Genomic DNA, 60,948 nt, shown 5'->3' on the forward strand with positions numbered 1-60,948 from the left:
AAAAAAAAATAAAGAAAGCGCTAAATTTTATCCGTAAACCGCCGAGCTGACAGTGTAAATCTTGAGACGTCACTTAAACAAAGTCATTGTACGGTAGTCGGTATTAACCTTGTCGATATTTATAGAAACGATGTTTTTCGTTGGAAAATATGGCGGTATGGCGTTATGCTTATGGCGGTATACGAAAAAAAATTGGTGGGAGAGTTTCAAAGAAGACTGGCAACTCTATCGACTGTAAACTTTTTTCGGCAAAAAAACGTTTGCGAATTTTCTTCGGCTTTAGGCTTATTTCTTAGATATTGATTTGTTTTAGACTATAGTATAGTCTAGTGAGATTCCAAACAGGTTTTTCAAAAGTCTCAATGGGCAAATTTTTCAAAATGAAAAATAGACTGAATCGCACAATTTTCATTTCAAACTTCATCATAACTTATAAGCAAAATCAGACCGGTTTTAATTCGTTCCAAATCTCATTATGGTTGTCAAAATATATCTTGAACATAATAAAGACGATTAAAAACTCTATCAATGAAAATACTTCTATTTCGAACTAAATCTACCTTGATTCTTCGAGGCTAACCTTTTAAGTAGTGATCTTCTAACTTTCATCGTATTTCTTTGAAAATAATTCAGAATGAACTTCGTGGGATAAATTTTGCTGGATAAATCACTTTATTATCAAACTTCATATCTCTTCTTTTTTCTTTATCTACCATTTCGCAATGGAGATTTTCCTCTGCTGGTTCAAAGTACGCACCTAATTCAGAAATTGAACGGGATAAAGTTCTGAAAAACTGGTGAAGATTTCACCCGGGGGGGGGGGGGTACTTAGACAAAATGGGTACCGAATATGTGCGAGCCACAAGGGTCCCTTTGTCACGCACACCTTCGAAAGTCTCTCAAAGGGGCTCAAAAACGATTAAAAAGAAAAGTGAGTCTCTTTAAGGGTCGGTTTCGGAGGTTTTGTCCGCACAACTCTTATACCTCCCCCGGGGGAATATTCGCGGAGTAAGAAGGTTCGATTTATTGAAAGAACGAAAGGTGTTTTGCTATCGTGAGCGACAAATGCCCTCAATAAAATCTCAGGAAACTCCACCTCTTTTCAAAACACAGCATGTGAACACTACTGCTGTGATATTGCACAAAATTAGATTTGGAACATGAAAACAGAAAAACAAGAATTTCATGCAATGCATTTTTCTTAATATGTGTATTTTTGAAACTGTGGCATTTTTAATGATGAAAAAGGGGGGTTGTCCTTATAGGAGTCAAACACAGTGTGAAGTCAATGGGATGGGTGGATACGAAGAGATTGATGTTAAAAGATGGAGAATCTGAAGTTCTTTCATTTTCTTTATATGGCAATCTCATATCCAACACTCCTTCTCAAAGATTGCGAATCACTGCCTTATCCCTCGCCAATATAAAGTACAGTGACGACAATAAATTCTGGCAATTTCATTCAAGAGAATTTTCACGTTATATTTATTATTATGTTTGAATTTCTAAAGGCTCTAAAATGTGAGAATGTCAAGCTGGTGATTTCTCACTTTCGATAAATACGGAAAATCTTATAGAAAGATCTTGTTAAAACTCAGTACAACATTCATTTCGTCACAACATTAGGACGTGTTTTTTTTCACATCCTTTGAAATGCTCAATGGGCTTGGTGAAGGAGTAAGCGTGATCATCGACAAAATGGAATATTTTACTGAACTTTATGAAGAACTTAAAAGAGGTAAATTTGAAGATTCTTTTTAAAGGGGGCTTCCGAGGGCACAGAATACCGGTTTACCGGTAATACCGGCCAATAGAGTTAGGTTAAAAATATACCGACCAAATTCTATTGAGCCCCCTCCATTTAAAATAGTATATGATCTTACTTCACAGACATCAATGTAAACCTGACCTAAAATCCTCCCCGTCGTTGAGAAAGTTTTATCCCCAGTGAAAGATACATAAAAGATGCAGATTGAGACCGCAGATGCATCTCAATTCTCATGTTAAAACTCAGAGTTACAACTCTAAATTCCAACAGTAAATTATAGCACTTAAAAATAATTTGTGGTGTTTAAGAGGCCCCGAGGCTGCCCCTTGAAGATGATTTACAAAATTTTATTTTGGCCACCTGTCTATTTGGTATTTTACAGACCGGAATGTAAACTTGACCAAAATTATGTATTGACTGATTGGCTCGTCTAATCTAACTGACATTTGTTCCTAGAGGCTGATTTGCCAAATAAAAGAGATTAGTAACAGAAAAAAAATTATTTCCATGAGTATTTGGTACTTTGCAGATCGGTCTGTAAAATACACATTGACCACCTGCCGGAACTCAGGAACACTGGAGATTTTGACTTGAAAATTTCATCAGTAATAGATATCAACCATCTAGGACAGTGTGCAAAATTTTAGTTTAGTCATATGACCACTTCGTCTTTTACAGCCCACCCCCAAAGATGCTGTAAGGGTTAAAGAGGGTAACTTTAAGGCATTTAGAGGTTGAATATCGAAATTTCTTCCGTCGTCACAAACCATGGCTGAACTTTCTTATAGTCACTCTCTTTTACTCTTCCACTTCCCAGATCATGACGTGGGCCCGGTGACCGGAGCCTGAGGGTTCTACAATCAACAAGCTCGAGATATAATTGAATTTTTGGTTATTTTGATGTTTTTTTACCTAAAATTTAGGTGATAAAAATGTTTTTAGCATTTTTCACTTTATTTGATAGATATTAATTTAGGAATTGTTTTTTGGCTTCCAGGCTATATTCTAAGCCTTAATGGAACACTTCAGAGCTCTTTGGTCCTAAGATTCAAGGTTCAACTTCACATTCTTGAAGCTTAAGTTACAGCACGTAAAAGAAATTTCTGGTTTTATAGTTTTGCAGGGAACTCCCCTTTTTCTCGAACATAACAACTTCGGGATTGTATCACAGGTCCAATCCCAAAATCAACTATGGAAAACTACAAAAAAGCAAGCATTTCAGATGGAAAAAGAAGTAGCTTCATTTCCTATCCAAGAGTTTCAACTCAATGGGGGTACAACCATTGATTTCAAAGCGAGCCCCGAAGGGGCTATATCCGAACCTCCTGGATTGGAAATAAAGCCACTTATTCCCCATCCTAAGCATGTGAACCATGTGGTTTTCACACATAATTTATTATGGCGGGGCTTCACTTTTACTTGCTTGAGAAAGGTTGAAGATTCCCTTCTTCAAACCCCTCAAACTCAATGGGTACAACAGTATTTAAAGTCTAATGGGTATTAGCATAAATGACAGAGGTACTATATTTAGTATTCTAGTAATAGTAGGTTAAACAGACAACGTGTAGGAAAAATAAATCTCGCAAATCAATCTGTTCAATAACTCGTGAAAAATCAAAACAAGACAGAAAACTTAATACTCACAAAATACAAGTTTAATCAGCACCCCATAGTGATTAAGTGCTTTTTAATGCCTTTTAATTAACTAGGATTAATTAGTAGACACTTCCCTACTTAATGAGTTTGTAAAAGCACAAAGCAACGTGGAGTTGTAGTTTATTTAACCTTACCGAAAATTGACGTTGAATCTCTCGAAGACAATCATGTTTTAAGCCTCTTCTAAGCCTTAAATGGATCTAATTAAATGCGAAGAAAGGAGTTGATGGAGAATAAGCATAACAAAAAGATGATCTCAGCATTTAAGTAATCGATTTTATTATTTGACTCTGTCGAACTTTTTAATGCTTAACACTGAGGCACTTGACGTTTATATACCCCCTGTAATCTACTGTCGCCTATTGTGAGCACTTTTTGATAAGGGTCCTCTTACTTTCTCCAGATGGAGTCTTTTTCTAGCGCTTTAGGAGCGACCTATGATTTTCATTACCTTATACCACATAAGCTCAGAACCTACAGCATCGACCAAAAAGGGCTGTATTTGCAAAAAATATTTAAAGATATCTACACAATTAATGACCACCTACTAATTAGACTTTCACAATTTTTTGTTCGTAAAATATAGTATTGCCACACTTATATTTTCTAGGTTTCGTTTCAATAAGCTTGTCTAAGTAATCTTTCAAGGCTTTACAGAATTGATGCTGAATAAGTTATAAGCAAAAGGAGCCTAAGGGCGTAAAAGTAAAGCGTTCGGCTACAGCATACAAGGTTTGGGTTCAATTCTAAAACCGGGTCATAAAGATTCAAAATAAAATGGCACTTGATATCGATCTCTCTGGTTTGATGCTCATTAAAAAGAGAAGGGTCAAGGGAAGGAAGTGCCGCCCTCTCATAGCTTAGGGTTGACAGCTATAGAAAAGGGAGCCTTCAGGTCACCCTCGATTGCGGTACGGACTTACTTACTACCAAAACCAACTTCATACTTTGCATTTTCGAATATTTATAATAAGTAAAAGTGGAACAGTATTCTATCAGCAAACAAAATGGACAGCCAAAACCGGGGGTTCAAGAAGTTAAACAAATTGTGACTTGTCTTCGTGAAGTCAAAGCAAATCGTTTTAACTTATTCTTGATAATCCATACAAGGCAAAAGGTCTAATGTGTTTTAATGTATGCAGTCCTCTCCTGTATATATCTTTAAATCGTTTGAAAACTTCAAATTAAGTAGGATTAACATACCTTTTGAATTCAAAAACATACATTTGAGATTCAATTCTAAAGTTTTTCGTGTGTTGTTTCAGTCGCTTCAATCTAAATTTCAAGGATTGAATTGGAGGACTGTGGAAGGTTTGATAAACTTTAAGAAAATTTAGATTTTTTGTTTTAGAGTACTGGGTTTGCGGGATAACGGGTTTGTACCACCTGACTTTTGTAAACTATGGCTGATTTAGATAGACCCTTGCACGGACTGACATTGATGAACAATTCTTGTGAATTTGAGTACCTTTTCTTTGGATTAAAAGACTTTTATGAACCGTTATTTCAGCACCTCAAGGGGAGCCCTCCTTATGCAATGGTACCCCTCCTTTTGCAAAGGTACCCCTCCTTTTACAAAGGTAACCCTCCTTTTGCAATGGTACCCCTCCTTTTGCAATGGTACCCCTCCTTTTGCAATGGTACCCCTCCTTTTGCAATGGTACCCCTCCTTTTGCAATGGTACCCCTCCTTTTGCAATGGTACCCCTCCTTTTGCAATGGCACCCCTGTTTGAACCTCAAGTACCTATTTTTATGGCTTTTAGAATTTCTTTTCGCTACGAAATATTTTGAAATAAATATTGATATCGCTAAAGATCTATGCGGTTTTTATGTGTTGAGATTATATTGTTGTAAATGTGTTTCTTATAGAAATATCCAAAATTTTTGAAGCCTTTTCGAAATTCTAAACTTTTTAAGTTTGAAGCCTAAAAAGTTCTTAACGTGTTTTTATCTTTACCATAATGTGAGTATTTGTTGTCGATTTTCTAAGAAATCGGGTGTTTTAGAGTCGCAAAGCTTAAAAAATGAGAAAAAATGTTCTTAACTTGTTCTTAATATCTTCGCCATTGAAGCCTTGTGTTCTTATATAGTTTGGTCTTATAAAAAAAAGTTAGACTCACTATATATTTTTGAGTTTTGACTGTGATTATATAATTCTGATGACTTTTAGCTGGTTTTTGGGATGTCTGTGAAAGTTTTGCAGGTAGCTCTGAAACAAGAAAAATGAAATTTTGTTAGTTTAGCAAATGAAGTCACCGATATTGTATGTATCAGTTTTCAAGCTGAGCCTCAACAAAATTTTACTGGTTCTTATAAAAAAAAGTGTTGGGTCAGTTTGACCATATGGGGGTGTTCCGCTCTTAGGTTCGAAAAATGTACCCTACCTGAAACTTGCTTTTTGAAAATTTTGCCAAAAAACTTTTTTCAAAATTCTTTCACGATTTCCCCTATAAAATATTCCCAAAAAAAGGTACCCTACGAGGGACTGATTTTTCTATTATGGTGTTTTTTGGCCCAAATTGGCCAGCGGCACATCCCTGTACCCTTTTTTACCCAAGTACTCCCTCTGGGGAAAATTGATTAGTTTTTTTTTGAGCCAGTTAAGCTTTTAATTATCAACCTGGTTTCTATATATTTTTAAATATGATCAAATACGAATTGGCGATCTGCCCAATCAAAAGCAATATCCAATTTTTCAAATCAATTAGAGAACAATCTTTAAATAAACAAGCAATAAAATTATCGCTTGTTAGTTAATTGGCCTCTTAACGAGATAAGATTTATATTAAATGACATCAAAAAATGTCTGCATATTTTTCAGCAAGTTTGTACGCTGTTCATATGAAATTTTCTCATATGTATATGATAGCTTTTTGACTGCGGTTGCAAAGGAAAGGTCAACGGATTTTTTCACTTCGTGCTTCATATAATTTTTGAAGCCTTCCACCCAGATGCAAGGTAAATCATTAAATATTTCCTTTCCAGAAGGAAATATTTGTTAAAACGGTAATTTTTCTCCTTCTCCTTCTTCAAGTCTAACGCTCGGTTTTGGTCAATTTCGCGAGTTTGTACATGAGTCTCTTTTTAAATCAAGCTCCGGCGGTAAAAACAGTAGAATGTTCTTTTTTTGAGGCGGAAGACGTCATTTCTTCGAGAAACGTTTGTGGTAAATATCCGTACGGTGCTCTATTCTCCTTGTCGATCGGGCAACGTCGGCCGTTTCAGAAGCGTATTGTTGATCGTACCATACTGCTTTGTTTCTAACTGTCAAAACAAAGATGGCAGAAAATAGACAACAACTTTTGTGTCTTTCGCTACTTTTCTTTGCTATTTGGTTTATATGCTTTGATGAGTTGAATTGGATCATGATTTTTGTACGATTGTCACAAGGAATGGTCGACAGTGAACTTTTCTTAATATTCCTTTCTGGATTTGATGTTTCGTTTACATTTTGTTGGTTTGGCTGGAATGCATGAGCTGGAATGAGAGAGATGATACAATCTCTTGGTCTTGGAAAACAGGACATTTTATCAACTTTCACAACAAAATAACTTCAATTTTGTTTGTATATTTACATAAATCGTACGAAGGCAAGTGACTGTTAATCAATCTGACCATGTTATACCTGAAAAATTACATACTTGCAATATGAAAAAAGTTTGCACCCAACGACTGGAACGAATGCAAATGCCGACAATGCAACAATGGGAATGGTTGATGAACTGATTTTAGTTAAAAGTTTAAACATGGAGCAAAATTGACTGGTTAATGATTGAATTTTCCTTGGTTTTTTTATCTACAACAATGAATTAACTGCTGGGCACTGGGGTTAGTGACAGTTAGTGAAAACTCGTTGCGGTTATAAATTTCAAATTTTAAAGCTGATAATACTGGATCTGGAACACCACGGCCCCCTTAAAAGGTTTATTGCATTGAATATGGATGTAAATAATTTGAAATCACCTCACATGTACAATTAAAATCTTTCTTGAACTTTTCTTCCCCGCGTGCATTTGAAAACATGGAAAACTTTAGTTGTGAATTTAGAGATCTTTTGCAACTTGTGTTTTTAACGTGGAAACTTTTGTCGTGAATTTGGAGATTTTCTTACCGTCAACTGCTCTAACTTGGGACTATCTGACAAAACATGAGACAGCAATTTGGCCACCATTTCACCGAACCTCCAAAGTCATTTGATTTGAGTTAATGAACGGTGTATTAAAAAATGGCAAAACGATGGAGCGCGGCAAGTTACACACGCGTTATTTTGTTAATCCCATCGGGCGATAGGCGGTTAGGTAGCGGGCGTTCTCTAATTCTCCAATCGGCGCTATCAGTGAAAGTTATCGTGACATGCTATGAAAGGAAGTATGATTGATAAACTTGGTGGAGTTATCAAAACGAATTTGTTGTCAAAGAGACTTAACAAGTTAGTGAAAATACAGACCAGATATCAAACAGTCCCATGTTTCGACCAATCGTCCCAAGTTAAAGCAGTTGGCAGTATGTACTGTATGTACATTTAATAAAACGTGGAAACTTTTGTGATAAATTTGGAGATTTTCTTACACGTGCATTCAAAACGTGGAAAACATTTGTCGTGAACTTGACATTTTCTTCCACATGCATTTAAAAAATGAAGAAAACTTAAGTGATTTCCTGGCATGACAATTTATTTTATTTTCTGACATTTTTTTGGAAATTTTGGTTGTTTCCAAGTATGTGAAATTTTTTGCTCTTGTAGCATGCTTTTGGAAATCATAAAATGGCTTCTGTTAGGGGAATTTTTTCCTATCAAAATTTCCCAGTATATAAAAATGAGATTTTTTTTTTTGCATTCTGTCGGAAAATATGAGATTGTTTCCCTGTTTTGAAAGATTTTTACTTTTTAGCACGTACATTATTTCTAAAAACTCCGAAAGTTACTTTAAATTTTTACATTTTTTACAATATTTTATATGAAAGTATAATGCAAAATATTTCATCTCATTTTGAAAATATATAAAATTTTCTTTGGTTATCTTACTGTGAAATATTCTATTCTTTCATTTTAAATATTTGCCCTTTTTGGCTATATAATATTTCTGGAAATCAGCGCTTAAAATAATAATTATAAAATCAGGTCTTTTGATGTGTTCAACAACACTCTACTTGGTGACCGCTAGTATAATACTAAAATCCATTTAAAGTCCACCTAACGAAAATTAAAGTTCCAGCCAATTTGATTACTGCATTGTTGTTCTCAGTCGGGTTCAGCTTGGATATATTTCGTGGTCCGTAGCTTTGAACCTACAGTCATCTTATGAATAATCCTGTAAATACTGGCAATATCATAAATGGAATTTTGAAATTCTTAGGGACTTGTGTTGCTTGATGTTATCTGAGATTTAAAGCACTTTGAAATCTTTTTAGGACATCAATTATTATTTTAACATTTGTAAAGGAAATATTTATCCGCATCTTTGCGGCTCTTGTTACTTATTATTTTACGAGTGCTAAAACAATGTGTGAGTTTTTGTGATATTAATTTAAGTCAGTACAGTACAAATATAGTTTCCTACAAAAAACTCTTTTCTCGCCAAAAGCACAGATATCTGTAAAGCCCGAAGGGCTAGATTTGCGGCTTTTATCAAGAAGTGAAGCTCATCTTTGGAAGGATTTCCTACCAGAGTCACGTGACTAAAATATGCAATTTCACCGGTTTGAGAGATGTGAAATAGCGTTTGTCGCCTACGTTTTTTTGATCTCGCGCTCCGAAAACAATTCAAATGCTAGATCCTATCCATAGGCACGAAATTTAAAAAGTCGAATTTTTGATTCACTTTTTTTTGCTGGAGAAAGCTTATAAGTTGCAAATATAGCCCTTCGGGCTTAGATATCTGTGGCCAAAAGACGAGCAGAAGTCTCTACATTTATACTCATATTTGGTTCGTTTTGAAAGCTTAGCCCCAGATAAAGATAATTCTGACTATATCTGGCAATTAGAGGAAACAAAAAGACAATTATTGAAAAACACACATTGAAAACATTTTAAAAAAGCACTATCATTTATCAAGGGGAAGTTTTTCTACGCATCGTAGCCAGTAATCAAAATCGTGTATCCTTCAAATTCATCATTATACGTTTTTTATAAGAACAGAATGTTAAGAACAAGTGACGAACAATTTGAGACTTAACGGGTTCTAAAACACCCAATTTCTTAGACAATTGCAGAAAAATATTCCCAAAATGGTAAAAATAAGAACATTTCAAATCTATACGCTTAAAACAGGAAAAGTTAGGAAAATCTGACGATTTTCAAAAGTTTTGACAAAAATATGTGTAGTTTATAAGAGGAAGCCATATTCAAAATGTTGAATATTGTAATAAGAGTATAGTGAAAATCAAAACATCCTTCCTATCTCTCTACATGTGAGCGACAACCGGAAAAAGTTGGCATCAATCAACTGTAGTCAATGGCATTTATGATTTTTTGAGAACTTTTTGTGATAGGTCTGATATACATTTTTATAAGAGCTGATAACTTTCTGACGAGAATTAATTGCTGTTACTTTTTGGAGTCTTAAAATTTTCTAGTCCCACTCTAACCTCTAAATTGATGTAATTTCAATCAAGCAATGATTTTTCTACTTTAAATTCTACCTTTAAATTTGCTTAAACTATAGTCATCATACTAACGATAAAAACTTAATAACAGAGTGAAATTGAAAGTTTTGATTAAATTCCGGGAGGGGGTTCCTAGGCAAAAAGGGGTGCTGCTGCGTATGTCCTGACAATAAGGTTAGGGCTTTTCACCATCCAAAGTTTCTGTAAGGGTCAATTTCCGGTCCGCAAGGTAACCGACATTCCCTCTAGGCTTAAATTACCAGACAATATTTGTCTGTTTTTTGATGATGCAGCCAAGAAATCTTCAAAACTTAAAATTAGATATCTTGAGAGGCTGTATTTTAAAAATAAAAAAAGCCCTTTGACACTTAGTAACCTACCAAGGTGTACATTCAAAACTAAACACATGATACCAAAGTGCTTGAGTGCTTCAAAACAAAAACACTAGTTCCCTCGGCAAGAAAATTTCCGTTATGTTTTTTTACTTGCTTGTCAATACATTGTAGATGTGCGAGTAAGATATCAAAACGGATGACTTACTTACTTTACTTGTTAATGGAGGAAGGCTGACATGCAAATGATCGATTGGAGATAGAGGTTGGATAGAGGTTTTTTCATGTGTTTTCAAGTTATACACCCCTGTGTCACAGACCCAGTGTAACTCTCGCTCAACTAAAAAGTTTGGTCAAAATTTCGTCCCCCGTGGGAAAAATACCCTACAATTTCATCTCCGCTCTGTTTTCATCCCCATTTAGAATTCAATGTAAAAAATTGCACTCCAAAACCCTCCCCCACTGCATTTCATAACCTGATCACTGTGGGAAGAAGTTGCTTCGATTTGCGTAAGGGGTCACGTCTTTAAGTGCAGAAACTTTCGCAGGCAGAAACTTTTGCAAGGTTGCAAAATCGCGAAATTTCGCAAATTTAAGTTTTGCGAATTTTACTTTTGGAATGAATTCAGTGGATATGACTTTCGGGAATTTTAGAATGTTGTTTCCTTTTGTTGTGATAAAATAAAAATGCACAAAAACTGAGAACTGACTTTCGCGAATTTCTCGTGTAATTTCTTACTTGGCAAAAACTTTCGCGAAAAAGAGCAAAAATCGCGAAAGTTTCTGCCCTTAAAGTACTGTTATATAAAATCACGTGTCGGTAAAAGTACATCAAGCACACAATAAAAGCTGTATGAAGTATATAAGTATATAATAAAAGTATGATAAGATAGCCAATCGCAAGAAAATACTTAAGACCAATAGTTACTGAACTTTTAAAATGAAATGCTTCTTTAAAAAGAGTTGTTTTCCGTTCACGGATGTATTTAGACAGTTGACGGAAGTATCGTTATTTCCCCTTTGAATGCTGTTAAAAAATTGTTATAAAGGTGGCAAAATTAAGTAAGAGTTAGTTTATACAGTAAATGATACTTTTATAGAAAGAGATACTTCTTTAATGGTTGGGAGAGATGCGAGTTTTATGGAATTGATTGCCTTGTATGTTTTTTTGCACATACAGTTGGCTCTACCAAATTCGATTTTCAAGGGGCATGCCACAAACGAGCCAAATTTGTCCGGGTTGCAGAAAGTTTGACTAGTAAATTTATTAGGATTTTGAGCTGATTTCCGCCATTGCGAGATAGAATTTCCACTGGGGCTGTGCTGTGGGTGTTATGGTTATGCTTGGGTTTGTTGTTAATTGAAGTTGAGTGGCCATATGGGGTGGATCTTCTTTTTGTTGTATTTAAGGATATAAAACGTTTTTCTCCATGTTTTTTTGTTTTGAAGCTCAAAACTCTCAAAGTATTTTTTGAAAATGGTTTATTAAATTATAAAGTATATGTTGAAGCAGAAAGGTTGTGGTATCAAAATTTGTCAACATTAAAATTGGATTTTCTCAATTTGAATCATTGACCTTTTTGTATCGTTTTATGTTTATTAAGTATATGGATTAATACCTCTTAGTAAAATATGATTGAGATAAACCCGTATTGCTTGATTAAAATTTCAATCTCTCGTGCGTGATGGATGTCACTTGATGTATCTTCTTTAAGTTAAGGTTTAGGAAGGGCAGGGAAAGCGCTAGGACATCGTTTAAGGTTATTTTCCTTAGTGGGGGATAAAAATTCCTATTGAAATTCCAATGGGGATAGAAATTCTATTGTTCCAAGGTTTAAAAACCCAGTGGGGATTGTTTTGGAATGCAATTTTTTAGCAAGGAAATTTCAAATGGGGATGAAATCGAAGTCTATTTCCCAGTGGGGCTGACATTACGGGGTATTCTCTCACCAGGGACGAAATTTTCTGCCAAATGTCTTCCAGTGGGGCTGGGGTCCCAGCGGGTGTGTGACACAGGGTGTGTATCTCCTATCATTCGCTTACACAGCCTCCTTTCCATGTCAAAAATAGAGAATGTTTTATGGGCTATCCCAGTAAAAAAATTTGTACCCCTCTTTTGAGATCTTTTTTGGGAAAGGTGACGCCGTGGATTTTTTTATACTTTTCAGGACCCCTTTATATATCATAAATAGAGCATATCTTTAATGGAATCAACCTTGTCTCGCTAAACCAAAAAGAGGATTGAACAAGGTGGTCAAAATATCCCGTCATAAGCGCCATTACTCTGAAACTTCAATCTTTTTTATCTCAACTACACACCCCAACTTACCCAATATTAGGTACAGACCGGAAAAATCGGGCACTCTTATATGATGTCAGTGGCACTTGAGGGGTTAACACTCGATCTAATAGAAGGACTACATGTTTCAATTTCGAGGTTTGAAATTGTTTTATAATGAGTAATTCTGTACGTCCATCATCAGGTAGCTGGCACACAACGTTGTTTCAACGTTGATCTAACGTTATATGAACGTTGTGAACGTTAAACAAACGTTGAAACAACGTTGTATGTGCATCATGAGGCATGTTTCAACATCGATGAAATCAGAAATGAACATTTCTTCAAGTTTAGCAAAACCTGAAAATCTCAGCATGACAGCTTCTCAATTAACTGTTTTAAATACGAACAAAAATGACCGCTTAATTTTAATACTGTCTAAGCTTCTATATACTTGATAGGATCAATTAAGTAAAATTAAAACTGTGCATACAATGCTAGATTATTAAGAGGACAAGCTTCGGAGTCAATGGGCCAGGACTGGTTTTAATAGTGGATATTAAACTGGCACAAAGATAGATTTTACCTATAAAGACGCAATGGACGTTAGAAAGACATTGTTACGATGTTTAGTACCAGATAGATAGGCTGCTGTCAAGGAATTGAGATTTTTGAGTGAGACAGAAATAGACCCATCAAAAGGACCAGTTTTTTAAGTTCGAACCAGGGTCGATGGCTTTAAGAAAATTTTCGAGCGCTTAATAGAATAATGGATTCAATGAAATTCGATATTATTCAGTTGCAATCCCTTTGTCGTAAGATTCTATGTGTTCATACGTAGCAATAGTTGATATAGATAGCACAACGTCCAAGCTGCCAAAAACGTCATGATATAACGTTAGATGAACGTTAAAACAACGTTAGACATCCTTATTGGTAACGAGAATTTATTTTAATTTCACAGAGTCCCAATGGAATTCTTCGCATTATCCGCGAAATATGATTCAGAGCGAAATTCTAAAAAAATATTAAAAGACACTTTAATAATTTAAAAATATCTTATTAAGACTTCAACATAGATGAGCTATAGGCCGCTATACTACTGCAAACTTTAAGATCATTAATAAAGTAAGTAGTACGATTTCAAAATCTGGCGCGTGGTAAAATCTATTTCAATCTACCATATACGGATGCAGAGGTTATCCGTTGCACAGTATATGTCAAGCTATTTTTTCTTATACTTTAAAGATCGGTTTTGACAAAAAATGTGTTTTTTACTTTTTTTTTACTTAAGATCACTGTTAAAGTCGACAATTATCTTATTAAATCTAAAATGGATTTTTTATCGCAACTTTTTATTTATTAAAATCAATTTTTTTGTGTTAAAAATCATTGTATATTTTTCTGTTCTTTCGAAATCTGATGAATGAGGCGATTAAATCATATTTGGAATTCCACTTGTATAGTTTGATGATTGGGAAAGTCTATTTTTTATCATTTTGGTATAACAGTTGAAGTGGAATCGAATTTTCATAGCGTGTCGAATAGTAGAGCGTCGTTCCTGAGAGTTTCTGGAGTTTATAGAAGTTTCTTATCGAATGGTAGAACGTATCGAATAGTAGAACGTCGAATTAGAGAGCGTCATTTGTAATTCTTGGCGAATTCAGCGTGTCCAGAAAAAAAGTCGAGAAGAATCGATATTGAAAATTTTTAATGAAATAGAATGGATTCGTTTATAAACTGATACACTCCCTTCTCACTGACCAAGTAGGACTTTTTTAGCCAGTGGGGTTAAAAATAACGAACTGAAACTTTATGGGGATTGATATTCCCATGTTTTGTTATGGCTGAGGATTTGCGAATTTCGAGTCAGAAAATTCAAAGGGTTTTGAAAAATGGCACAATATTTGTTTATTTGATTATTTCAGCGGGAACACAAATTACAGTATAAATTATCACTGGTTACGATATTTTGACAAATTTTCCATTTGGAGGGAATCTCACTTTTGAGAAAGGGGTATATAATTGAAATAACAGAGAATTTTATAGCCTTTGATATTAATTTCCAAATCTACAATATGAAATAGTTTTGGTGATTTTTATTCATTTTTGGTTCTATTTTTTTTTCGGACACGCTGAATTAACATTTGTCAAAAGCTGATCAATATGTACGTAGAAAACGAAAAAATGAATACTGTGCGTTGATGTGGAATAGCTGATAAAGTCTTCTAAATATAATTTGCAGTGGAGACAAAAAAGGATGTAATTTTTGATACAGTTAGAATTAGATAGCGGTTTTGTTGAAGAGATAAACGAATTTTTTAATTTTTTTCGCATTTATGATGTTCTAAGGTTGAAAAATCCGCTCTGATACCAGGTGCGCCACAAAAAAGTTTCTCTCTTTAAAATTAATTTTCTCGAAATGTAAAATTTTTAAAGAACCATTCCTATCCCATTGGAAAGAAGAAAAATAAACTTAAATTTTGATGGGTCATTTATTAAATTTGGTTCATTAGATCGAAAGTTATGCTCAATCGAATAAAAAAGTTACTTTCTGAATGTGCTGAAAAACGTTAAAAATTGACCTATCAAATCAAAAAGAAGCATAATTACATGATGCATCAGTAGTTTCGTTTTAGTCATCAAAAATTATAATTAGTTGCCTAAATGACCTTTTGTTGTTAAATAAAGAATAGTTGAATTACATTAAAAGGAAGAAAATTTGTCGAAAAAAGCCAAAAAATCTTGTAAAATTCAGAAAAATACATCAAATATTGGTTTCGAGGTACATCCAGCCTTCATAGACTTTATCCAGTCTACAACCAAAAATCTGAAGAAAATCTCGGTAAAAGTAAATTATAATGATTTTGATGAAGACTCTAAACCCTTTTGACCCATCAGTTTCAAAATTTATGTGTTTAATTACTGAAAAATGTTCTTAAGGGCTCTGACCATAGTGAATTTTTCATAATTGCCATGTTTAAAATGTGTTTTCTGACTGATGTAACCAACAAAACTATGGCATGTTATACATTTTCTGTTAGACAAACTATTCCTGAATTTGAAAATTCAAAAATTGCATTGAAAAAATTTGATGAAGAAGAAAATGAAAACTTTTGCGAGGAAGAGTATTTCAACTTTGAAGAGCTTAGTTTCGGCGAAGAAAAAACATTTTGAAAATTTTTTCGCAGTACATGGTGCATCTTTTACCGAACAATAAAAATTTTTGCGGAAAATTTTTGTAAATGCTTCTTTGTCTCGAAATCTTCAAAATAGTGTTTTTTTCATCAATTTTTCATCTGGATTTTGCTTAAAAAACAGTCATAACTTTTGACACATCTTTTTAGAAAAATTTTCCGCAAATTTTAAAATAGTTCAATTCTTTGCGGACAGTGTAAAGAAATTTTGAAACAAAAAAGTTAATTACCCATTAAAACTAAGCACTTTTTGTAAAAGAGGGTGATGCAACATATTATTAACATCTTTTTAAAGTTCATAACGTCATTTTTGCATTTAAATTCTTAATTACTCTTAAGGGATTCGATTAAAAAGCAATTTATAAAGGCAATTCTTTGTTAAAAGTGTTAAGGAACCTGAAATATAACTTTTATGTTCAAATACCAAAATCAATTTTTGGACTATGGTCAGAGCCCTTAATCATGTAAGGCCTATTGCGATTGCTAGTTTTAAAATAAAACTTTGATAGGTCCATTTTTAACGTTTTCGGGCACTTTCTGAAAGTAACTTTGTTTTTCAATTGAGCATAACTTTTGATCTAATGAACCGAATTTATTAAATGACCCCTCAAAATTTAAGTTTATCTTTCTTCTTTCCAATGGAATAGGAATGATTCTTTTAAAATTTTTCGATTTCGAGAAAATCAGTTTCAAAGAGAGAAACTTTTTTGTGGCGCACCCGGTATAAAAATGAAGACCACAGCATTATTCTGCTATAAGAAGTAAATTTTTCCATTTTTGAGAGATTTTTCTTTTTTTGATAATATCCCACTCTGACTTATCTTTTTAACGAGCACAAAACCACTTTCTAATTAGAATTATATCAAAAGTTACACCCTTTTTTTTGTCTCCGCTGCAAATTATATTGAGACAGAATTTAGATATACTTTTGGATCAAGCTGTTTTCTTTGGAATATGTCAAAGTGATAAAGCATTTGAATTGATCCAGTAATCTAGGTTTTTACGAATACCATTGTTTCTTTCGGGTAAGATTTCACCCATCTTACACATAATGTTGTTTAACCGTCTGTTTAATGTTCACATAACCATATTTTCTAAAGGAACTATAGCCTAGAGATGTCACTTTTTTGGGGATTTATGGTGTCGGTTAGAGTGGAGTGTCGCAAAAGGGTGATGATTTCCAAACTTTAATGGAAAATGCCTCTAATAGTCACCCTCCTAATCCCATACAACCTCCTCGGAGATGAACCAGCAAAATTTTTAGATTGATCAAACTTAAAACCTTTAGTATTATTACTTTAGAATGATGTAGTAAAAATACAATTAAAATGGATGGAAATCTGTAGTAAATGATCCAAAAAACATATTTATGGAAACTCTGGTTGTGTATGTATCAGAGAAATATTTTTTGTTTGAAAATATTTTGGTTTTAATTTTGAAAGAGCTTTTAAAGGAGATAATTGAGATAATTCAATGCAAAAATGGTTTTAGGCAGTGGTAAGTTAATGCCGATCAGTAATAATTGTCGAACTTAATCACTTTATTGGCCCTTTTTACGCCGGACCTTATTTGCGTTATTTTTTCATCGCTTGCGTAATATAGGCTGGCGTAAGGAATCAGAATTGAATTAGGACCAGGTTATGAACGGAAAAATTTGGGCTTTGGCTTAAAAGAGCCGGCGTAAAAGGGGTAAAAAAGGGCCGACAACGTAGTAAATATATCATTATTTTCAAAATAAGATAAGATCCAGATACGTATCCGTATCACAGTTCTTGTGGGTTCTCCTTCCCTCTTGAAAATGTGGCCAAAAATCATCATATTTCACTCTTATTGATACACTGACTAAACAAATGCAACCGTCATCATTTTTTTTGATAATCCCCGCCAGATTTTTAAGCTGTAATTAATCGAACTTAAAATATCAAATCATCAAAATTAGCTAATTTTCCATTTCCATTATAATATCATTATTATTTCATCATCCATTGGCTGAAAGAATTTATTACACCCGCCACCGTAGAAAATTAAGGTGAAGGGTGTTTAAAAGGAAATTTTTAGGCTGTAGACATACTTCCTCAATCTACTGTTAAAGTCATCCGAACAGCAAGATTTCCGCTAGAAAAACCTTCCACTCGCCCACACTTATATCTTTAACTAAAAGATTCGATTTAATCTTTAATGAATTTTATTTATTTCTTATCTTCTTCAGATTTCGAGAAAATGGAGCCTAGCAAACAGGCTGATTTGTTGCTATTGACAACCATTGGTATCTTTATTATCCTGACCTTCTTCGCTTTCCTACTGCACGAAGGTAAAGATATGTTAGTTAAGCCGGTTTGGAAGAAAATTAAAGAGATTTTACCATGCTGTGAATGTTGGAGTGGCATTTCATGTCGCTGTTTGAGTAGGAAGAAAAGTGACTCTTCAACCAGAAGTGTGAAAAGAAACGGTGCAGCTTTTATTTGAATTCTTTAATTTGGTTTTGAAATGAGCTGAGAAGTTGATCAAAGCATGGATGGCGAGAATCTGGAAAATACGATCAAAAATTTCCAACACTTTCAGAGAAAGCGGGCTTATCGGGTTTTCTAAAATAGCATTTATTTGGATGCTTTCTAGGATCGATTTGCTTCAAGATTTTTTTAAAACCGGGAATCCCATCAACCTTCAATATATGTTTTTACAAGGTGTGGCAAAAACACTTGAATTAACATGACATTTTACATCAATAATACATGATCATTTTTTGTCTGGGAATCCATAGCTCGAAATCCAGAAGTTGGCCCTAACCTCTAGGTGCAAGTTAAATAATATTTGAATCAGCGTGATCTAAATTTTTGTCTTTCAAAAGGCTAGAAAAAGAAAAGGGTTCCATGATTCCGAAATCTTTGACTTCCTTCCTCAAATTTTTAACCAAAGATTTCCGATTTTCAAAAATCAGGCGTCATCCGGGAAACCAAGTGCCCCAGTTCTACATCGAGTGTCCTAGAGATTCCCAGAACCCGAGAATGCTCAAGGGTCAAAATTCTATGATTTAGAAAAAATTATAAATCCGTTAACCGTACCCGCTTATAGTACACTTGAATAAAAATTTGTTGATAGCTTTTTTATAAAATGTAAATAGGAAATTATAGTTTGTTAGACTTTTATACTAAAAAAACTTAAATCGATCTTTAACTATTTTTGATACGCAAAATAAGATAACATTACGACTATAAAAAAGTGTGTGGATATCATCTTTCAGCCTTCATATTCGCAGTTTTCTTTGCCATTTTTGCAAAAATTAGTCTTCGTGAAAAAATTGAGTACCGAATTTTAACAAAAAACGCACAGAGAAATGATCAAAAAAAATTGTTAAAATTTTCGAATTGTAGGCCGAATCATGAAATTTAGTTCAAATGAAAATTTGAAGATTCAAGAAAAGTCAACAAATGTAGATGTGACAAAAGATTGGTCAAAATATTACAAAACGTAATTTTGACATAAACTTTCTTGAGATATGTTGAGAAATTGACTATATCCACTTCAAAGTCCACTATATCGTTTTTTGAAATTGTGGGTCAAGGGGTCAAAGAGGTTTTGCCTGTGACGTCATTTTTCAGTTCTAAAAAATTATGCTAGGCCTTAGCAATAAAACCCTCCTCGCGAAAAACTCTTTAATACTTCATTCTTTTGGTTGCGTCGCACAAAAGATATCACGGGTCCTAAGGGTTTGCCCCTCACCATCGGTTCCCCAATATTTGTAGTATATGTACAATCAAGATCATAATATTTGAGAAAAAAGGGAAATCCACCGGGAAGTTTTTGAACCACAATCGATTTGTAAGTGCTCTAAAGTAGGTTGGAAGGGTAGAGTTTTAACTCTGAGTTTTAACATGAGACTTAACACTTAGGACCTTAGGATCTGAGGATCCAAAAGTTCAAAAATAGTCCAATAAGACTCAGAATATAGCCTGGAAGTCTGCCAACCCCTCCAAAATTGAAATATTCGATTAAATTAAAAAGATAGCCAAAAATCGACTTTCTCGCCAGAACTTTAAATCTTGAAAAACGTTAAAATAACCAAAATTCTCAATATATTATGACCTTAATTGTAGAGTTATCATGGAAATCAACCCTTCGAGTCGAAAACATCAAAAAACGTCAAAAAAAATTAGATCCTGTTAGATGGAAAATTTCATATTTTTTCCAAAACCCATATCCTGGAAAGTTGAAAATCATAAAAAGTCGACAATGTCATATATAATTATTAAAATTTGGAGATTTTGAGATCCTGTCAGATATTTTCAGAGCGTGGAATAGGGCCGGACGCAATGGTACGTCATATGGCCCCATTTTGCGGGATTGACCCCCGTCCCGGACCTTTTCTTATTGCTTTCGCGTCAGACCATACAGAAAAAAATAGAAAATCTAATATTTTTTCAAAAGTTTATCAATATTTTTACCGTATCTTTGCAAACCATTCCCGTTTTTTTCCTGGGTAATGCTTTCATTTTGTCATCTTCACAGCTTCAAATAAAGTCTTCTGAACGGTCATAAAACGTTGAATGAACGTTGAAACAACTGTAGTAGTACCTAATCTCTGAGCAGATTCTGATTACACCGCGCATGCACGTATGTACTCCAAAGACCCGTAAGAGAATCTGTCCATGTTTGCAGACCGCCTCTTTCAACCAAGATGTACCTCAAGAGAAGAAATTTTGGCGAATGAGCCCACTCGCCAATTTTGGTGCGGCGGAATTTATTTTGGCGATTTAATAAAATTTCTAAATTTGGCGAGAATTAATTTTGGCGAACGAGCCATTTTTGTTCAATATTTTAGCTGAAAAAAGAGGGAAAAAAGGGTTTTTAGGAGAAATAGAGACTAAATTAAAAAATTAAATTTGGCAAGAATTTATTTTGGCGAATGACCAATAAATCTAAATTTGGCGGAAAGAAATTTCTCTTAAGGTATATTAAATAAGCTTTTCAGCGAGGGTGATTGGCCAAAGCAAAACAATCACCCTAAAATTAAACGTCAATCACAAAAGCCAAAGAAAATTCGCAAACGGGTTTTTTACACGTTTTTTAACGGTTTACAGTCAGTAGAGTTTGCCAGTCGTTCTTTGAAACTCTCCCGCTGGTTTTTTCCCGTATACCGCCATTACGGCTGTTAACTCCACGCATCTATTTTAGACGCAAATATTTTATTCATTAGTCTTGAAGAGAAAATATGATTTAAAGTTAAACTTTAAACTTTTTGGCCAACAATTTATATTTCTTGTTGTGGCACAATACTTTTTTTTGACCTGGCAAAAAACAAGCTATTAAAACAAAATTCAATGATCAAGTTAAGAAAAGCCTGCAACAAAGAATGTTTTTCAATGTCAATATTCAAAATAGTTCAAAAGTAGTCCGGTGGGGGGGGGTTTGTTTTCACGTTTTGTGTCAACTGGGCCTTCCTTTTACACTTTCACTCCAACCTCTATAACTCGAATGTCTCCTTAACTCATATAAGTTTGTTGATTCCTTCAGTTAATACACCCCTATCTCACAGCCCCAGTGAAACTTTTTTCCTCAGTGGGGATAAAAATTCCTATTGAAATCCCAATGGGGATAGAAATTCCAATTCCAATGTTTCCAGTGGGGATGGTTTTAGAGGGCAATTTTTAAACATTGAATTTCGAGTGGGGATGAAATCAAAGTCAATTTCCCATTGAGGCTGAAATTCCAAGGTATTTTCCCATCGGGGACGAAATTTCAGCCAAATTTTCCAGCGGGTCTGTGACACTGGCGTGTTAATAATGCACTATTTATAAACATTACTCCATATCTCGAAATTTCCATGATTCGAACAAATTTGCGTGAGAGTTCGAGTATTATGGAGACTATCCAAAACCGAGATTATCAATAACATAACAACAATAACAAAGAGAATGGATGATAAATTCGTACCTTGGACTAGATTGGGTCAACATTTCATGACAAGATCAAGTCTTCAATTTGAAGTGAATGTGAGCCCCACACAAGCTAATGAAAAATTGAATTTGATGATTTACATACGTTGTTTTTTTATAAGATCATAAAAGACCCAAAAAAAATCAGTTCCAATTTTTTTTTTTTTTTCAAATCATACAATAAACCATCATCAATAAAAAAGCTTTAATAAAACCATATACCTTACACAGTTCATGGTGGTCCAGTGGTCCATTCTGTTTGTTCCAAAATTATGCTTATGTATTTCAACACTGTGCTTCCATTCCGTTCCATTCTGCTCCATTAGTTTTTTTTTTTTATTGTAATTCTGGTAATTTTTTGAGTATCTGGAGAAAATAGAAAATAGAAACTCAATACGCCCTGCCCTCTCAGTTATTTAATTGTAAACACAGCCCCTTCTCACTACTCCGGTTGTTTTTCAGTCAATAGGGGTAAAAGTAACAGACTTTGAAACTCGATTAGGATTGATATTTTTATGGCTGGGGATTCTAATTTCATGGTATTCAAGTCAGAAAATTTAGTGGGGGTGGAAAAAATAGCATAATATTTGATAGTGAGGATTTGTTTATTTGATTGTTTTCAGCGGAGACAAAAATGTAATCATAATATTCCACTGGGGAAGATTTTTTGGCTGATTTTTCCAAATGGGAAGGGATAGAAACGGATTTTCGAGAAGGGTTTGGTGAACCAGTGGGAACTATTTAGCCAGTGAGGATAAATGCGAGGACGAGCTAGCCTTAAGGCAAGCAAAGCTTCCACGCTATTGGGCAAAAGAAAAATGAAGCAATTCCATTGGCACGATCTGACGTAACAGCTGAAAAAAATTAAAATGTGTTCAACTTTTTTTTCGAGCGCGCTAGATTTCTATGATGTAATCTTTTTTCCAAGCAATAAGGATTGAAGCGCACCAGTGGAGTTCAGCCTTTACAAGGTCTAGAAGGTGGGCTAGTATATGCATTTACATTTTTAAGTCACTTGCAGTAAAATGGTGTTGTTAGGGGACATAGTCATCGAATTCACCGGCTGTATGTTTTCTTCGGGAAGCGACGAATTACAAATGGCACCAAAAGCCAAAAAGAGGAGAACTTTCTCAAAACATCAACGCTCATTTTGTTTACTTTCTTGTAAGGGGCACCAAGAATCTGATTTCGTCCTTTTTCCTGACCGATATTGATTCAAGCAATTATCATCTTTCGTTGTTTTTCGTATCCGTAATCCGTAATTTTCTTTAACTTTAAGTTTAATTTTTAATTCTGATTTTGATATAAGTTAAGTAGGGCGGGTTTCTTGGCCCATTATCTCTATACTTTGCAAAGTGAACAGGACCCGAGGAAAATGTTTGACAAGAAGTTCCATTCTCGTTCATCCCCTCGTGGGTTTTCCCGTTGGAATAGTACTTCAGAGTGAACCTTTAAATACCAAGAATTCTAAAAATGTACATCAGCATAGCAATTCAAAAATATATTTAACAAAGACAAAAGCTTTTATTTTCGGACCTAGCTGACACAGAACTTTTTTCACAATTTATACAACGTAATGTTATGGACGCTGGACATACAGTGGGTACGCCATTTGGTTCTTTTAAATCGTTACACACGTTGTTTTTTTTATAAGAACATCCAAAATTTTTGAACCCTTCGGATGTTCTTAACTTTTTGAGTTTTTTAAGCATAAAAATGTTCTTAACATGTTCTTATTATGACCGATTTTGTGAGTGTTTTTGACCATTTTCCTAAGAAAAAGGATGTTTTCGAGTCTACAAAGCCTTAAAATGTTCTTAGCTTGTTCTTAATACAATCATGGACAAAAGGTTGTAGACAAATGAAATTTCAGTGAAAAATGATGAGAAATAGAACAAAATGACTCTTCAATGTGTCTGAAAAAAGGAGGGAAGTTAAGAAAAACACTTTAGAAGTCGTTGAATTGCTTTTGAGGGAACCACAAGCAAAAAATCAACGTTTTGATACTGGTGTAAGCCAATTAATCAAGCCCTTGTGGTTTGCCCTTGTGGTTTGCCCTTGTGGTTTGCCCTTGTGGTTTGCCCTTGTGGTTTGCCCTTGTGGTTTGCCCTTGTGGTTTGCCCTTGTGGTTTGCCCTTGTGGTTTGCCCTTGTGGTTTGCCCTTGTGGTTGCCTTGTGGTTTGCCCTTGTGGTTTGCCCTTGTGGTTTGCCCTTGTGGTTTGCCCTTGTGGTTTGCCCTTGTGGTTTGCCCTTGTGGGTGACTTTCAAAGAACAGCTTTGAATGGGTTTGGAAAGCACCCAGAACCTCTTGGGAACTTGTTTTTGATCGATATTGAAGTATTTTGCAAATATTGCAGAAGTCTACAAACCTTTTGTCCATGATTGTATGTTGGCCATCGAAGCCTTATGTTCTTATATAGTTAGCATAACCCTAGTTCCTAGCTCAAGTTATTCCTATTCAATAACTCGGTTCGGTCGCAACAACTCGGTTTTTCATAACTCAATAAACAATAACTCATAAAAATAATCCGGCCTCAATTTCCGCGGACCGGATAACTGTTCCGACAGCCGGATGACTACCTTATTATATAGAACTTATATTGGCGAAATTGGCGAGCGAATTCAGAATTTTTTAGGTCATTCGCCAATTTAAGTTCTCGCCAAAATTAAAAAAATCGTTGATTCGCTAAAATAAGTTCTCACCAAAATTAAAAATTTTGGTATTTTGCCTAAAGAACTTCTTGAGTTCACAAAAAAAGCTTCAAATAAGGCAAAATAGAAAAGATTTACGCTGTCATTCGCCAAAACAAGTTCGCACCAAAATCAAAAAAATTCCTGGTTCGCCAAAATTAGTTCTCGCTAAAATTAACAAGCTAGATGCTGAATGGACCTACCTGATGATGAAAGTTGGATAGCAATGCGAGGAGAAAAATATCAGTCAAAAAATATAGCGTTTAGCGAAAATGCATAACGCAATAAATTCATCATCGATTGTTGATGGGGGGAGAGGGAAGGGTTGTAGGGGAAAAATAGATAGAAAGTTCTGGTCGCAAAAATCAGTTTATTGACAATTGAATCATGCTTGATGGTGAGCATTGGTTATCAATAATGTTTTTGTGCGACAAACATAGAAATACAAGGAAAAAATCTAATGAAAATCTGCAAAAACAGCGATTTCCGGCATTTTAACCGAAAAAAAAAATTTCTCAAAAATCGAACTCAGAGGATGTTTTGAGCATTGCGAATATGCATCTTTCTGCAAAAAATCAGAAAAAACTTTTGATGAAAATTCGAGAAAATGTAGAAAAGCCGGTTTTTCCGCCATATTTCCGGCAGTTTCGGCCGGAAATTTTTTTTTCTAAAATCAGGCTCCGTCACATTTCAGGTATTGTTATATTGCATCAGTGTGCAAAATTTCATAAAAAATATAAAGTACAGCTCGAGAAATTCAAGAAATACTGTCTTTCCGGCAAAAATAGGTTGTTCCGGCGATTTTTAAATAGCTCCGGTTTCAAAAATCAATTTTATTGAAAATTGAAACAGGCTTGATGGTGGGCATTGCTATTAATAATCTTTCTGAATAAAAAAACAACCAATTGTAAGGAAAAAGTCCAATGAAAATCCAGAAAAACGGCGCGATTTATGGCATATTTACAGCATTTTCGGCCGGAAAAAAAATTTCCTCAAAAATCAAACTCGGCCATGTTTTGAACAATATTAATACGCATCTTTGAGCAAAAAATCAGAAAAAACTAATGATAAAATCTCGAGAAAATGCCAAAAAAACAGTTTTTCCGGCATATTTCCGGCATTTTCGGCCGGAAAAAAATGTTTTTCGAAAATTGGGCTCCGTTACTTTTTAGGTATTGTCATTTTACATCAGTGTGCAAAATTTCATAAAAAAATATAAAGTACAACTCGAGAAATTCAAGAAATACCGTTTTTCCGGTGAAAATCGGCTGTTCCGGAAATTTTTAGAAAGTTCCGGCTTCAATAATCAGTTTTATTGACAATTGAACCATGCTTGATCGTGGAAATTGCTATTAACAATGTTTTTGTGTGAAAAAACAACCAATTATAAGGAAAAAGTCCGATGAAAATCTGCAAAAACGGCGATTTCCGGCATATTTCCGGCATTTTCGGCCGGAAAAGAATTTTTCTCAAAAACCGGACTCTACCATGTTTTGGACATTGCTAATACGCATCTTTGTGCAAAAAATCTGAAAAAACTAATGATGAAATCTCGAGAAAATGCCAAAAAACCGGTTTTTCCGGCATATTTCCGGCATTTTCGGTCGGAAATGATTTTTTTTCGAAAATCGGGCTCCGTTACATTTTGGGTATTATCATTTTGCATCATTGTGCCAAAAATCAGAAAAAACTAATGAGCTTATCTCCAGAAAAGCTGGTAACAGACGGACGGACGGACGAACGAACGAACGAACGAACGAACGGACGGACATCGGTTAATTTATAGGACCTCCAAGGTAGGTCCAAAAAAGAAATTTGAATCGACCGTTCGCCAAAATTAGTTCTCACCACAAAAAATTCCCTTAAGGTATTCCGAATGCCAATTTTCCGCCGGCCGGATAACATTTCCGCAGGCCGGGCGACTATTCCGCCGACCGACCGAGAAACTATTTCGACGGCAGAATTTCCGGCGAATTCTGACCCTGACCTTCCCCTGATATTTGAACTTTATGGATCTGTTTTATGCCGTTAAATGAAAAAAGCATGGAAGAAGTTAAATAATTTAGAAGGAACAAATTAATAAATTCTTGGAATTTATGTCCGTCAATAGAAGTTCAAGTAAAATAAAAGAGCAAAAATTAATCTTCTGAGACCTAAAATTTCGCGCTAATTATTAAATGAATTAAAAATAATTAAGAATTAAATTCGTAATGAGTGCATAAAAATTAAGTTAAAACGTAAACAATTATAAAAACAAAATTACAAAAAAATTTTCATACGAAATCAAGCTTTGGAAAAAAAATTAAGAGTTGATAAAAGCTAGTCCAAAGAAATTCCTGCTCGTTCAGAGGAGTTCGTGAGAAGTTCACACTATTTATAAAAGCAACGGTTTTAACTATCTTGGTAATGGTTTCCAAACGAGGCATTCGTTGCACTCAAAATGATTTACGAAAAGATCTATTCGAGACAAAATTTATCTAATAAAAAATAATTCATTCCGTTTTCACACTGTACACAACTTTAGTAAGAACGCACTAAAAAAAAAAAAAAAACGAATTCAAAAACAATAAAAGATTCAAACAATATACTTAAAAAATAAAAAACAAAACAAAAATTCCAAAAAAAAAAAACTCTTAAAGTGTCAACTACTGACATTTATACAAAGTTGGGTCATTATTAATTAATTAATATTTGTAAAATAACTACATCCAAACTGAATAATTGCATCGATGAATAATCAATATCGTTAATGAGTTCTAATTCCAAAAATTATAAAGCCCAAAACTACCTTAATAAAGAAATTTTGACGGGGATTTAATTTGGCTGATGGATGGAAAAAAATAAATTTCAACGGGAACCTAATTTGGCAGGTTTTTAGTAAATCTGCTAAATCCGCCAAAATTTCTTACTTTAAGGTAATTATTAATGTTAAAAACTGAATTTTACCGCTTATAATGCTATAACTGCAGCAATCCTAATAAAAGCAAAACTGTTTTTTTGTTCAATCTTATACCCAATTAAAGCCCAACATCGCTCAAATATAATCTCACTTGATCCCATAACAAATTATAACCATTAGCTGGCCTCAGTCCATTAAAGATTAATGCGATAATTTTTGAATCACCAAAATCCCAGTAAATAAATTATTCCTACCCAAAAGCAATATTTGATTCTCAACATAATCATTCCAGCAGCAACAAAATTACATACCCATAGAATTTCATCATCTTTCCGTTTCCACACTACCGATAAACTAAAATGCGCACGCTTCCAGAGCGTGACACACTTTTCCACTAATTGGAACTCTTTTTCTATTAAGAACATTTATTCCATAATATGAAATAAAATCATAAAATGGAATAAGTTTCAATAGAGTGAAGTAACGAACTACTTTCCAATCAAGAATTATTGAATCGCATCTTCATCCATTCCTTCGTAACTAGCATCTCCATCCATTCATCCGTCGTACAAGTCCCATTATGATTTAAGTTAAACTGTGATAAAAAACGCGTTTGACATAACAAAATATAGAAGAGGGAAGAAAGGGAGAGAAATAACCAACAAACCAGTAATCATGATTTAGACGTTAAAGAAAGTTGTATAAAGTATGCAATAGGAAGAATAACTAAAACCAACATAACCCATAACAGTGCTTGGTTACCACCGGTCAAGTTATTGAGAGTCGCCGATAGAGTTGCAGGAGGAACAGTTTGTTTAATACATTCAATGTTTTGTTTTTGTTGGCTTTGTACTACAGGAGAATCGACGTGATCGAAATCAGGTCTTGTTTCTGTTTGATCTTCAGTAACAGATTCGACATTTTCGACTTGTATAACAGGCGGTGACATGTTAACGATAGGCTGTTGTGAAGACGACCCCGTACTGCTGGCATCTTGTGAACTTGACGTTGAGACGTTATCAAAGATTTGCGAATTACGTGCAGATTCGTGATCTGACGATGGGAATTCTTTGGTTTCAAATTCAGCTAGTTCGTCCTCTTTTTCACCGTTGAGTTTAGATGCACTACTGTTGGACGAACGCTCAGAATCACCACCATTCTCTACCCTGTTCCCAGTACCGTTCCGTTCGTCTTTTGGAGTGTTCCGGAATTTGGCTTGTATTTGCTCCAAATCTGGCATCGAGATACAGCTTTTACGGTTGTTAGCTTGAATGGATAACCGGAGACTTGATTTCCTATTGATACAAGCAAATAAATAATAAATCTGATGTGATGGCCAAGTGGTCGAAGACGCGAGAATCTTAAGCCAAGACTCCCTAGTTTGACCAACTCCTTTCAAGTACCGGCCGGTTCATATGTAGTTGGCCGTAGAAACATACAAAAGATTGTCGAAGAGTTTAGATTACTAGACGATCTATTTAAAATACAGATGCTTGCAAAGATCTTGAACAACCATAAGCAGACGTATAGATAAATATCAATCAGACAATTTCATTCTACGTACCTTTGTATAGTAGGTGGTGTTGTTCTTCTAATAGTTTCACTTTCATTTTTCAGTTCTGATTCTGTCTTACCGCTGAAAGTAAGAGAAAAAGGAGATAAAGTACAAAGCAATCACAGAGTTGAAACTCCTGAATCTGGCTCTTTAGATTGCCGTTCCACCTAATATTGATCTATTCCTCTTAGCGCAGGTGAATTAGGTTACTCCTGCTGCACATGTTAACAACTAAAGCTATCGTCATAGTGTAAACGACTCCTTGGTCGACACTTATGAAAACCGTCATATCGGACTCAGATTTGTTAATTAACTTTATCCTAATAATTTTCACGTCTTCAATTTTCGCGCACCTCATAAAGTCAGGATATTCGCACACACTTTAATTTTCGCGCATCCTGTAATTTCTGGGATTCTGGGATATAGGAAAAAGTGCCAACAGAAAAGAAATTAGAAGTTTTACTCACTTATCAGTACTTGTTTCTTAGTAAGAGCGCCAAGATGAGATTTCTACACATTTATAATCATTCCTAAACCGCACGTCTTTTCACAGTCCAGTGTGCGGGAAAAAAAGAGGCGCGCGAAAGTTATCGGGATTAAGATTGGATTTGAGCTGTAAAAAGTTTCGACAAAATGAATCGATCCAATATAGCTAAATAGAGTGTTAATGAAAAACTATTGGCTCGACAAGACATACCTGAATTTATATTTACTACGTCGAAATATATTTTGAGGTGACAATGCTGATCTTCTGGGTACTTGTGTTTTCACTGGTTCCTCACTACAAAGAAAGGATAAATAAATTAATGCTTATTCAAAATATGCAATTTTTTAGTCTTATAATCTTTGTGTTTAATTGTAATAGACCAGCGGCCAAGGTAGTGAAGTGTGTCACTTCGTAGGGCACCCCATAGATCAGCACAAATTTTTGATATTATGCTCTTAATAGGGTGCAGAATTGACTTAAGTGAATAGATTTTTGGTTAATCCATCGAATCTATCAAAGGGATCCCTTTTACCATAGCGTCAGCCTGGTTTTAGGTCCCAGGCAAAGATAAGGTCCCCCCTGAGTTTTAAGTTCCCCCAAAGATTTATGAATTTTTTGTTAGCCTCCAGGACTTTTGACCCTAGACACTTTCAAAAAATTGATCCAGTAAAAAAGGGCTTTCCAATGTAAATTACGTTCAGTTCTAAGTTTAAGATCAAATCTTTTGCACACTTTCTATAAAAATAGTGCGCCGCAGGGGAAAATTTTTCAGATTCATGAGCTTCAATTTGAGTAATTGAAGCCAACTGTTGAGCTGAATTATTTTAGCCCCCACGTTAAGTGATGAGATTTTAGCTCCCCCCAATTACATAGTTCCCCGCAAAAAAGTGATGTACTTCCAGCCCCCTTTTTTTTGGGAAAAATTTAGGGTGTAACCCCCCCCTCAACCAGCAGGGGGAGAGGGCTCAGGGGGGGGGGCTGACGCTATGTTTACTAACGATTTTTGCTCTGATCTTATCTAAGGAGTGTCCTACGAAAACCTGTTTTGAGGCCTTTTATTTTAGAACAAATTATAGACTTTGGTCTATAAGGAACCCTTCGTACAATTTTACGCAATAATCACGCCAAGCAATCACATAAGATTGTCCACCATTAAAAAAAGTGAAAAACTTTCCTTTTCCTAGTGGTTTTTGGGAAAATCACGTAAGTGTGCCAAAGCTGGGTATATAGAAAAGGGAACAAACCTGTAGAATGTCATGTGTTCAACAGCACATTTCCATAGATGTTTACAAGCCGGTGTGTCCGTCAAACGAAACGCATAGTTTTTCTTTTTCTAAAAGAGAAAAAAAATAGTTATACAAGGAGCCTGAATAGTGATAAAAATTATGTTATTATTTATGACGTAATGTATTCTACGGAAACACCCCAGTTTCTGCCTGTAGTGGCAAATTCATACTAGAGCTAGCTGGAGAAAAATAGTTAATAATTTGCCACTAATTACAAAAAACCGTGGTGTTCCCGTAGAAAACATGACGTATAATGGACATCAGGAAAAGGAAAAAGAGGAACTTTTTGAAATCAATTTTTGCCATCCTTTTATGGAGCACGTCTCAATGCATCAGCATTAACATTTAGTTTCCAATTCGAGTCCCTGCTCTTAAAAATGGGCGGATAAAGAAAGAAAAGAAGTGTTACTTACTTTTTCTGAGACGACTTGTATATAAAAATGCTTATTTTCGTATGAAACCTTGCTAACCTCAGTCCTGTAGAAAATGAGAAAGGAGATTGTAATAAGTTCTTTTGCAGAGCAGATATAATATGTAAATCAAAAAATTTAATATGGGGTAAAAAAACACACCGGTATGTAACGTAGTCACGGTTAACAATCTAAAAGTTCGCTCAGCAATCAAATAAAAACTTTTTCACAGAAAATCAAAATTTCCGAATAATTCGAGGGCGAACTAAGCAGGCTGGCAAAAAGACTATCTTGACTTTCAAATAAGACTTTTCCGGATAGAGTACCAGTCTGGATTTGTTTCTTTTTCAGCACTATTCGAATTTTGTCATTTTGACGTGTTTGATTGTTGACCAAGCATAGTATATGCTTGTTATATGTTTATGAATTATTATGCTTTTGATTCACCCAAACCAATTTTTTATAAAATCTCAGAAATTTTGTTAACATTCGATCCAAAAGCGTTAAGATTTTTGGAGCAGTGGAATGTGACTAGTCGTGGAATGTATTTTTTTACTTGACGACTTCCAAACCTTTTTGAATAGAAAAAAACTGACCACATGAAAAATATTACAGGCTGGCGTATATGCTATGTTATGCTTAGGAAATCTGGAAATCTGAGCCTTCGTATGCTTATAAGCGTTATGCTTATAAAAAATATGTGCAGTATGTAAGGCATTTATACATTTTTGGTCGTGTGAAGATTGAATAAGAGAGAGAGTCGACTGTATGCTTACCATCCAATACCAAACACTCTTCGCGCTTCACGAATGATTTGTATCCCTTGAGGTGTCAAACCGAGATACAATGGAAAATCTTCATGGTCCTGTAAATGTAGTGGGAAAAAACTTCTCTCATAAATCATGTCTGACAAAGTTGAAGTATCGTAACACCAAGCCTTTGAGAAAGAGGTTCGCAATTATTTTATGCATTTCGAGAAGAGCGTGTTGATAATCGGTCCGCAAGCAGCAAATTGTAAGGACGAGTGGCAAAAAATGCTGACTCATTTGCAGGCTATTTCGTTTTTGGAATCGACGCATAACGCGCATTATAGGACATCATTTGAGGCATCTCCTACTATTTGCTTACACAGCATTTTTAAACAAAAGAAAAAACAACTATCCCCCCCCCCCTTTCGGCGCTGCAAGACCCGGGGGGGGGGGGCACTGGGTTTGCGGACTGACGGTATGTGCGGGCCAAAAATTGGCTTTTAAAATTGCACCCTTACAGTGCAGCAAAAATCAGTGAAAATCATACCCTTAGAGTGCATTTTCCCCCAAATTTTCGATCCCTTTCGTGCAAAAAATTGTCAAAATTCTAGCATTTTTGGTCAAAATATCTAGATTTTTCAAGAATTTTCTGAAATTTCTACCCTTACAGTGCATCTCTAGTTTTTCCGACCCTTACAGTGCATTTTAAACATATTGGAAAAGGTACCCTTAGGACCCGCACATACCCGTCGGTCCTTTTGCCCAGCTGCCCCCCCCCCGGGCTGCAAGAGCACACATTTGAGAAATTCTTTTGTTTATTCTGCTTTGTCAGCATAAAGAGGTTCGCCTCCTTTATTATATTATGAAAAATAATATCTCTAACGTTAAATAGAAGGAGCGAATTCCCGCTCCTTCCAATGTTCTGTTCAGTTCATAGATAGCCAGGCCGGCTGGCCGTGGACCCCCTTGAAAACAATCGAAAGACTGCCTAAAAGTCCTAGATTACTGACCTATCCCCATAAAATGTCAACTCTATTTAGAAACTTTGAATTACATTTGTGACTCTTACTTTACACGGATGAGGATCAACTCCGTAGAGGTCTTGACTTCGTGCAAGGTTTAAGAATCTCCTTTCAGCTTCGGCTGGGTTATATCCCACCAACGATTTGTGGTACTCGATAATCTTCTCTTCCAGCTTCTCATTCTAGAAAAATGAAGGAAATTCATGGAAATGAGCACAGTAAGCTCTCTCCAATTCCATCTTCATGGGACCAAAATTTTACAGTATTTGAATTACAAAAAGGGTCAAAAAGTGACAGAATTACATTACATTATTACGAATTACAGAAAGTTTTGAATAATAGAAATTCGAGTTAGAGAAGGTTGACTGTAATGAAAGGAGTGATGACCAGATTGTCTAAGACCATGTTCAGACGTTACGGTTTCACGTCACCCCGGTATGGTTTGCGTTACGGATCGAGTGTTCATATTGCATTGATTTCGGAACGTTTCGGAGCAAGAAAACGGATCAGTTCCGTTCCGATGAAAACAGTAGCGAGTTTATGTATCCGAGATAAATCGAGGGGGACGGTATAAAGCAAAGTTGACATGTCTCCAAAATCACCGTCCACTTTGCTCGACGACGGTAAAAACACCAAAATACCGTCGTCTGTTTAGGTGAGCAAAGGCGATATAGAGCCGTACATCAATTATCGACTTTGTTTTGTATCATTTCACTTACCGTCGCCCTCGATATCCTCCGATACATAAACTCGGTAGTGAAGCGAAACTGTTTCCATCCTTTTTGCTTCGTAACGTCTTCTTTTTTGACGTTTCGAATTGTGACGTTCACACTTGTTTCGGAGCCGTTTCGTTTCGAAACGAAGTGAAACCACGTCTGAACATGTTCTAAGATATTTATGCCAGGGTTCGTTGTTCGTTGTTCGTATAATAATAATAGCTGGACGAGCAGCCCTAGACTGACTATATTAGTAAGCTATTTAGGTGAAAGTATTGACTTAGAACAGAGTAGAACTTGAAAATTAAAAAAAAAAAAGAAATTCTAGATTTTGACCCTTTTACTTTGATTCTCCCAAGTGTGTTACGGTATTTTCAGTAAAAAGAAGAGGTTGTACCCTACGGTATCCAAAACAAGGGACAAGTAGCCAGTACCGTCACGCATAACAACAGTGGTCAAAGCAATGTTTATTGACTCAGACAGTAATGGAATTCAAGAATTTTTCTAATTTTGTAGAATTTTGTTGAATTTGAGGCTTCGTTTTGTACCTCGCAAAGACGAAAAAAAAAACATTATACCGGGTGTCCCAGGAAAAAGTCCCCCAATTTGAAGTGAAATTTCTTGAGTTCTATGAACTGTTAAAGAATCAATCATTTTGCATTGGACAGAGGTAGGATAAACTTAAATTTTGAGGGGTTGTTTGTCAAATTTGGTTAAGTACATCAAAAGTTATGGCCTAAATGCTAAAATATTACATTTCAAAAAAGTCAAAAAGGCGAAAAATGAGGGTATTATAGGGGTATACTATTTTCTGGGACACGCGGTATATTGGTTATAATAGTTGACTAATTTACACTTTCAGTACCCACCTTGCGTTGCTGACGTTTTCTAAAAGAACTACTCAAGCGTCGAACGAGTCGTTTCTCTGTTCTCCCTTGCCCTCCTTCATTTTCTACCATTTTATTATTTTTCAACACTATTTTAAAAATCAGATAGTTATTCTAGTAAATTTATATACGCTTTTTTAACGTTTTTCAAGTGCTTCTTTAAATTCCCAGTGTTAAATGCTCAACACTGAAAAACAAGAAAAAATTTCAACAAGCACCCAATGAAGAGAAAGAGAAGATGGGAACACTGAAAAAAAATATATGTTAAGAACAAACTATACAAGAACATAAGGCTTCAATGGCCAAAATATAGAGAACAAGTAAGTTAAATACATTTTAAGGCTTTGCGGACTCTAAAACACCAATTTCTTAAGAAATTGCAAAAAAAATGCTCACAAAATGTTGAGAATAAGAACATGTTAAGAACATTGTTTGGTTTAAAACTCAAAAAAGTTAAGAACATTCAAAGGCTTTGGATGTTCTTGTAAAAAAGTGTAAGTCGTGTTACAAATCGCATTTAGTAACAATCTTTATTCCTCATCTTCTTCTCTCACCTTTTCACTTAAAAAATTTTCTTCCTCCTTCTTCTTCCTGACCAGTTTTACTTCCTTTTTGTTTTTATTCTTTGCGTTTTTTCAGCCCGATCACCAAATAAGTAGATCTTGAGCAGTTTTTTCCTGTTCGTGGTTACTAAACCTTTTCCCTCTAGTCTCTATTAAAGGTTCTGGAAAATCCGACCCCATTTTTGATAAAATTGACTTAACCCCTCCGAAAACTCCTTCGTAGACAATTGACCAACAATCTTTGTCATCATTTTGAGTTGAAAAGAGACCCTCTGTCAACGATATATTTTAGCCCTTCAAACCCAAATGACGTGTAGATACGTTCTAAATTAGCCGATATATCGAGTCCCAGACTTAAGGTCATAGCTCCAGACCACTCCATTTAAAAGGGTATAAGCAGAATTTCAGAGTTTTTTGAGAGAGTATGAAAATAGAATAAAAAATTTCCATGGTACCAACGGCTTTCAAAAAAGGTTGCGCTCTGGAAAGGTTAATCACACACAAACTGCCAATGTGTAGTGTAATCCAGATTTCAACGACTAAAACGTTAAAAACCAAAAAGTTAAGAACACCCGAAGGCTTCAAATACTTTGGATGTTCTTATAAGTAGTTATACAGGATATGCACCACTGCAATGTCTTCTGACATTACATCATGGACCCAACAGCTCATTGGTTGTAAGTGACGTAAAATCAGTCAATACGTCACTTTGAACCAATCAGCTATTGGGTGGAATGGGGAAGACATTGCAATGGTGCATATCATGAATAGATCAGTGCTCACACATCACACCAAAACGTCAAATATGTTCAAATACATCAAAATAATAATCTGAGGCTCATAACATATGTACAAGGGATTGTTATAAATCCAAAGTCGACAAGTTTGAAAGGAACGTTATGAAATTAGATCTAAATATAATGTTTGCCCCCCTTTTGACACCCTTTCTTCATTCAAGTAAAAAATGTTATGGAACTTAGGAGAGCGAGAGACAATAAAATAAACGAAAAAGAAGAGGAAAGATAAGATGAGAAAATGTATAACAGTAATAAAAATATGATAAATAGGCATACGAGTAAAAAGGGAAAATGAAAAAAATTGGCACCGAAAAATAAGAGAAGAAATAGTAGATGATAAAAATAAATCATTAAAAATGAAAATTTGGGAAAAGAGTCTTCATTCCTATTTTGTTGCTAATAATACTTATTAGTTTCATGTTTTCGTATGAATTATAGAGATCATTATCTTCCAAAAACTGAAAAAGATGATGCTGATGACAAAAATAAGAAAACATTGCAAAAAATTATGATTTTAAGAAAATATTTAGAAACCAAGCTATGCAGTTCTGGTATAACCAAGAAGATTGGTGGCGAGATCATTTTATAAGAAAAATTTTATAAGAAATTTACTTATTGATGCAAATCTGCAGTCAAACTTCATTCCACAAAAGAAACGTTAGCCTCACACGAAAACTGTTTCCCACATAGTTTGAATCACTAACAAATTCTACAGAATTGCACCAAAGTTCAACTAAAGTAGTTTGAATGTTATGGGTGTTAGATGAAGGTTTTTAAGACCGTGGGGGGGGGGGCTACTAGGGTTGCGAGCCGGTGGGTATATGCCGCCTGACTTTCGACCCTCGGACCCTTAGCGGGACTAAAGGAAAGGAAAAATAGAAAATTTTTGTAAATTTTACGACCCTCATTGACAAAAATTTGACAAATTTAATCGCAATTTGATCGATCATTTAAGAGGTAACAAGTGATACTTTTATGGACCTATCTGGTTATGCATTTAACACATATATAATTGATATCTACATAAGCGTGACCATTAAACAATCATTCAGAACACAAATAGTGACGATCTATTAAAATTAGTCGTTTGTTTCGTATAAAAAAAACACGTTTCATGCTCTTGAAATATTCTTTCATATTCAAGACTTCGAGAGCATTAAAAACATCTCATCAAAAAATTCAGTAATTTTAAGAACAAAGATGTATGCTTATTAATAGTGATTCTTATAGATAAATATGCGTTTTTTGAGCTGAAAAATTCTTTTTTTTTACAAAAATCTGCTTGAGCCATCTTTTACCTACTTTCATGCAAAAAATCAGAAAATAACAAGTCCAAAAAACCCATTTTTTAGCCGTTTTTGGCCCAAATTTGCCCCAAATTTTTTTTTGAAAATCGGCTCCGTCACATTCGAGGGTTTATAGTTATGCATCTTTGTTCAAAAAATCGTTAAGAATGAAAGAGCCAATCTCGAGAAAAGCTAATACCTAAGTAATTGATAATGTGCTTATAAAAAAATATCGAATTTGGTCAGTTTTTCTATAAAAACACGCCAAGCAACCAAATTTCATGTCGAAACACGCATATTCTTTAAAAGTAAGCCCTCCTGAGCAAAAAAAAACAAATATCTCATAAAAAAATTGAGTAATTGACTAAGAACATTGATGTATGCTTATTAAGTGAGTCTTCTAGATAAACATGGTTTTTGAGCCAACAAAATTTTTTGCAAATCGCTTAAGCATCTTACCTACGATGGTCCCTACTTTCATGCAAAAAATCAGAAAAAATAACTAAGGTTCACAAGTCCAAAAAACCCGTTTTTTAGCCTTTTTTTTTTGAAAATCGGGGTCCGTCACATTCGAGGGTTTATAGTTATGCATCTTTGTGCAAAAAATCAGAAAAAAACTAACGAGCCAATCATGAGGAAAGCTAATAACGAACGAACAGACGAACGAACGAACGGACAAAGGCTAATTTATAGGACCTCCACCGGGGTAGGTCCAAAAAGACCATTATATGGAATGAACTTTTAAGACCCTTAAGGGCGGTACATACCCATACCTTTCACATACCTGTACCTTTCACATACCCGTACCTTTCACATACCCGTTCCTTTCAATTGCCAACCCCCCCTCCATTTTGACGTCTCGTGCAAGTTGGAAAAACATGTTTTCGTCAAAGGATGCCTACCGTAACTTGGTCTAATGTTGACATCCCTCCTCTAATTCCGACACCCTTTTTATCAGCTGAAATTTATAGAAAGGTTGAAACTGTTTTTCTTTGCTTAGTGATCAGAGAGGAATAATCCTTTTTCAATCAGTGATTCAAGCTTTCATAATATTCCTTTCTCTAAAGAAGGGTGTCGGAATTAGACGAGGGATGTCGATATTAGACCAACTTACGGTATAATAGTCCAACAACTAGAATTATAGGAATGAGGATGGATGATGAGTTGTAGAGAAGAAATAACGTCTTATCCTAATCAATTTAAATATTTTTACCTGTCGTGGTAGGAGTTTGATTCCACTGAGATATGTCGTACCGTGTTCGTCTTCATCAAAATCACCTAGTTCCGCTATAAAAGAAGGAGTTGAGAGAATTAAGCTTTTTATTAGTTTGGCATAGAAGATTCAGATGGTGGGCACCTTATCTTTGAAAATGATTGGGTTGGGCTATCGAGTATTACATCGAGGTTATGAGATAAATTTGAGATTATTCTTCTAGGTGCATATATACTTTTCTCTACTCTTTATGTGGTTACTAACAAACAGGACCCCATTGATAACTTTTTCCCAGCACCATGTTTATCAATATTTGAGAATATTTATGTCATAGAGAAGTCTCTTATTTAGCTCCAAAGGCCGGTCTCCACTTGCGCGCGCTTCGATCGCATTTTTTCAAGCAAAGCTTCCACGCTATTGGTCAAAAGAAAAATGAAGCAACTCCATTGGCGCATTCTGACGTAACGGTTGAAAAAAGTTGAAATGTGTTCAACTTTTTTTACAAGCGCACTACATTTCTATGACGTAATCTTTTTTCCAAGCAAAAAGGATTGAAGCCAAAAGGTGCGAACGAAGCGCGCGCAAGTGGAGACCGGCCTTATATCACCTTATTTTGGCTATATTAACTTTTTTTTTAGGAGAGGGTATTCTGAAGTATATTTCCAACTACCCCCTCCCCACCCGAAATTTATTGGAGTAAGGTTATCAATACTTATACCAGATGTAGTTAATCGAACCAATCGAACTTTTTCTAACTTTGTCGAACTTTGATGTTCGATTAGTTACGTCTGGCTTATAAACGTACCTTGTACAATGTGTGCTGCAAGATCTGTGATGTTATTGAATGGACAGAGCAACCTGCCAAATGAAAAAAGAAAAATATTTTCATTGCCTATTGAGTGTATAATGGTTGTCATAATGAATCGAGTTTTTTTAATTCTGTTAATTTTCGCGCACCTTTTATTTTCGCGCAGAATACGTGCGCGAAAATTAAAGGATACACGAATTAGTAACCGTCGTGAACGTGTAGAAATCTCATCTTAGGGCTCTTTAAAAAAAATGGGACCTCGATTCATGTTAAATATGCCTCTGGGATGTAAAATCTAGCTGAAATGCACACTTAAAATGAGTAGAACTTCCGATTTCACGGGTTTCTTTGCCCTCTTTACCTATATTCATTACAAGATGCGCGAAAATTGACGGGTGCGCGAAAATAAAAGGTGCGCGAAAATTAATAAAATTAAGATATAATGAAAAATAGCTGTAAAACTTGACTTTCAATATAACGATGTCAGAAAAAGATGACCCGAAATGGGCCATTCCATTTTATATCCATACAGGGGGTGGACGAAGATTTCCAGAGGGTATTCTGAGAAAAATTCCAGGAGGTGTTTTTTCATTTTTCCAAGGGGGTAAAAAGTTATTCTAAAATTCCCAGGGGGTTTAAAAGACTAATTTTGTTCGTCCACCCTCAATTTTAAGATATGAAAAGAATTTCTCCAATGGTATTTTTGCAAAATTTGCCATTTTCCAGGGGGTAACTACACATTTTCAATAATTTTTTTTCGACTTGAAAAGGTTCGTCCACCCCCTTGTATGGTTTTTTTTTAATAGGACAGCCCAATTCCTGTAATAGGAACATAAGCTTTTTTGTAAAATGTTAAACAGTAGCAATGATGACATACCTTCCGTGTAGAATGTCTCGTTTCAGTTGCAAATATAATTGATATCTGTGATAAAAAGGCGAAGAAAGATGGGTTAACAAGTGCTTCAATGAGTACTGATTTCTATATTATGGTTGATCGCTCAAGTCAGATAAGACACTGAAAAATTCCTGTTTTAAGTTTTGTCCTATACGATGCGAATTAAGGTTGTTCATAGCAGGGGGGGGTACAGCCGCAGGGTACTAACCCATAGGGTACTAACCTGATTTTTAAGTAAAATTTGTCTTAGGTACCACCACCCCCTTTTTAGTACCGGGTACTTACTTTTTCTTAAGGAAAAAGGGACCCCCACCCCCCTTTTAGTACCGGGTACTTACTTTTTTTTAAGGAAAAAGGGACCCCCACCCCCTTTTTAGTACCGGATACCGGCTTTAAAATTACCAAGGAAAATAGGAGACACCACCCTTAAAACTTGCCAAGCATGGTCCCAATCTTTCAAAAGCCAGCAAAAGCAGCTCTTTGTTGTTATTATGACTTGTATATACCATGTTTTTAACTCAGATCCTCTTAAAAGTTTTTTAAATCAAACACAACTTTTAATTACAAAGGTAAAACAAGGAAATTCCTTGGCAAAAGTAAAATATTATATAGCTGTAATAACGGCAATAAAAGTATATATCTATCAGAAGAAGTAAAAATCAAGTTGATAAAAATTGAAGAATAGTATGAAAGCTTGGATTGGATGGATTTCCTTATTTTTTTCTTCAATAGATTGGTAATTTATTCAAATTATTCAAAACTGTGTCAATCTTATGAAAGAAGTTGAAATAGAAAAAAGTTGCATTGTTGGCTCTGGTTGGCTTTGCTTAGTTGACCTGCCTCCGTCTTAATTTTCATAAACAGACAAACAAACAAACAAACAAATATAAACAGAAATAAGCTATAGGGTATAATATAAACTGCAATAAACTTAAATAAACTAACCCCTCTAACAAAAACCAGGCTGTAAGAATCATCAGTTTGGATAAGAATTTTATTGTTTAAAAGACAGATTGTATCACTTTGGATGCAACAGCTTGTAATTCTTTTCATCAGAAGGCAATGAGAAACATATACCTCGTTCTAACTTGAGATGTCAAAGCCGAACTATCCTTCTCACTAATTAAAACAATATTGATTTTGAACAATAGCTTTCTTTACATTAGCTATTTCAATTTTTGTATAACTTAGTGGTCATAAAATTCTCCTCTTAGAAAGTAGGGAAAGTACCCATGAATTTGAATAAAATAATTCTTTATTGATAGAAACATAACAGTTCTTTTTTCTGAAAACTATTGAAACTAACAACCTCCAAACTTCCCTACATACTTGATAAGCAGGGAAAGTACCTTCAATTGGAAGGGGGAACTTTTCAATACTGTCAAATACTGTCAGCCATAACAAGGAAATCTTTTCTCATCAAAATCCTGAAAGTTGAAGACAAAAAATTAAACAAATGTACCATATTCAGGGCCTGAGTACTTGAAGAAAAATTGAAATGATACCCACCCCACCCTAAAATTGGTACCGGGTACTAACTTAAAATTGGAGATATACCCACCCCCACCCCAAAATTAGTACCGGGTACTAACTTTTTTGAATTTCCAAATTAGACACCACCACCCGGCTATGGGTTAGTACCCTGCGGCTGTACCCCCCCTGTTCATAGCACAAATTGGGCCTAGTAAGGTATAACCTACGAAGGATTTGAAACTACTTTTTCCTACATAATTTGCGCGGCCGCGTGTTTTGTGTACAAACGCTGGACTGAAAGTAACGTTTACGGTCGATAGGATTTCGAAAAATGTATAAAATTCCCAAAAAAGTGCTAGATTCAATCCCTCATCTAAAACGCGGCGTAAATTCTGACGCGTCATCTTTGCATGCCTGGGAAAAGTTAAAGATTCCTGCGTTTTAAAATTCTTATCTAGCCTTCAGCTTGATACTCAATAGTTGGACCTTCTTCTTCACAGCTGTCAGTGTTATTTGCTAAAAACTTTTATATGCGAGGAAGTTTAATTCAGTTCACATAGAGGAATCAAGCTAAGAGAATTAACGAGTTTTACACAAACAAGCCGTATATATATAAAAGTTGCGAAGCGATCGCGGCAGGTCACTAAATTCGCAAGTTGCAAGCAAAAAGATAGAAAGTATTGAATGAGCCCGATATAAGTTCTTTTTTCTAACGTTATAGGGGTCTCGCCAAACAAAAATGATTTATACCTTATTACATGAATATAAGTATGGAATTTAACGGCCTTGAAATTAACATGAAATTTCTCAATTCGTGTTAATTCACTTAATTACACGTTTCCTACTAATACTCATGTAAGGTAAGTAAAGTAAAAAATATTCGAAGAAAATTTTAAAATCGCGTCTTTTGTTCGGGAAAGCTTTTCCACCTAAACCTAAGAAGTAAATTATTTTTAATTTTGGTTTTTATTTTGACTCATTTTACTTCCGGTTTTAAATTCCTCGTGTTCGAAAATCGAACTTTCGAATCTTTCGAATTTCGAATGTTTCAATAAAAACAAACATTCGAATCCCCCCTGCCATAAATAGTTTTTTATTTGTTAGAATTCCAGGGTAGACAGACTTTCCTCAGTAAATGATTGGTGACTCGGTGATAGTATTCATGGTTTCGAAGATTTTTACATGTAAATGTTGGTATCAAATCTAGTCTTTGTTTTAGAGTCCCTTGCATACAACCAAAACCCAATCAAAACAAAAGAATCCTCGGGGTCAAGCACTATCCGGTTTAAACACCAGTCGGTCTATTGAGACAGGGATGTGAAATACTGTACTGAGGAATTTAATCTTTAATAACCATACCCAGTTACGAGTTAGAAATATTGTATCAAGTTACATCATTATTTATACACAAAAGTTTAGGTTCTATAATTATAATAAAACTATTAGTGGTATAAAATCCTAAAGATAAATATAAAGAAAAACCAGAGAAAAAGAACTAAAATTTAAGAAGATTCCTAAATTCCTTCGACCAGGGTTTGATTCAACAATTAAGCAAAAAACCTCAACATTTTTATAATGGCTGTATTTTCCAAAGTGGTGAAGCCTATACCGGGGGGGGGGGGTATTTAGGCAAAATGGGTGCCGGGTATGTGCGAGCCATAAGGGTACCTTTTCTCATTCCTCAAAAGTCTCTCAAAGGGGTACAAATTCAAAAGTTAGTCTCTGAAAGTGTCCCAAAATCACGAAAATCAAAAATTTCTCTCTCAAAGGGTCACGATTTCCAAAAAATCAAACCAAAATTTGGAAAAAATGGACCAAAATTTAGGAAAAGTCTCTCAAAGGGTCCCAAAAGCACCAAAATTTTGTCTCTCAAAGGGACGATTTTCGATTTTCGGCTCGGACATACCCGTCACCTCCGCGCAAATCTAGTACCCCCCCCCCCCGGGAGCCTATAGTATAGGGTTTTTAATCTTAAATCTGCTGGAGACAAATGTTTGACAGTCTTACCATTGATTTAGGAGCAAACTCTTCACATTAGAATAATTTTATCAGCTGTAGCACAGAAATTTAAAACAGTTAAAAGTACATCATAAATATCCATAATATCATGTTTTGATGATAACTGTCAAGATTTGTTCATGGACACATATTTCGATATTTTACAAGTCATTTTCATTTCCAGCAATTTCTAAAATCCTTTTTACAATCATATGTTTCCTCAATAGTCACTTTATCGTGGCCATCAAATGCATATTTATAACAGCAAGCAACCAGAGCCCACATATTTTCGAGCAGTCAAGTCAAGATTTCAAGAACAACTACAAACAATCAGTTCTCTTTTCCACTGAATAAGAGGAGGGATAAATTCTTCCAGATTATCCATAACTTGAATATGTTCGTCCCCATTTCAAAGATTGCAAAAAGGCCAAGTTCATGTTCTTGCTCACTCTCTTATAGTTATGTTCGCTGCTTCGCAAAAAAGGTCTTTTCACCACGGTCATTTTTCAGCTTTCCTTTTCTGGAAATGACACAACAACTCTGTTGAGCCTGTCTTGTCAATGAAACCAGATGAAACAATAAAAATGTCCGTCTTCTTTCTTCTGCTCTTTCTCTTTGCCACAGTTTCAGCTTCTTCTTTTCAACCAACATCTTACACCTCTTCAACTTTTTCAAAACATTCAACGTTTCATTTTTATTTCTCACAAAAAAGTAAACATTCGAAATTGGAAAGATTCGAAGGTTCGAAATTGTCTGTGTTTTCAATGCTCGAGTCAATGCAGCGACTTCTTAAAAGGGGGCACCATGAGAGCAGAGAGAGAGTTTGAGTTTTTTGAACGCTTCGACCGCGCGCTGGTTTTCCGAACTAATCAGCTTTCTGATATTTGAACGCTTCGACCGCGCTCTGGTTTTCCGAACCAATCAGCTTTCTGATATGGAGCGGGAGTAAAGAAGCTAAAAATGTACGGGAACGACGGAATATCTTTTATGGAAGTTGCCCTGACTCGGAGATTTTCGGCACCGTAGAGTGGTTCTTTTTCTCGAGGAAGCCATCCTAAATACAATCTACCAAACCGATATTGTAACGCCTCTTACCTGGACGAAAACAACCGGGATCTGAACACTTAACCCAAATTTAACAGATGGGAACTAAATTTTCGTTTTCGTCTTGCGCTGCCCTGGGTATATAGAATTTAAAGGTACATGCACACTATAGCAAAACTGCTTCGCTCATGTATATTCGCTTCGCAAAAAACAAAAATCAACGAAGAATCTTCACATGAACTCGATGGTCACGAGCAAAATGGTCCATGGAAAGGAGGAGTTCTTTTATCTTAACCAACTTATAGCTTCAGTTGTCTAAGCTTATTTTTAAGTTAATAGCCATGAATATTTTTTCCCATTTTCACAAAGCCCAGGATATATACTAAGTTAGAGTGTATCTCCCTTCCCTATTTTTATTATTTTTAGCAATAATTTTAGAAATCCGCGTAGTTTGTAAAGGCTAACATACACGTTAGAAAATAATTTAGATATTATACTTCAGACGATATATTCTCTTTAAAAACATCGAACGTTTGTAGACCTGCGTAGACTCGAAAATGTCAAAATACAAAGGAATAAAAATGTTATAATATGACATCGCAGTTTTCATTCAAAAAGAATAATACAGCATACATCTAATTTTTAATAATAGGTGAACAATAAAATAGAAAAGGAAGAGTGGAATTCTCAAGTGGAATTTTTGTGATTTTGAACTAGCTAAATATAAAAAAAACTTAATCATAGATGAAAATCATAAAACCAAATCAAACCAGCTCAAACCTAAAGAAAATGAAAAAATAAACTCTTTCCAAATCACATATTTTTATGTAAGCAATCAAGTTGCTAAGGCTCGAGCCCTAAAATCATTTTCCCCTTTAAAGGGAGAAACTTTTTAAATAATCTAGCTTTGACAAATGATAACTCTTGACCCGATAAGCGAAAATATAATGGGGTGTATTCATAGGAAATTTCTCTAGAATGCAAAGAAACTCCAGCCCTGAGCCCAAAAGCGTGGCTTTTTATGAAGAGACGAACAGCTAACAGGCTATTTATGAAAAGGCGAACAGCTAACAGGCTATTGTTGGTGCTACAAACAGGTACACTATGCTTATACACATTCTTTTATGAGAACATCAAAGATTTCTGAAGCCTTTGGATGTTCTTGACTTTTTGAGATTTAAGCCTAAGAAATCGCGTGTTTTAGAGTCCGCAAAGCCTTTAAATGTTCTTAACTAGTTTTAAATAATTTGGCCATCGAAGCCTTATGTTCTTACATGGTTTATTCTTACAAAAAAATCTGTACTTTTGTTCATCTTTCTGTGAGTGCATTTTGAACGGTATATCATCAAATCGCCAGTCAGTTATGAAATTTAGAAATTTAAAATTACATCATAATCATAACACACAAAGAGCATTTAATAAAAGTATGTATATAATCTGATCTAATTTTAGTGTAGACGACCATAATTAAGAAAACCTCTTCTTAACTAGATAAAAAGCTTGTCGATTTGATAATATAGCATATTAGAAAGATCGTCTTATTTCCTTGAGATGTCACATTGGCATAGTACCGAAAAAAATCGAAGACCTTTTGTAAGAACATAGATTGTGTACGTTCTATCTATGTGTCGATAAATTTACATGATTAGAGACCATTTTAACTATTCAAGCTTCATTATCATCTTTTAAAAGCTGTCGAATACTATCCTATACAAGGACTAGCGTATTTTAAGCCTGGTCAAAAATGCTAAAGAGTTTTGATTTTAAGGGGCCCGTTATTCTTTTAAGTAAAGGAAAGCTAAATTGCATTGTCAATAAGGACATCAGAGCGTCACTTTGCACGTAGTGTCCAACAACATGACAACCAGTTAATAAATCTAATAAATTTGAGGATACTTGATAAAAAGCGCCCACTGTCATTTTAATAAGTATGATTTTTAAAACAAAATCAATATTGATATATAATAACATTGTGGTCAACCGTATATGGAATGGGAAAAATTCCATTGACTGAATAAAATAACTAGAAAAGATTAAGTCTATGTTAGGTCAACATAAAATAGAGTTTATTTCACACTTATGCTAGCCCTTACAGTAAGACTTTCATTCTAAAAAGCTGACTGCTACTCCGTATTCTAAAATAAGAATGCCCGTTCCCCAAAATATCTTATTTAGTCAAATTTTCATTTTCTTTCCAAAAGAACATAACAACATCATGGTAAAGGTGATTTTTTCGAGATTTGACCGTTAAAGTTTGGTCCCTATAATATTATATAGGGCAATCAATAGAGCTAACCCATCGGCTTACTCATCAGGAAAGGGTTAAAATCGAAATCACAAAAATTGAATGAATCTTATACCTTGTGATTTCTTCTCGTAGTTTTGTTGGATCAGTTGGATAAAATTTGACACGAAAGAAAAACATATACTGAGGGCGACATTCTATGGAGGAAAGAATGTTTTGAAAGCGATTATCAATCTGTGTTTTAATAACTAATTACTTATTATCATCCCTACTACATAGTTTTTCAGACTTTATGAAGAAAACAAAGTGATAGTTTGTAAAACCTGAGCTATTATAACAGAAACTGGATCCTTTTTGCAGAAAGCTCTAGACAAGCACTTAGTCAGCTGTTGAGTTTGTAACACAATGTTGTTATCAGCTGTTTTTAAAAATCACTAAAATGAGACGTTTTAACATCTTATGAGTTGTTTAAGGGAAAAAAAACACAGCAACTGCTAGACAATTCTGTTTAGCTCACCTTTTAACTGTTTGATTATTTCTTTACTTGGGTCTAGCCAATGCTGAGATAAAAGTAATACACAGTCATTTAAATATGTTATGGTTTGTAATATATTCAAAAACATCCAAAAATTGAAAAGTAAAATACTATGTATGCCATGTAGATGTTAAAAAATAAAACATGAAAATGTCATATAAGATAATGCATTGTCATTGAAGAATATTACTTTAAAAACATATTATGTTCATGATGCAGCACTTTATAGAGAAAATAAGAATTAAAAACATAAATTATTTCAGGCGTTTAGGGTGAAATAAAGTAATTAGCTCTAGAGAAAAAATTGAAATCAAACAAAAAAAGTTTTTGTTACCCTTTGTTTATTGGCGTCGACATATCTCAATCCAAAATAATCAATCTCCAGCAAACTCAATTGTTCGCACACAAAGCTGAATAGTTCGTGACCCTTCGTCTCTTTCTAAAATAAAAAAAATTACAAAGAATAAGTATAAAGCAAAGGAAAAAAAGGCAGCAACAATTTTGACTAAAAAAAACTTGAGTGGCTTTAGGTTTTCAAGGCATCTAAAAAACAAAAGTTTTACCCTGATTTCTTTAGATCAATATAAGTCGAATTCAGAGTTCCTTCCACCTATTAATATGGGTCAAAAGTTTCTTAATGTAAGTTTAAAGTTTCAAGAGATGGTTGTAACCTAGTTAAATATCATCCAAAAATCATTGACTTCCAGTCCAAATTTTAAATCAGAATGTTTCCTCAATTTGTTCTGGTAATTTGCAACCCCATGTTTTCAAAATTTTCAAACCAAAGTTAAACTAAATATTTTAAAGCAGCCTTACAAAATCTATAGCATAAAAAAACACCAAAATCCATAAAGAGGTTTGCATGTACTATTATGAGGCTGGACTTAAACACTGCGCGTCGTCAAACTGGTAGTTTATAATTAGAGAAAAACTAAACGCTCTATCTGAAAATGAAAATCAACAGTCTGTTTGCATTTGGGTAATCTTAAATGGAAAGAGTGCTAGCAGGGAATTCACAATTGTTATGTTTGAGATGGACAAGATACAAGTTTTTATTTCATTGTTTCAAGTTAGAAAAAAAATTTCTTCTTTGTCAAAATGGCAATAAAATCTTTTGGGTTGCCAGGTTTTGAGGTAGGGTCGGTCGGGTGACGGAAAACCAACATTTTTTTAAGTCTAGCCTGACATCCAGTCATATCTTCTTGGAAAAGTTTCTTTATACTTTTCTTGTTTTCATGTGATATGGAAGCTGAATCTCTGAAATAGCATTTTTGCGGAATGTAGATAGAAAACTAAAGCTTTACTAATCATAATAAGCAAGCAGACTGTATTCTGATTTGAGAATTCAGATTGTCCAAGGATGACCAGGAGGTAAACCAGAAACATAAAATAAAGGCTTTTCAGTATCAGGACTTTAATAATGTTCAAAAAGTGTGACTGTTAAAATTTGTTTAAGTCTGTGGCATTATAAAGGTGACCCTATAAAAGTGATGGTAACCTCAAAAATGTCCCATAAATTTGTCCAAAAATTTTATGACAGTATCACGCTAGGGCAGCGATCATGTGTGTGAAATTTCAAAACATTTGTATCATCATTTATGATTTTATTCCAAAATTGCAAAAAATGGTCTTTTTTTGGCTTTCTAAAAATGTCACACAATTTTTGACTACGTTCTTTAACCTAAAGGAAAGAGCTTTTATAAGAAAGAAAAACAAGTGTATTATTAATTTGCAAATTTTTCTCTTCAATCTTAGTTAGAATAGCAAGAATGGGCCTTAGGGCCTGATGTCACTTAAAAAAATGATAGGAATAAAGCCTCTATAATATCTCAAATAGGCTCTGTAAAGGCTTTGCCAATGAGTCAATGATCATTTATAGTTGTCTAACGTCCTTCATCCTATTGGTCCTTTGACATGCTGTATTCCCCCATATTTCACATTTTCTATTTGAGATATTTTACTAACTAGCCCAGAGAAAAATTTTAAACCTTCATTATTTGAATGCATGCCTTTTTAATACTCAAATACAAAAAAATTAAAAAATTTTAACTTGGTCATTAGTCAAAAAAGTCATTAAAATTGATTAGCCTCTGCGATGGAGTGCAAGGCTGAAAGCCACATGAATTTGGTTCATCCTATAAAAGGAAGTTCATTTGACCTATCTTGAAGTGAAGGTGGTTGAACAAAATGTTTTTGGCATATTGATGTAACTGTCAGTAGTGGAGGCTAACATGCATAGCCCATAGTGTGCAGGGGGGGGGTCAAGGTCCCACCTAAAATTTCAGGTCCCAGCACTTGAGAAACTCCCACCTGATAGTTGACTTTCCAAGTCCCACCTAAAGTCCGAACTAAAATCGGGAAACGATTCGGATTTCCAAAATAAAAACAAATATGGTAGAGAAGTTACAAAGTGGAAAAAATGGTTCTTTTGAAGTTAAACCACACACAGACAGACGCTGGCTTGGTTTGGTTTCTCCAGTTTATCAATGAAGAGAGCAAAAAGTAATAGTAAAGATTGAAATGATACCACATCAAAACAAATATGCAATGAATTCTAATTATCATACAACTAACGTGTATGAAGAATAGAATGATTTTAATTGGCTTTGAAGACTCTTTCGAACTTTCGAATGACTCGTTTAAAGCATAATTTTTGCCTTATGAAGGCCAACTTTTTTGCATATTTGATTGGCAAACAGTTGGCACTTCGGGTAGTTTGGAATGAAAATTCCAACAAAAAGTTAGGGGAATTTTCAATGAAAAACAGATTACAGGATTCAAAGACAAATATGTAAAAATCTAAAATTTAAAATAATTTTTCTTTCAAGATTTCCATAAGAGTCCCACCTAAAGATTTCTAGTCCCACCTCAACCTATTTCCCCCACCTGAAAGTCCAAAATTTCAGACTCCCACCTGGCTGTTTTGGACCCAAAAATCCAAACCCCCTCCCCTGCAGAGTGGGGGGGGGGGGTGCACACTATGATAGCACTCAAATGACTGACCAATCAAAGCAGCAAAATTTCAAAACAATTGAACTACGCAGCTCTGCTTGCAGCTCTACTCTACCATTTTTGTTTTGATTTAACTTTGTAAGGACCAGCCAGGTCATTCATTTGAGGGCTATGCCATTGAGTTTCAAGCCCGAAGGGCTAGAGATCTCTAACCTTTCTCAGGCAAGAAAAATTGAAGCCTTAAAATATGCGCCGTATTTTTGATGATGGATTGAATCTAGCAATTCCTTTGTTTTCGAGTGATATATTTTTCGAAATTAAGCGGTAAATTTTAGTTTCAATCTGTCATTTGTGTAAAAACCAGGCGGGTCGCTCAAGGCCGCGCAACTTTGGTAGTTGGTAGGATTTGTTGGCTTCAAATCCTACCAAAGAGATTGACTTCTAGCCCTTCGGGCTTATACTTCATTGCGCTATGCATGTTGGCCTCCACTGATGCAAGTTACCCAACTTCACGGTATATACATGTACTTGAATCAGATTAAATTAAGCGACATTAAATTATGTGAGTGAAAAGATTCTGCAAAATTTTCTAGATTTTTTTCCCGAGGCAGAGTTTTGAAAATTTTTGTGTAAATTGATTTAATTTTGCTAACATGCCTGAAAACAGCTGACCTGAAAATAATGAAATACCCTCAACTAACTGCTCTAACTTGGGACTATCTGACAAAACATGGGACAGCAATTCAGCCACTATTTCACCAAAAAAGTCATTTGATTTGAGTTAAGGAATGGCGTATTTAAAAATACACAATTTCTCTTTTGATTTTACATTATATATAAGTCAAAATACAGACCAGATATGCAATACCAATAGCCCCATGTTTCGACCAATCGTCCCAAGTTAGAGCAGTTGACGGTAGCCATTTTTTGCCACTAATGGAGACTTTTCTTTGGACTGGATTCTCCTCCAAAAATGCGATTTTAAAAATTTGATTGGTTCGATCGTGGATAACGTGGAATGCGATCATTAATTTTTTTTTTCAAAGCTAACTTTTTTTGTATTGTCTTGAGTTTGGAAATTTAAGAAACTATGAAATGATTAATTAGAACACCAGGCTTCCTAAATTTGCAGAAACCCCTGACTGATTGACAAAGGCAAGCCATAAATAACTAAAGTAATCAACACATTTGCGGAATATTTTTTTTCCTACAAGCCTACAAGGCTCACGCACAAAAAAAACTTTGTACCTTAAACTCATATGAAAGCTCTACGTCGTCCAGCAACCTGATCTTGCAAGATGAGTCTGCATCCAAGGTCATCTTACTACCCCTCATCTTTTTTGTCGTGTATATTTTCAATGTTTATTGATCAGTTTTCCTCATGATTTCAAAGTTCCCATTTTGGATCAAACGATCTCGCCATTTTGATTGTTTTTGTTGACCGGAAAAGAAAAATAGGACCGTAATCAACTTTCCGGATTCCTTGACTATAAGAGGGCGGTAGGCGTGTCGTGGCGGTTTACAGTATAGCAAGGGCTTTAAATTTACGGACTTCATGGTTTAGACCAGCCTTTAAAAGCTCAGAATCAAAACAAGATGGCGCATATCGCCAGTGTTGCCAAATCAGCTCCTGTCACTAAAGTTGCAAAACCTTTACTTTCAGTGACAAATAATGAAGCCAGACGCAGAGTTTTGAACCTTTACAGATCATGGTGGCGTGAGGTAACTTTTTTTTCATCGAATTTAGCCTTTTCAATTGAATTTCATAGTATAGAAATCGTCAAAATTTTGAGAGAGATAAAAAACAAAAAAAACAAAAAACCGTAGCGTACGAGGACGAAAAACAGTCTCGCCTAAAACTTTCCCATTATCAAGGAACTTTGCTATTGCAACTTTATAGTCAGAAAAAACCAACACTCTGGGTAGTCAAACAGAGTTTTTACCTAATTTGTCGAACTTTTCTTTTTATATACCGTCAAAACTTTGTCGATCGTAGTTTTTTGTCAAATTTGGGGTTATTTTAAAACCATGGTACCCCAAATTGGGGTACTCATTGGGGTACCCATTTAATTCACTGACCAGAATTAAATTGTGTGAAAAAGAATAACACACGCTTTTAAAAATAAATGTAGAGTGATATATATCACAGATGTTATGCGAGGTAATCGTCACAAGCCAAAATCCATGTTCAACAGATTTTGAAAACGAAAGTGTAAAGAATAAACATTGCCGTAAACGCGTTTAAAACGCGGGTAAAAAGTCCTGGGCCGAGTCCCGCGTTTGCTCATTCAGCCAATCAGATCACACAATCTAGCCGGTTCCAAACTCTCGCTGTAAAATCACATTGTAAATATCGAAAAAAAAACGGGGGTTTAGATATTTACTAAAGGCTTATTTCGCTGAAAGAAAATAGCTTTAATGAAACAAATTTTGGTTAAATATCTTTGTTATTATTTATAAAACCTGAATCTAAATGGTTTTGAGAAGTAAAAGATTGTACGACTGCAAAATAGACAAAGATCGTTTATGACCCCCGTCTCAGATGAGGTTTTCAGGCTTTATCTAAAGATAGAGAACTAAAACAAGCTTAACCCACTAAACTATATATTCAGCACCAGACTCTTTGACATTCTGAGAAATTATTAGCCCGGGAAGAGCAGCAGATTTCAGCGAAATGCTGCTTTTTGCTCTAAAAGTGTATGGTGGAAATGGTGCTTATTTTCAAACTTAAACATCAATTCATTTGAAATATTTTGTTTATTTGGATTATTAAAAGGTTGAAGGTTTGTTTTATTTTTATTTTTTGATGATAGCTTCACTCAATCGCTTACAATGAGTCTTTGAAATTTGTTTATTTTGGTATTCTGATTGCTCTCGCATGATGCCGCCATTATGGAGTTTTTTTTTTGCGTTTGCTAAATGCGATTTTGTGAGACTTTGCATTACCAACTTTTGCTTAAGGCAAACACCTGTGATATAATAATAACATATAATACAAATAATATAATATGTGTTTATAACATAATAGTATGCTTGTTTGCTTTAAAATACGTGTTTGAGAGAATCAAAGACTACTTCCTAATGTCAATTCATATCCAATTATATGTCCTGCATCATATTGAGTATATTAATCAAAGTAACCTTAGAACTATTGTATTTTATGATGTCATTAAAATTTTTGGTGGAAAGTGTCAGTTTAGTGATAAAAATGACAAAAGACAATGTCATTCCTTTTCTTGCTCTAAAAGCTATCTTTACAAATTTTCCAAGGCTGAAATGACTGTTAATTTGTATCCTTTCGTACAATGAGCATCACCTTCAGTATAATAAATCTTTTTGGAGGAATTTGACTCACGATTATATATTTCAATATTTTGTAAATATTTTTGCAAGAAAGTGCCTTTTTTGTCAGCATTCTGACATGTAAAAAGAAGAGATATTAATAAGATGTTACTAGCCAACACCTTACAATTCTCCTGACAGTATAGACCTAACTCTTCACACAAAAATTACGGGAAACGCATGTTTGGACTTTGTACCCTATGCTGCACTCAAGCACTTAAGCCAAAGTCCCGCAAAGGCGGGACAAAAATCAGTTTTTTGAAGTTTGCAAAAAAACGCCACATAGAAGATCTTTCAAACTCAGTATGTCAGTGTGGCTCGAATCCTTCAGATCCTTGGTTAGAAAAAGCTATACCTGTTTCCTTTTTTCTTCCCAGATTCAACAAGCCATCAACCAACAAAATTACCACTGACATCTGAAAATTCACACAGCCTTTCCACTAGACACTTCTAAATTATCTGCCATTATTTCTTCTCTGTCGCACCAAATTCAATTTACAGATTTAATTAAATCTATTGTTGTTGTTGTAATGTTATTGTTGTTTATTCATTATGACACATTGTGAACTTCCTTTTACTGTATATAGTATTTTCATTCCATGTCCTTTCGAACTCGAAAGCCCTTAGGGTTATTTTTCGTTTAGGAGATTTTTAAATGTACATAGACCTGAAAAAAGAAAGAAAGATATATATAGAAAGAATCTGTTACATTATGAAGATGTTCCGAAATTAACCAATCCGGTTTACAATCGGAATTCCTCTGGGAGTTAGCGAGTCGGGAGATGTAAAGTTATGTAATAGGTAATACATAATTTTTCCGGGGGTTAAACTTATAAATAAAATTGAAATGGTTTGTTTTTTTCTTCATTATATATTTAAGTTTTCATTATCAAAATTCTAGAAATGCTAGTTTGTAGACCATATTAGAAAATGGTTATATATTTCGCAAAATAAACACTTACAAAAGTATTACTTACTATCTTTACCCCCGCTTTTTAAACAACGTCTTCTGTGGGCGTGATATCAGGCGGAGACAAAACGCCCTCATCGTAAGATTCTCGGGTCGTCTTATTGTTTGTTCTTTTTGTCGAGTCTGTCGTCAATGTTTGGCGGCATACCTGAAAATAAAAAACAAAAAGATTATCATATTACTTTTGCATGAATTACGCTACCTTATACGTCATTATAAAATTATACAAAACGAAAGCCAGTCTAGGCCGCCCGCCTAGAGCGCGGGCCCTAATATTTTTTCTCTCGCACTCTTCAGGGGAAAACGAAAGTGATCGATATTCTTCGAAGGAAGAATTCGCCAAACAAACCCCTAGACAAAAAGATGTATTTTGAAGTTGGGAATGGATCCTGCGAAGATGAAAAAATTTTGACTAGGCGTTTTTTTGGCAAAGCCAAAAACTCTAATTTTTTTCTTCCCTCAAGCTAAAAAGGTTACAGGTTTTGGGCAATCGAGGCAAAAATCAGCAAAAAGCTGGTATTTTCCGTAAATCTGAGAATCGCGATAAGATCCTCACTGGTATGTGGATAGAGCAGTAAAAAATACAACTTTTCTATTTTTCCTTTTTTTTTGCAAAAGTTCTAGGAATGAAAATAAAGGGATAATGATAATTGAATACTATCCATTGATGACCCACGGCACTATCGTTTAAAGCTAGAATCGCTTCGCTTACTCTTCGCTTGAGAAAATGATTGACAGATTGAAGTTTTTCACCCGCGCAGGAGTTCGCGGAGCGTTCTCGGCTCAATCCTCAGACCGCACTAAAAATGGTAGACTGAGCTGTGATAGATCATTTCGATGGAAGTTGTTGGAATGTTTACAAGGCTCTTTACAGAAAATCGTTTGTTTTATTGTCAATGATGACAGTGCGGTTATTAATTTTGTTAGATCTGACAAATTGATGTTTGTAAAGTGCACTTTGTAGTTTTGATTCCCATTGAAGAATCATATTCTGGTTTTCGTGTTATTAGATGCTGTTTTAGAGCTTTAGGTCTACACTGCCTGATTTTAAGCTATATAATATGATGTTGGGAATACTGTTTTGTTTGGTTACTGAATTTATTCTGGTCTTACTTATTCTGGTCTGTAAATTTTTGAAGTAGGAAAGGAAAAAAAGCTGATTTAATTAAAAAGCAGTAGATTTTCACTACCTGTCGGAGAATGGCAACTGAGACAAAAGTTTTGTGATAACCTTTAATCTAACCTTATCAAACTATCAATGAAAGGTTTTAGCACCATATTATAATGAAATTAAGTGTCATTTAACAAAATTAAGGTCGGAAAGTGGTACCCCAATAAGTATCCCAATTGGTGCACCAATTGGGGTACCATGCTTTTTAAAATAACCCTCAAATTTGTCTAACATTTTTTGTTGTCAAACTATGTCGAACTTAATGTTTTCTTCAAACTTTTTATTAAATACTCACAATTTTAGCGACCTTTGTAAAGTTCAATTAAAAAATTTAATCAAAATTTAGTCGTTCGATTAAGGCAAGGGGAATTAATAATAATGAACCAGTTACCGCCGTGTTGCAAAAAATATTTGATGCAGCAAAATTTCATTATTCATTATTCATTATTTTAACCTGGCAGCTTCCCAACTCCAACAACTAGAAATTTCCTGTGTCATCAAGCTGCTTTCACTTTCAGAATCAAAAATGGATGCGCCTAAAATCACACTACATGCCATACAAGCTTAATGAGCGCTTTACTAAGCACAAGCGTGATCTCGTGCTTCTTATTGAAAAGCACGTAAAACGTCCATAACTTAAAAAACGTCCACCTCATTTGCGGGCGTGATTGGAACCATGTTTTTCACAGTGCTGACTCCTTCGTACAGGTTAATGAAAATTTTTTATATCGGTTAGGGTCATGATCAGTCATTCATACTGCGAGTGGTCCTAAATCCGACAGCCCTGCCTAAATCCGACCCCCCCCCCAAATAACTGCTATGAAAAAAATGTTTGCAAACATTCCCTCTCCAAATTGAACAATAAACTATTGCAAGAACTCTTGAAACAAAACATCTCAAGATGACTATAATGTCACAATGTCTGTTAATGTGATCAAAAAAGTGTGAGTTGTAAAAATAATTATATACCTCTATTATTCTGATTCTGTTGCTCGTGTGTTTTAAAACGTTAACAATTTTGTAATAAAAAATTATGTTTTGTATAAGAATCAATTATATTGTTATTTGATTAAATTGGTTCAGTGAATCAAATCTCTCAGTTTAGTTGACACTTTGGTATCTTTATTGCGTCACAGTGAACGGTTTGTTTTTATTTTAGTTTGTATCTTTGAAAGACCCCATCGGATTTAGACAGGGCTGTCGGATTTAGGACCACTCACGGTAGTTTCTAGAGGGTCACCCCCCTTAAGTGCTAGCCCCCCTTAGGAAATTCATTTAAGATTTCACACCCCCCCCCTTAGAAAACGCAAACTTTATTGGAAAAGAAAAAAATTGAAATTTCGCATAATTCAAGGAAGATCCCCCCTTAACTGGCAAACCCCCTTAGGAAAGTCATGCTTTTAACACCCCCCTTGCATTTGGTTCATCAAAACCCAAGACCCCCCTAGATGAAGGGGGGTAGAAACTATGTCAGTTAGGGTCAGCGATGTAGTTTGAGAGTCAAAAGAGGGTTGGAAGTAGCATCGGTAGGTAAATATTGGACTCAAGGCCCTGGTAGGGGCACCCCTAGGGTTGGGGTTAACCCTGGTAGCACTATAGGTAGATTGTGAATTCGAAATTGTGCCGTGGCTTCATGGTCTAGTGGGTGCGTTCGGAGCTTCTGAACCGAAGATACTTTTCATGTGTGGGTTTGAATCCCACCCGGAACTCAACTTTGGTAAATTTCAAAAGAAGCATCCTAAAGATTCAGAAACTCCAGAAAACTCCAGATCTAAACATAGTTTTGTGTAGCAAAGGTGCGATTTTTGGTTGTTTTGAATGGAAAGACAAGGAAATAAAATGAGCTTCTTAAAAATAATGAACTTTTTTGAGCAGCAGCTCAAAGGCATGCGGGCGGTTCATTAATTCTTGCCCTTGTCTAAGTTCAACAAAGTTTGATTAGCTTGGCAATCGGAATAGTGGAGATTCAAAGCCGTTGTGACGAAATGGTATGGATTAGGGGCCGTCCACCTACTTCAGGCGTACAAACTTTAGCGAGCAGAAACTTTCGCGAGGTCGAAAAATCGCGAAATTTGCGACATTTACTTTCGCAAATTTGAGGAAAAAATGTTTTTCGCGAGCAGAAACTTTCGCGGATCGTTGGGTAAAAATGAGAATTTTAGAATAGAAATTGGCTTGAAAGTGACCGCTCAAGACGGTTGCTATTCGACTTTAAAAAGGCATCAAAGGATAATAATAATATGCCGAAAACTTGATATTTATTACGATTTCGAGGTTTTATAGATTTCTAGTTTTTTTGAGAATTTTTCGCAAGCAATAACTTTCGCAAGTTGCCCTTTTAAGAATTTTCAAAGACATTTACTTTAGCGAAAACGGCCAAAATTCGCACTAAGGGGGGGGGGAGTCTTCTCAAAAGCGTATGCTTGCGTACAGGGGGAGGGGGTCAAAGGAAAATGTACGTACGCAGAGAAAATCTTTTCATAGTCCTTTTTTGCTTGTTTTTTTGTCGATTTTTACGCTTCTTATACGCATCAAGGAAAAGAAAAAGTTTCTCAATAAACATTGAGTTTCATGTATGAAACAAGTTTTCTTAAACTGAGGGGGGGGGGTGATTGAAAAACTACGTACTCACCAGGAGGGGGTATATCCATTTGCGTACGCTTGTGCAGGCTTGTGTACAGAGGGGAGGGGGTATTCGAATTTCGACATTTTAGTGCCTACGTACTATGTGGGCGGGTGGCCCCATTATATGTTTTATCTCAAACATGTAGGTTTAAGCCAAGGCAAAGTTTTCAGAAATAGTCTTGGTTAAGAATCCAGGTCCCCAATACTGAGACCTGGGTGATAGTGGAAAAATAAGCATATCATTAGCATATCAGTGAGCTTTGGTCATTACTCATTGTTTAGGGGTACAAGCCATGGTAATACCTAAATGAAAATACATTGGTCATTATGATTTGAATTTCAGATTCCACACACCATTGAATCGCATGCTTTGGACATGACCGTAAAGCAAGGCAGAAGTAAAGTGCGTGAAATGTTTGAGTTAAACCGAAACGTCAAAGACATCAGAGTTATCGATATGTTAGTGGTCAAAGTAAGTTTTAATTCAAAAGCTCTTTACCAGACCAACGATGTAAAAATAATAGATAACCAACTACCTCTAGAAGGCACTTCTCCCAAGAGAACAACCATTGTTTTCCTATTGAAATGAGCACTCTATTAAAGAGCTCTGTGTGCAGTGCGTGTTATGCTTTTAGCTAGATTTTGACACACTTTTTGACATCCACTGAATTGATAGAAAATTTGAATTGTTATTTACTGCAAATTTTGGAATTTTTTTCAAAAGATAAAGGTACCAATCTTTAGACAAATTGACTACGGATCGGCCTGATACCACTTAATCTTCATCTGGATAAATAAACGCTCATAAAATGCTGTTATCTGAAAAATATATGTGTGATTTGAAATGCGATATCTCACGTATGAAAAGTGCATGAAGGTTGCCTGATACAAAACAAACAGATGAATGTTTATTATAGAACAATAATATCTAATTAAAAAATTTCTTCTGTGAGGCTGCCTATAGGAAAATACACTTTTTCTAACCCAAATTTTGGAAAAATATACATCACGTGATCGATTCTGTCCAATAGAAGGTTGCAAATGAAGCAAGTTTTTATTTAATTGCACTTTTTACGATGCAAAATGTCATTAATATTTTTACAACCGTAACACGGATGTTTTTTGAGAATCAAGGCAAGTTGGCTATCTATTATTTTTACATCGTTGACCAGACGTTTTTCAGAAATACTTTTAGTATTAGTCTAAATTATTAAATTAATTGATCCTCTGTCTATACAAAAGGTGCCCAGATGTAAGAGCAACAGCTAGGAAGGTTAAACCTTACTCTTTTTTTTCTGGTCACTTCTTTCATTTTAGCTTTTTAAAATACAGGGTGATCCGAAAAAAAGGGACGAGCTGGAGTTTTTACAAGATACTTCACTAATTGGTCATTTAAAGTGATAGAGATGACGCGTTCTTTAGAAAAAGTAATAAGATTCTTTTATTACATCTTAACGACCAACCAAATCAAATGAGAGCTTGTAAAAACTCCAGCTTGTCCCGAAAAAAACTCCCTTCTATGAATGGAATAAGATTTTGTGTATAAGGCAAAGATACAACGGTAATTAAGACTAACCTATAAATTTTAATTGTAGGTGTAATATGCAAATCACGTTAATGCAGCTGTGGAATAATCCGAAAATATTTCTTTAAATTAAAAATAGTAACTATTTAGATTTTGATGATACAAGTGTTACACAAAGAAATTCTACTTAGTGGTTTGACACCACTGGTTATTTTTTCGGCACACCCCGTGAGTGTGCTGTCTGAATTCCAAAAATACTGAAAATATTAAATTTATTTCTAAGGGCACTCTGGAGCTTGAAGAAACACATCAGATGTGGAAGCAAAAAACTCACGTATTGAAATATTTCCAAGAAGAACTCAAGCCAAAACAAAGAGACTTTATGCAAAGGTTTTATGAAGGATATGATTGAATTGGTTGAAGCTGTCCAGGTGTTCAAACATACAACTGTGTTGTTCTTCAATTTTTTTGTAAATATTAATAACAAATATTTTTTAAATGAAATACATCGAATGTGAGAGGTTGAAATATTCCTTATTCGAAATTTTTTATCTAAGGCGAAAATAAAAAAATGTAGTGTTTCCGGAAACCGGCCGGGTGGAAAATGACCCGACCGCAGACTTTCGTTAGGAGTTGATACATTAGTATTCAGGGCTTATTTCATACTGTTTGTACATAAAAGTTATCTTTAAAGTTCTATTTCAATGATCTTAAGTTATCAGAAATAGCAACAAAAAAAGCTTTTTCCCTTCACCCGCATCCCGGAAACACTACTTTTTTTATTTTCGCCTAACATTTATCAATTTGACAGGACTTTTACAATCAGTGACAAAATACTTGGCACAAATTCACCGGGGTGTTTTGAAACCACAATCGATTTGTAAAGTAGGTTGGAAGGGTAGAGTTGTAACTCTGAGTTTTGACGCTAGACTTAGGATCTGAGGATCCAAAAGTTCAAAAATGGTCCAGTAGAGGGCTTGAAATATAGCCTAGAAACCAATAAATCCCTCCCAGATCGAAATAATCGATGAAA

The 60,948-nt window shown here is 34.9% G+C and overlaps 2 protein-coding genes across 2 annotated transcripts; one reads left to right on the plus strand and one right to left on the minus strand.

Moving 5' to 3' along the window:
* Positions 1-27,266: 27,266 nt before the first annotated feature.
* On the minus strand, positions 27,267-51,750 carry LOC136819924 (FERM domain-containing protein 5-like). The gene is made up of 14 exons (XM_067076165.1): positions 51,531-51,750; positions 47,665-47,769; positions 47,313-47,355; positions 46,911-46,992; positions 40,018-40,062; positions 39,138-39,190; positions 38,333-38,406; positions 32,918-33,052; positions 31,876-31,964; positions 31,103-31,166; positions 30,648-30,736; positions 29,614-29,697; positions 28,926-28,997; positions 27,267-28,656 (listed from the first exon to the last, which is right to left on the minus strand). The coding sequence occupies exons 1-14, from the start codon at positions 51,615-51,617 to the stop codon at positions 28,035-28,037; spliced, it is 1,644 nt and encodes a 547-aa protein (XP_066932266.1). The 5' UTR covers positions 51,618-51,750; the 3' UTR covers positions 27,267-28,034.
* Positions 51,751-51,839: 89 nt separating this feature from the next.
* Positions 51,840-60,443, plus strand: LOC136819926 (NADH dehydrogenase [ubiquinone] 1 alpha subcomplex subunit 6-like). The gene is made up of 3 exons (XM_067076166.1): positions 51,840-52,004; positions 58,734-58,862; positions 60,199-60,443. The coding sequence occupies exons 1-3, from the start codon at positions 51,879-51,881 to the stop codon at positions 60,325-60,327; spliced, it is 384 nt and encodes a 127-aa protein (XP_066932267.1). The 5' UTR covers positions 51,840-51,878; the 3' UTR covers positions 60,328-60,443.
* The last annotated feature ends 505 nt before the right edge of the window (positions 60,444-60,948 follow it).

The sequence above is a fragment of the Clytia hemisphaerica genome, unplaced genomic scaffold (genome assembly GCF_902728285.1).
Source record: "Clytia hemisphaerica strain Z4C2 unplaced genomic scaffold, Clytia hemisphaerica genome assembly, whole genome shotgun sequence".
Classification (NCBI taxonomy): Eukaryota; Metazoa; Cnidaria; class Hydrozoa; order Leptothecata; family Clytiidae; genus Clytia; species Clytia hemisphaerica.

Bases quoted from the DNA above. Each gene is read 5' to 3' on its own strand.
- LOC136819924 (XM_067076165.1), bottom strand. From the start codon at position 51,617: ATGAGGGGTAGTAAGATGACCTTGGATGCAGACTCATCTTGCAAGATC. The intron at 39,191-40,017 runs GTATGTCATCAT...TTCATTTGGCAG, and splicing joins CGAGACATTCTACACGGAAG to GTTGCTCTGTCCATTCAATA. The intron at 28,998-29,613 runs GTATGTCTTGTC...TCTTACTTTCAG, and splicing joins CGTAGTAAATATAAATTCAG to CGGTAAGACAGAATCAGAAC.
- LOC136819926 (XM_067076166.1), top strand. From the start codon at position 51,879: ATGGCGCATATCGCCAGTGTTGCCAAATCAGCTCCTGTCACTAAAGTT. The intron at 52,005-58,733 runs GTAACTTTTTTT...TTTGAATTTCAG, and splicing joins ACAGATCATGGTGGCGTGAG to ATTCCACACACCATTGAATC. The intron at 58,863-60,198 runs GTAAGTTTTAAT...TTTATTTCTAAG, and splicing joins TCGATATGTTAGTGGTCAAA to GGCACTCTGGAGCTTGAAGA.